This window comes from Glycine max, chromosome 20 (assembly GCF_000004515.6).
Source record: "Glycine max cultivar Williams 82 chromosome 20, Glycine_max_v4.0, whole genome shotgun sequence".
Classification (NCBI taxonomy): domain Eukaryota; kingdom Viridiplantae; phylum Streptophyta; class Magnoliopsida; order Fabales; family Fabaceae; genus Glycine; species Glycine max.
This window is the reverse complement of record NC_038256.2, coordinates 10,646,979-10,719,067: the sequence shown is the minus strand read 5'-3', so window position 1 is coordinate 10,719,067 and position 72,089 is coordinate 10,646,979. Positions and strand designations below refer to the sequence as shown.

The 72,089-nt window shown below is 35.2% G+C and overlaps 3 protein-coding genes, 1 long non-coding RNA gene and 1 other non-coding gene across 8 annotated transcripts in view; 3 read left to right on the top strand and 2 right to left on the bottom strand.

Moving 5' to 3' along the window:
• Window positions 1–2,608, bottom strand: part of LOC100807735 (putative disease resistance RPP13-like protein 1) — a 6,912-nt gene extending 4,304 nt beyond the window's left edge. For 2 of the 3 annotated variants that reach the window (XR_005890439.1, XM_006605586.4), the window contains exon 1: window positions 1–2,608. This exon is cut by the window's left edge and continues 1,249 nt beyond it. Coding sequence is in view for 2 of the 3 variants with exons in the window: in XM_006605586.4 (XP_006605649.1) it covers window positions 1–2,501 (2,501 nt within the window). In the remaining variant the exon portion in view is untranslated. The other variant, XM_003556785.5, reaches the window with a different exon arrangement.
• A 29,544-nt stretch (window positions 2,609–32,152) lies between these two features.
• On the top strand, window positions 32,153–32,491 carry LOC106797616 (uncharacterized). The gene has a single exon (XM_014772441.1). It carries the CDS (start codon window positions 32,153–32,155, stop codon window positions 32,489–32,491), a length of 339 nt encoding a protein of 112 aa, XP_014627927.1.
• Window positions 32,492–48,054: 15,563 nt separating this feature from the next.
• Window positions 48,055–48,161, top strand: LOC113000825 (small nucleolar RNA R71). Its single transcript, XR_003266146.1, has one exon. It is a non-coding gene; the product is annotated as a small nucleolar RNA R71 (small nucleolar RNA).
• A 2,266-nt stretch (window positions 48,162–50,427) lies between these two features.
• On the bottom strand, window positions 50,428–56,621 carry LOC102663844 (putative disease resistance RPP13-like protein 1). Of its 2 annotated transcripts, XM_041013607.1 has the most exons (2): window positions 56,215–56,621; window positions 50,428–50,474 (listed from the first exon to the last, which is right to left on the bottom strand). In XM_041013607.1, the coding sequence occupies exons 1-2, from the start codon at window positions 56,527–56,529 to the stop codon at window positions 50,460–50,462; spliced, it is 330 nt and encodes a 109-aa protein (XP_040869541.1). In that variant the 5' UTR covers window positions 56,530–56,621; the 3' UTR covers window positions 50,428–50,459. The 2 variants fall into 2 exon arrangements, with proteins under 2 accessions (XP_040869541.1, XP_014627861.3); XM_014772375.3 differs by lacking the exon at window positions 50,428–50,474 and having other exon boundaries at window positions 54,527–56,621.
• A 2,621-nt stretch (window positions 56,622–59,242) lies between these two features.
• LOC100779205 (uncharacterized) lies at window positions 59,243–60,309 on the top strand. The gene is made up of 2 exons (XR_420213.4): window positions 59,243–59,854; window positions 59,951–60,309. It is a non-coding gene; the product is annotated as an uncharacterized lncRNA (long non-coding RNA).
• The last annotated feature ends 11,780 nt before the right edge of the window (window positions 60,310–72,089 follow it).

Here is a 72,089-nt window from a genome sequence, read left to right as displayed (position 1 = left end):
TTTGACATCTCTTCAAACTGGAGACTTTCTAGTAATGGAAATGGCTGAAAAGTAGGGGAGCCTCCGTTGTTGCAGTAAAATTCATGACCAACTATTTTCATGGCTTTCATGCTTTTAATGACAAGCTCCTTAAGAGAAGGTAGTTGTCCAAATTGTGGAAGTGACAAACAATAGTTGCAATTACTGATACTAAGGACTGTAACATTAGAATACGAAGAATCACCCAGCCATTCTGGAAAGCTTGTGCCACCATAGGATGTGATGTTGAGTTTCTTTAAATTTAATGACGGTTGCAGGTTCCCAAGTACATCTTTGGCAATTTGTGAGAATTTGCCCCACTCCAGCGTAAGCTCCTCAATTTGCTCTTTTTTCTTTAATTCTGCTTGAAATGCATCCATCGGATCACCAACATTTTGTAGCTCCAAAATGGAAATATTACCCTGCAGATAAGGAAATTTCCCTAATTCTCTTATCCTTAGTCCATCTTGTCTGCCTACAACAAAAGAAGTCAATGTACGAAGGTCTTTCAGTTTGCATATTTCTGTCGGCATCTTCAACTTTATGTCACTAATATCAAGGTGGCGTAGATTGACCAAATTTCCTATCTGCCCTGGCAGCTGAGTAAGAGATTTACAATTTGAAAGTTTCAAAGTCTGCAAATTGTAAAGCATGAAGGTTTCATCAGGCAGCCTTTCTATGGAAGTATAGGAAAGGTCAAGATATCGTAGAAGCACCAAATTGCCAATTGACTCAGGCAGCTCACTGATATTTTTGTATTGAGACAATGACAGTGATCGCAAGCATCTTAGTTTTGGCAACCAATCATGGGACACCATTTTAGCTAAGTAATATTCATAATTTGGATTTTGGAGTTGTGGTAGAAAGGTCCGCAAACATTTTAACTCATACAAGCGCTCAAATCTTTCAGATTTATCATACGATTCTCTAGGAAATGCTAAATGGCGAACAGTTCCTGGGATTTCATCACCTTCAAAGTAGAAAGAACTTTTTCCTGATACTAGTCTAGCTAAATCATAGATCAGATCATGCATTCGAAACTTCTCTGCTTCAGCTTTGTCTTTTTCAATCAAAGATCTAGATAATAATTCATTAAAGCAATCATCACCTATTGATTCCATTGCTCTATTATCTCCATGGCTTTGTTGAAGAAAGCCTTCCGCCATCCATAACAAAATCAATTCCTTCCTATCCAACAAATTTTGTTTTGGAAAAATTGAACAATATGCAAAACATCTTTTCATAAATGCTGGCAGATGAAGATAACTTATGTGTAAAGCTGGTAAAACATCACCATGTGCCCATGAGTTGCTGTTCAGAATTTTATTCCATTCCCCGACATCAACATTGGATCGCAAAAGACCTCCCAACGTTTTAGCAGCTAATGGCAGACCTTCGCATTTTCTTGCAATTTTCCTACCAATCTCTTCTAATCTTGGATGTTTGTCATAACCTTCATCACCAAATGCATGTCTAGCTAGTATGTGCCAACAATTTTCAACCGTAAGAGGTTCCAGCGCATGAATGTATAATGTTCGTGCGACCTGTGCAACTCCTTGTTGTCGGGTTGTCACAATAATCTTACTTCCCTTTTTCCCGCTCCTTAAAGGAGCTATCAAGTCAACCCAATCATTATACTTGTCATTCCAAAGGTCATCTAGCACAAGCAAAAATTTCTTCTCTCTTAAGATATTGTTTAATTCAACACGAAGAACATCAAAATTAGTAATAGGACAATCTTTCAATGTGAGAGACTCAACAATCATCTTCGTTACTCTAAAATTATCAAAATCATCTGATACCCATACCCAAACTCTCGAATCAAAATGTTTTTTCACTTCACCATCATTGTAAAGGGATTGAGCAAGGGTTGTTTTTCCGAGACCTCCCATGCCCAATATTGGGATCACTCCTATATTATTGTTCTTCTCATCATCATCAGATAGAAGCATTTTCCGTATCTTCTCTTTGTCATCCGTTCTTGCAATAACAACAGGCTCAACCAATGAATCTGCCCTCCTTCTATAAGAGACTGGTCTAGAAACAATTTGCAACATGAGACGATCTTTTTGGTTCACATAATTTTCTAGCTTTTTAGATAAATCTTCGAGCTTGGAATTCATGTTCTTATAAAATATTTTAGAGCGTGAAGAAACAAATGATCTGACCTTGGTAGTAAATGCTTTAGATTCTCCCTCCACCTTGCATCTATGAGATTCTGTATTGATTTCATCCAACAAATCTTCTGCGTCATAGACAGCATCTTTCAACCCATGAAGCCATGTTTTCACCGAAGGATCAGTGATCTGCTTCTCCTCAGCATCATTAAGCACAACCGTAAGTTCCCACAGCTTCGTATTCAACTCTTCCAACATAGAAACATTCAACTTTGTGCTGAAAAGGAAATCTCTAACTGTTGAAGCTATCTTGTTTAGTAAGATCTCCACAGAAGCAGAGATTAGTGCCTCTCCCACCCCAGCCATTTCTTCTCTTCTCTTGCAACTTGGATCACAAGTTCAGAACAACACTGAAGCTCTAGCCAAATGAAGAATGTGATAAGTACAACTTGTGGTAGTGAGGAATTGCTGATGCTTTTATGATGTCAAATCAGTAGTAGTATCTTCCTCCTGTATTCCGTGCGTCTTTTATGTAAATATGGATAACCGTAAATATTAATACAGATGTCTCAGCAATTAACACTAATATTTTGGTTTAAATACTGGTTTAGATTGTTTTTCTTTAGTCTTTTTTGACATAATAAATTAATATTTTATGACAATTTTTAATATTTTGTAGCGATTTTTTTAGTACTTCATGATAATCTTAAAATATAAATTTAAGCGATTAAAAATTAAAAATTAATTTATAATAATTAAAAATTGTTATAAAATATTAATTTATTATGTCAGAAATTAAAAAAATAATGTGAAAATTCAGAATTCAAAAAAAAAAAAATAATACTATTTTAGATTTTAAAGACTAAAAATATACACATCTCATATGCAAAGAATAAAACCATATTTTTATTAATGCATCTTCTGAGTAAAAAGTATAAGTTGGGAGGGACTTTTTGGAAGTGCGCATCCACATCCTTGACAGTGTGCATCACCTTGCTTTTAAACTTTTTAATGTATAATATTCTAACAAAAATGCAGAGCACTAAGTACCTTTTAAGGCGTGTATATATATATATATATATATTTGAATTTTGTGTTTGATTTCTAATAAATTTTTTTTATTTTTGTTTTCTTATAAAACAATTTTTTTTTATTTTTTTTATACTTTTTTTAGTCCATGTAAAATTAGCAAATTAGTAAATTTTATATTTATTGGTTGATATATTTTTTTAGTTGTGATTAGTTCCTTCGAAAAAGATTAATAATAAATAAAAAATTTATCATGGAGTAAACATAAAATTTGTTAATTTATTAGAATTTTAAAAAAATGTTAAGGATCAAAAATAAAATTATTTTATTAGAAACTAATGCAAAGAAAAAATTTATTAGAAAAAAACATAAAATTCAAGAATTTATTAGAAATTTCGAAAACATATTTTAACTTATCTTTAAAAATGCAAATAAAATTGTTCTGCAAGTAATTTGATGATAAGTAAACCGGGATGTTGCTTTAATCCCAACTACTGAATCTAGCTCTTGAAGACATGATAGATAATTAGAATTTGACATTAGCTAGATGCTTGAACATTGTGAGCTGGCAACTTCTATAAAGAAGCAATCGAATTTGGGGAAACCGTTTCAGAAGTGATCTATCGATAAGTAAACTAGGATGTTGCTTTAATCCCAACAATTGAGAACTTGAGGTTTGTACTAGGAAAGCCATGTTGCTCAAAGTTAGTCGCGATGCTTAGGCGGATGTTGGCTTCCTGGTAGTAATAACCAATCTCACGCGGTATGTGTGATCATATAACATGAAACGTGTGCTACAAGTAATGATAGCTGGAACATCGTGATAGATGGATAACTGATTTTCCAGCCTCCGTGCATGATATAAAAGGCATAAAGTTCTCGTAATTAACCAACTCTAGTTAACTCTATCACATGACCTAAGAATCTTATTTACTTAAGTGCTAGAGTGATTGTTGGCACCACAATGCCTCCGTTGAACTCGTTTGGCACTATCATGGATTGCCATTGGAATTCGCGTTTGTGGATCCAACCTCTAAACCGAATCTCCATCTCTTAAACCAAAGAAGTGGAAGAAGAAGCTCCTCATTTTGGAGAAAAACCATAAAGGCTGAGAAATGAAGATTTTGACCAACCGGAGCATGATGCATGCCTTTCTTCTAAAAAAATGTTGATCAGGATAAGGCCGGTAAGGAACAACCTGACAAAATAGATGCTCCCACTGTCGAGAATGTTTCTCATCAAAACAAAGCAGCTGATACGGTGAACGTCATTGTTGTCAAATGAGATTTTGAAGGGTTGGGATGTCGGTTGACTTTGCACTGATTTCCTGAACAGTTTTTTTCTTGAAGTTTCAATTTCCTTTTGTTGAACACCATTTATTTCACTAGTTTTTATAACTACTCTTGTTTTCATCAAACTGTGTTTTATTATTTGACCGTCTTCATGACTCATTTCTGTGGGTTTCTTGTTTCTTCCTTTGTTGGCTTACTAAACACTCGTAATCGTGGGTAGTTGTGTCTCAACACCTACTACATTAATTGCCTGTAACTGTTTAATGCAAAAATGACGCATTTTTGCTCAGAAATTTCAAACTTCTCATTTACTGCGAATCTGCACTTATTGCGTATATCTGTTTTGACTTAGTCATTAAAGCCCTTTATTGTCATTGCGCTTCTATTGTTCGCTTTTTAAGGTGTTAGGCGTGGCTCATAAATATAACTACCCCTCTTTGTTACCTTGCTAAAAAGCAAACCTTATCTTGGTGCTTTCTCCTTCATTGTCTATTCAAAGTACCCTAAACTTGAAGAAACTTTGGTGCTTTTGGTTGTTTCTACTTCCTCATCTAATCAAAGTACCCTAAACTCAAAGAGATTCTAATGTTCTTAACGTTTTTCTTCCTCAAGCTAAGGGTGCTTGAGTGGATGATGGGGGGTTTCCACCATAACCTTGACCATTTCCTTTGGTTTAAGAGTTCAAATTTCTCTTTTCTTTTGGAGCGTATTAATAATAGAATTGTAGGGTGGAAGAGTAAGTTCCTTAACCAGGCTCGAAGAATCACGTTAGCTAACTCAGTTCTTGCAACTATTCCTTACTATACTATGCAGAACTTGTGGGTTCCAGAGAGCATTTGTAACAAGATTGATTCTAGAATGAGGTGTTTTATTTGGGGTGGAACTAGGAATAATTGGGTGGATCGGTCTACTATCCACAAAAGTAGGCAAATGAACACAACTTTGTTGGGAAAAAACATCTGGGCCTTGCTGCATGACCAACATAAACTTTGGTTTAAGATCCTATAGGCCAAATACCTAAAGAATGTCAATGTCTTACAATAGGAAGTCACTAATGGTTGCTCCTACACTTGGAGGTTTGTTTTGAAGGCTCGGGACATCCTCAAGGGGGGCTTTTCAATTCGAATAGGTTCTGGGGAGAGTTCCTTTTGGTTCACTCCATTGCCTGGAAGTGGTTCTCTTTTGCATAAAATTGATAACATTCATGAGAGGGATTTAGACTTGCGGGTTAGTGATGTCTTTGTTGATGGGAGTTGGCACTTTGATATTATGACTACAACTATCCCTGAGGACATTCATAATCACCTCCCAGGGATCTTCATAAACCCAATTTTGATGGATACTTATATATACTTTCAAGGACTTCCCTTTGGCTAAAAAAATCTGGTGTATGCTGAATTTTGATTCAGTTCCTAATTTCTTTGACATGGATGCAATGCTTTGGTTTCGACATGTTCAAGGAATACAACAAATTCTCTTTGGTATAACTTTGTGGTTTGTCTGGCGTGCTCAGAATGAATCTATCTTCAAAGATAACAATTGGTCCACTTGGTATTCCTACAATCAGATCAGGACCATGGAGCACACATTCTTCTCCATGATACCAAGCAGCTACATAGCACAAAATCCCCTATGTTAGTCAGATGGAACCCTCCTACACCTCAAGCTATGAAGATAAACACTAATGGGAGCTCCCTCGGAGATCCATGTGCAACTGGTTTCGGTGGAATTCAAAGAGATGACTTGGGCAATTGGATTATGGGGTTCAAGGGTTATTGCGGTTTCAGTTCAAACATGACAAGAAAACTGTTTGGCATCTTCCATGGCCTTCGTATTGCAAATTAAAGGATGCGGGTTATCACCTTGTCTTTTGTGAGACAGACTCAATAGCAGTGCAACAGATGATTACACAGGAGTCTCAATCCAGAATCAACATGCTTCTTATCCCATCCATTTGAGCCTTCTCGACTATGATTGGGAGTTATCCTTTAAGCACAATCTGCATGAAGGGAACGTGTGTGCATATTGGTTGGCAAAATCATCAGCATAATCTCCCAAGAGCCTTTTTGTTTGATTACGAATTGCTTTCAGCCCAAGCTTCCTTTGTTATTAGCTGATGCTATGGGTTTTGTTTTTCTGAGGCAGTAGCTATCCTTTTGTTTTGTTCTTTATCTTTTATACACATCAAAAACAATATAAAGAATTATTAGTAAATCATTAAAAACTTAAAGTCATTACAACATAATTTGAACCAAATTAAAATAAGAGACATAATACATTCAAGTTTGATGCAATTAAACCTTCCTTTGAACAAATTCAAAACTGAAAATAAAACATCAAATCATGAGAAATGACATAGATAAATTTAATCTTTGTTTTTGACTATCCTTATTCTCTTCAAACCATCTTAATATGCAAAATTTGGACAAATAAATTACTTTAATATCTCAAAATTTGGAGAGCACCGAAATTTGTATATAAGAATAAGAACAACGACGATAAATTAATAAATTTAAGTCAATTCTTAGGAGAAAAAATGGTCTATAAACAATATTCACGTGATGGAGAAGGAGAAACTTTTGAAGGAGAATGGTTTGTTGCGGAGCCAGGTTCTTCAAAGCCATTTTTTAGGAGAAAAATGATCCATATACAATACTCATCTAATGGAGAGGGCGAATCATTTGTTGTGGAGTCAAGCTCTATGGAAGCAAGCTTCATGATGATGAATCAAGTATGATTCAAGTAGTTTTGATGATGACAAAAAGCCCAAAAGAATGATGTCAAGATTGAGTCAACAAGTTCAAGATCAAGATTAAAGAAAAGACATCAAGAAAAATCAAGATTCAAGATTCAAAAGAAGAAACCAAAAAGCAACAAGTCAAGACTTCACAAGGGAAGTATTGAAAAAGATTTTTCAAACACCAAACATAGCATAATTTTGTTTTACAAGAAAAGTTTTTCCAAATTTTTCTAAGTTACCAGAGTATTTACTCTCTGGTAATCGATTACCAATTACCTATAATCGATTACCAGTCGTAAAGATTGATTTCAAAAGCTTTTAACTGAATTTGCAACGTTCCAAATGTTTTTTAAATGATGTAATCGATTACAATATATTGGTAATCGATTACCAGTGTATCTGAACGTTGAAATTCAAATTCAATTGTGAAGAGTCACATCTTTTCATAAAATGCTTTGTGTAATCGATTACATGGTTATGGTAATTGATTACCAGTAATAAGTTCTGAATAAAAAGTCAAGAGATGTAACTCTTCCAATGATTTTGTCAAAGATTTTCTCAAGGTTATAACTCTTCCAATGGTTTTATTGACCAGACATGAAGAGTCTATAAAAGCAAGACCTTGACTTGCATTTCAATAACACTTACAACGTTTTGATCTTCTAAAACAACTTTTTTGAAATCTTGAAACCTTTGCTACTCATCTTTCTTCTTCTTCCTTTGCCAAAAAGCTTTCTAAGTTTTATGTTTTCCAAACCTTGTTCTTCTGCAAGTGAAAATTCTGCTGAAAACAAAAGTGTGCTATATTTTATCATTCTCTTCTCCCTTTGCCAAAAAGAATTCAACAAGGACTAATCGCCTGAATTCTTTTTGTGTCTCTCTTCTCCCTTTTCCAAAAGAACAAAGGACTAATCGCCTGAATTCTTTTGTGTCTCCCTTCTCCCTTTTCAAAGAATTCAAAAAGACACAATCTGAGAATTCTTTTGATTCTTCCCTTTCCCTTAAACCAAAGATTTCAAAGGACTAACCGTCTGAAATATCTTTTGTTTCCCCTTACAAAGATTCAAAGGACTAACTGCCTTATAATTCTTTGTCTTAACACATTGGAGGGTACATCCTTTGTGGTACAAGTAGAGGGTACATCTACTTTGATTGTTGTAACTGAGAACAAGAGAGGGTACATCTCTTGTGGATCAGTTCAAGTGGAGGGTACATCCACTTGGTTGTTCAAAGAGAACAAGGGAGGGTACATCCCTTGTGGATCTTTGCTTGTAAAGGATTTTACAAGGTTGAAAGAAATCTCAAGAATCGGTGGTTGCTTGGGGACTAGATGTAGGCACGGGTTGTTGCCGAACCGGTATAAAATTCTTGTGTTTGTCTTCTTCTTCCCTACACTCTTTAATTTCCGCTGTGCACTTTAATTATCGCTTTTACTTTTGGTTAAGTTTCTATTTCTGTTCTTTACCTTCTTAACATTATAGTAAAATCCTAATTTAATCTAATAACATTAAGAAGGATAGATTTTTAATTAGTAAAGGTTCATTAATAATTAATTCAACCCCCCTTTCTTAATTATTCCTAGGCCACTTGACCCAACAAGTGGTATCAGAGCAGGTATCTTGTAGAAAGTTTAACCACTTCAAGATTCATGGCCTCTTCAAATTCTCTGTTTCCTATAGGAAATTCCATCCATAGGCCACCTATCTTTAATGGTGAGGGTTACCACAATTGGAAAACCCGTATGCAGATTTTCATTGAAGCCATAGATTTAAACATTTGGGAAGCAATAGAAATAGGACCTTACATACCCACTGTAGTAGATGTAAGCACTAGTACCACAACACAAAAACCTAGAGACAAGTGGACTGAAAAGGATAGAAGAAGAATCCAATATAATCTTAAAGCCAAAAACATTATCACTTCAGCCCTAAGAATAGATGAATATTTTAGAGTGTCAAACTGTTCAAGTGCCAAGGAGATGCGGGATACACTACAACTTACTCATGAAGGCACCACTGATGTGAAAAGATCTAGAGTCAATACCCTTACACATGAATATGAATTGTTTAGGATGAACCCTAATGAAAACATCCAAAGTATGCAGAAAAGATTCACACACATAGTCAACCATCTTGCATCCTTAGGAAAAATATTCCCTAATGAAGATTTAATCAATAAAGTTTTAAGATGTTTAAGTAGGGAATGGCAGCCCAAGGTAACTGCCATTTCTGAAAGTAAAGATCTTTCCTCTATGTCTCTTGCTACTTTGTTTGACAAATTGTAGGAACATGAAATGGAACTCCAACGACTTAATCAAAATGAAGAAACCGACAAAAAGAAAAGAAGCATAGCACTTAAAACCTCCTCATCAATGCAAGAGGAAAATGAAGATGAAGAAGTTTCAAAAATTTGTCAAGAAGAGAAGAATCGAGAGGCGTCAAAACTTCAACAATGGAAAAAGATCTCAAGAAGACTCTCAAATTCTTAGATGCTACAAATGCAACCAACTTGGTCACATCAAAGCAAATTGTCCCTCAAATGAGGAATGGCCTGAGAAGAATGATAAGAAAAGGTATGAAGAAAGAAGGACCAAGAAGGCCTACATTGCATGGGATGACAATGACTCATCCAATGGTTCAGAAAAGGAGATCAACCTTCTAACCAAAGACTATGAGAGCGATGAGAACATCTCTCAAGAAGATTAAGCAAAAAGCAAAAGTATGACTTCCATCTTTGAAGATCTAGACACTTTAATCATGAAAAAGGTAACATCAAAACCATTATCTTTTAAAATTTATTTTGGTTGAAATTTTGCTTTCAATTAATTTGATTATGATGACTAACAAAATTTTATTTGTTTGTCTTGATTGATTGAAATTGTGAGTATGTGTTTATATGTTTTGATTGAGTTAATTTTCTTTCTCAAAGTATGAAGTTTCTTTTAAATATTTGATAATGTCTATGATCATTATTCTTCAATATTTGTGTTGATTATTTTGATATAATTGAATATATACAATGACTATTTTTTAAATGATTATGCATGATTTTGAATGTGATATGTGAATTACTTGCTTAAGTTTTTTTTAAAAAAAATGTTTTAAAATTGTAAATGTTATATATATTTATTTTTTTAAGAAAAAGGGTATTTTGATTTTTATTCAAATCCCTTTTCCCTTAAGAGTCCTTCAACATTTAGTTTTGACTGAAATGCTCACTGGTAATCAATTACTACAATAGTGTAATCGATTACAGGCAGTTAAGAAGGGTGTAATCAATTACCAAAAATTGTAATCAATTACAACGCGTCCCTGCCCCTATATATTCTAATTCAAAATCAGAAATCTGCAACTCCTCATTTTCTCTTGCGAACCCTCGTTCCCAATTCTTGTTTATGCCATATCTTGCTCATTTCTTGTCCAAATCAAGTCCCACAAAGCCCAAAATTCTTATTTTTTCATTCTCCTTCACTTCAACTGATTGAAATTTCAAATAACTTTCTCAAATAGTGGAACCATCAAAGAAGCACAAGGGATCTTCGAGTCGAAGCCAACGACATTCCTGTAGAAGCAAGCTTCATTGCTTCATGATGATGAATCAAGATTGATTCATGATGATGAATCAAGATTGATTCAAGGTGTTTTGATGATAACAAAGATGATGACAAAAAGCCCATGAGAATGATTTCAAGATTGAGTCAAGAACAATTCAAGAATCAAGAGAAAGATTCAAGAGAAGTTTCAAGTTTCAAGTTTTCAAGAATCAAGAATAATCTAGATCAAGATTCACGACTCAAGATTCAAGAATCAAGAAAAGGCTCAATCATGATAAGTACAAAAAAAGTTTTTCAAAACATTGAGTAGCACATGAAGTTTTCACAAAAGCTTTTACCAAAGAGTTTTTACTCTCTGGTAATCGATTACCAGTTTACTGTAATCGATTACCAGTGGCAAGTTTTGTTTTCAAAAAGCTTTCAACTGAATTTACAATGTTCCAATCAATTTCAAAATGGTGTAATCGATTACAATATATTGGTAATCGATTACCAGCGTGTTTGAACGTTGAAATTCAAATTCAAATGTGAAGAGTCACATCCTTTCACAAAAATGCTTTGTGTAATTGATTACAATGATTTGGTAATCGATTACCAATGATAAGTTTTGAACAAAAATCAAAAGATGTAACTCTTCCAATGGTTTTAAAGTTTTTCTAAAGGTTATAACTCTTCTAATGGTTTTCTTGACCAGACATGAAGAGTCTATAAAAGCAAGTCCTTAACTTGCATTTTTAAGACATTGATTACAATCTTTTACATCCTTTGAATCTCTTTGAACATCTTCTTGAATTTCTTCTTCTTCTTCATTTGTCAAAAGCTTTCTAAAGTTTTCTGGTTTTCCAAACCTTGAAAACAAAATTGTGTTATTCATCTTTTTCATTCCCTTCTCCATTTGCCAAAAAGAATTCACCAAGGACTAACTGCCTGAATTCTTTTTGTTTCTCTCTTTTCCCTTTTCCAAAAGAACAAAGGACTAACCGCTTGAATTCTTTTGTGTCTCCCTTCTCCCTTGTCAAAGAATTCAAAATGACACAGTCTGAGAATTCTTTTGATTCTTCCCTTTCCCATAAACAAAAGATTTCAAAAGACTAACTGCATGAGAATTCTTTTGTTTCCCCATTCACAAAGTTTCAAAGGATTAACCGCCTGAGAACTTTGTCTTAACACATTGGAGGGTACATCCTTTGTGGTACAAGTAGAGGGTACATCTACTTGGGTTGTTGTGACTGAGAACAAGAGAGGGTACATCTCTTGTGGATCAGTTCTAGTGGAGGATACATCCACTAGGTTGTTCAAAGAGAACAAGGGAGGGTACATCCCTTGTGGATCTTTGCTTGTATAGGATTTTACAAGGTTGAAAAGAAATCTCAAGGACCGCAGGTCGCTTGGGGACTGGATGTAGGCACGGGTTGTTGCCAAACCAGTATAAAACTCTTGTGTTTGTCTTCTTCTTCCCAACACTCTTTAATTTCCGTTGTGCACTTTAATTAGTGCTTTTACTTGTGATTAAGTTTCTATTTCTATTCTTTACTTTCTTAACATTTTAGTAAAAGCCTAAGAAGGGTGGATTTTTAATTAGTAAAGGTTCGTTAATAATTAATTCAACCCCACTTCTTAATTATTCCAAGGCCACTTGATCCAACAATTCCAAGGCTTAGGAAACGCAGATTCCCTCCTCCATTTCCTCTTCCTCGTTGTTCTCATCAGAAGAACAACGGATACGATACACAAACCTTTTCTCCTATCGTTCCATTATTGATCCTAAATTCATAGACATGGACTTCTTTTCAAATGAGAGTTTTGAATGCATTCAGGCATTTGAGAACTCAAATCTCATTCCTTTTATGTCTTTGAAATCGCCTGTCTATTCTGAATTAGTTAAAGCCTTTTATTATAACCTTGAAATTCAAGAAAGCAGTTTGATTTCTGAGGTTTTTGGGATAAAAATGGTCATTGACCAATCCCTATTCTATGACTTGACCCAATTATCTAGTGAAGGTGTACCATTTGAAGGTACACTGAATGATGATTGGAAATTTGATTTCTCTGTGCATGATGCCCGCCGGTTGGTTTGCACCAACCAAGCGGATATGACCGGAAGGCTACTTGTCGGATCATTGACTTTTGAAAGCCGCATCCTTCATTATCTCATTGTGTGTATTTTACTTCCAAGATCTTCAAACCTTGCACAGGTTTCTGAAGAAGATCTTATTGTCATGTGGGCTTTTCATACTGGCCGACAAATTGGGCACACTTAGTCTGATATCACATGTATAAGGCACTGCGATTAAATGCTCCACTGCCATATCCACACCTAGTCACTATCTTCCTTCAACACTTTAACATCCCTCTTGATTTTGAACCTTATGTTCCAATCAAGAGATCCTTTCTGATAGGTGCTGTTGTGGTTGCATCTTTTGATTACCGCAAAGAGCGTGATGGCTCTTGGGTAAAAAAGGGTGCTCAACCTCATGATGATGAAGGAGACTTACCAGTAGGAGAGGATTCCCCTCTCCTTCAGAGTATCTTGGACAGGTTTGATGGACTTCAAACCTTTGTTGGCGAAAGGTTTGATGCTTTGGAACAACAAGTGGACATGCGTTTCGACGGAATGGACTCAAGGGTCACCAAGGTTGAAGAAGATGTCACTTTCATCCGCACATGCTTTGATCTACCACCACCACCACTACCATCATCTTAGTTTCTATTAATTTTTAGTATTATTATTAGTACTTTGATTTCAAGCCGTGTATTTGGCTATGTCTTAAAAACACTTTCTAGTATTTTTTTATTTATGCATTAGTAGTTTTATTTGGTTATTATGAATGACTTTCTGAATTATATGACACTCTATGAAGTATTATATTTCTAGTTTGATGAATGGTTAAGTTATCTTGTTTAATTGTTTTCTATTTTGTGTATGTCATTTATGTATGGTTTCTATATTTTTTTACCTTTCTAAGTTTGATGAATGGCTAAATTATCTTGTTTAATTATTTTCTAATTATCTTGTATGATTAGTCATTTATGTATGTTTTATATTTCTTACGTATTTTTGCTTTTTGTTGATGCCAAAGGGGGAGAGAAAATAGGGATTAAATAAGAACTCATATAATTAAATAACTTAAATTCAAGTAAAGCTTAAACTAAAAAACAAAGGGGGAGAATATGGAGAAATAAGTGAGTGATCGACTAGGAAAAAGAATGTGTATGTGTTTCTTGATTTCAGGGTTGTTATCATCAAAAAGGGGGAGATTGTAGAAACAAGCTTCATGATGATGAATCAAGTATGATTCAAGTAGTTTTGATGATGACAAAAAGCCCAAAAGAATGATGTCAGAATTGAGTCAACAAGTTCAAGATCAAGATTAAAGAAAAGACATCAAGAAAAATCAAGATTCAAGAGAAGATGAATTCAAGATTCAAAAGAAGAAACCAAAAAGCAACAAGTCAAGACTTCACAAGTGAAGTATTGAAAAATATTTTTCAAAAACCAAATATAGCACAATTTTGTTTTACAAGAAAAGTTTTTCCAAATTTTTCTAAGTTACCAGAGTATTTACTCTCTGGTAATCGATTACCAATTACCTATAATCGATTACCAGTGGTAAAGATTGATTTCAAAAGCTTTTAATTGAATTTGCAACGTTCCAAATGTTTTTTAAATGGTGTAATCGATTACAATATATTGGTAATCGATTACCAGTGTATCTGAACGTTGAAATTCAAATTCAATTGTGAAGAGTCACATCTTTTCATAAAATGCTTTGTGTAATCGATTACATGACAAGTTCTGAATAAAAAGCCAAGAGATGTAACTCTTCTAATGGTTTTCACAAAGATTTTCTCAAGGTTATAACTCTTCCAATGGTTTTCTTGACCAGACATGAAGAGTCTATAAAAGCAAGACCTTGATTTGCATTTCAATAACACTTACAACTTTTTGATCTTCTAAAACAACTTTTGTGAAATCTTGAAACCTTTGCTACTCATCTTTCTTCTTCTTCCTTTGCCAAAAGGCTTTCTAAGTTTTCTATTTTCCAAACCTTGTTCTTCTGCAAGTGAAAATTCTGCTGAAAACAAAAGTGTGCTATATCTTTTCATTTTCTTCTCCCTTTGCCAAAAAGAATTCAACAAGGACTAATCACCTGAATTCTTTTTGTGTCTCTCTGCTCCCTTTTCCAAAAGAACAAAGGACTAACCGCCTGAATTATTTTGTGTCTCCCTTCTCCCTTTTCAAAGAATTCAAAAAGACACAGTCTGAGAATTCTTTTGATTCTTCTCTTTCCCTTAAACAAAATATTTCAAAGGACTAACCGCCTGAGATATCTTTTGTTTCTCCTTACAAAGATTCAAAGGACTAATTGTCTGAGAATTCTTTGTCTTAACACATTGGAGGGTACATCCTTTGTGGTACAAGTAGAGGGTACATCTACTTGAGTTGTTGTAACTGAGAACAAGAGAGGGTACATCTCTTGTGGACCAGTTCAAGTGGATGGTACATCCACTTGGTTGCTCAAAGAGAACAAGGGAGGGTACATCCCTTGTGGATCTTTGCTTGTAAAGGATTTTACATGGGTTAAAGAAATCTCAAGAACCGGTGGTTTCTTGGGTACTGGATGTAGGCACGGGTTGTTGCTGAACCAATATAAAATTCTTGTGTTTGTCTTCTTCTTCTTCCCTACACTCTTTAATTTCCGCTGTGCACTTTAATTATCGCTTTTACTTTTGGTTAAGTTTCTATTTATGTTCTTTACCTTCTTAACATTATAGTAAAAGCCTAATTGAATCTAATAACATTAAGAAGGATAGATTTTTAATTAGTAAATGTTCATTAATAATTAATTCAACCCCCTTCTTAATTATTTAGAGGCCACTGGATCCAACAAGCTCTTCGGCATATATATATTAATTTGAGGCAGAGGAGTGGAAGAAAGTCATATTCTGATTGTTACATTTATAATACAATGAAATATTTAAAAAAGGAAATTATGCATTAATTTCGATTGATAATATTTTAAATAATTTCAATTTCAGTTAAAGAATTTTAATTAATATATACATCAATTAGAAAAAGAAACCTTTCAAATCATATAATTTCATATGATTTTATTTGATAATATTAAAATCAACGATACTAAGTTGGTAACGGATATGCAAAAAAAAAAAAAAATTAATTGATTGTGATTTTGATTGATTTCATGATAAAAAATTAATTAAGCAATTATATAAGGTAAACTTGAGATGAAAAATGTGAGATCTATTTTAATTAGTGATTGACATGTGTGCTAATAGAAATATAATACTAGTAGAATAACTCCTACAATGCACAAAGATATATTAAGATTATTATATAAAAATGTTAATGATGTTCATATTTTTAAAGTTAGGTTAAAATACAATTTTTGTGTTCTTATTTTTTTAAATTTATGATTTTATACCTTCTATTTTAATTTAGACATTTTGTGCCTCACTTTAAAACAAAATCACGATTTTAGTCATCGTGACCAATTTCAAATGTTGACTGTGTAATTTTCAATTTTTTAATATATAAATTAAATTTATCGGTAATTAAGTAATTAAAACAACATTTACTACATACATGGGTAATAAAAAAAACATGTGTCAACAATAATAGAGTGCACAATCAACATTCTAAATTGACCACAATGACTAAAACTAGGAATTTTTTAAAAGTGGAGGACAAAATATTTTAATTGAAAAATAAAAGACTAAAATTTCATATTTAAAAAATAGAGGTCATGATGATGATGGTGGTGATAGTTGATGGAAGTAGTGGTGGTGGCGGCGACAACAATCATGATGGTGATTGCAACGGTGGTCACAACAATGACGCTGAAGGTCATGGTGACAAAGGTGGTGGCGGTTGTGATGGTGGAGATGGTGGCAACGAATATGGTGGTGGCAGTGATCATGATGTTGATGGGTTAATTGAGATATTTTAGGGAGTGATAATTGAGATATTTTTTAGATTTGTTTGTTGTTTGGTTAATCTTTTAGAAGTTTGACGGTATATTAAGTTTTAATTTGGAATTTTAAATATTTTAATCTCAATTGTTTATTATTTTTAATCTTGATCCGATGGTTGCTATTAATTGTTCTCATCTTTCCATATAAGATTGTGTTCTCACACGAGTCGTGCTTATATTATAAATGTATATCATGTCTTACCGAGTAATGTTTATTTAATTTTAAATGACATTATCAAATAGGCAAATATTTAATGACCAACCATTGTCTCTAACCTAAGTGATTACAAACCTAGCTATTTCTTAGTTTGAAAAATAAATGTCAATCAATAATAGTGTGTTTGGATGGAACAATTGAGCAGGGGAATTAATTTTTTCAAAGAATTTAAAAGGATTCATGATAAAATAGCTTGTTTGGATAGAATATTGGAAAGGAGATTTGATTTTTTGGTATTTTTATAAATCATTTTGATTGACTAAAACAGTGGGATTTCAAATTCTCTAAAAAAAATAAAGAACTTGAAATTATTTTTTCGGAGATGCTCACTTTAAATCACGTTCTTGCTTGCGAATCTTTCTCGCTCAACGCTCACAACTACGGGTGACAAAAGTTTTTACGACCGACATCAACATAAGTTGTTTTTCACTGACGTTGGCCGATATTTTTTTCGGTCAGAATTGTTTTGTATGATGTCAACCAAAGCTATTTTTTTGCCGATATCGACTAAGATTTTTTTTAGATGATGTTGGTTAGGGTTATTATCTCACTAACGTCAGTCATGGGAGTTTTTTGCTGATGTCGACCAAGGATTTTTTTAGTCGTTGTCGTCCAGGTTTTTTCAGTTGATGTTGACCAATGATTTTTTTGGCTGACGTTGGCTAGATTTTTTCTACTGACATCGATCCTGACTAACTTTTGAGTAGACACCTGCTAGGATTTTTCAACCGACGTCAGCTAGGTTTTTCCAGCCAACATCAACCAAAGCTATTTTTTAGCCAATATCGGCTTGGGTTATTTTTCAGTCGATATTAGCTAGGGTATTTTGGCTGATGTCAACTAGATTTTCTTAGTCGACATCAGTTAGGACTTTTTTTGTTGACATCTACTAGGGTTTTCTAACTGACATCGGCTGAAGCTATTTCTTAACCACATTAGTTAGGTTTTTTGGTTGATGTTGGCTACGGTTTTTTCTACTAACACCAACTAGGTATTTTTGATCGATATCAGACATGACTGTTTTTAGTCGACATCGACTAGGTTCTTACAGTTGACATCCACTAGAGTTTTTTCGGTCGACATCGGTCAGAGTTATTTTTTAACCAATATTAGTCAAGGCTATTTTATAGCCGATGTTGGGTAGGATTTTTTGTTCGACATTGGTCAGGGCTATTTTTTAGCCAACTTTGACTAGGGATTTTTTGGCCAACGTTGACCAATGATGTTTTTCGGCCGACATCGGGTAGGTTCTATTAGTCAGCATCGACCAACCTATTTTTTTGCTGATGTTGGATAGATTTTTTTGTCAATGCTTGTTAGGATTTTTTAGGCCGGCGTTGGCTAAAAATAGTTTTGGTCAATGTCATTCGAATAGACCCTAGCCGGTGTCGGCCAAACAAGCCCTAGCCGACGTTGGTAAAAAAACCTAGCTAACATCGGCTGAAAAATAAACTCAACCAACGTAGCTGAAAAATATTCTTGGCATACTTTGACAAAAAAAACCCTATTTGATGTTGACCGAAAAATAGCCTTGGTTGATGTCAGTTTAAAAACATCACTGGTTGTGGTCAAGTAAAACAACCCTAGTTAAAATTATTTTGTATTTTTAAATTATTAAAACTTAAAAAATATTTTTTAATTAATACTTCAAAATTAGATTGTGTTTTTCTTCTATAAGGTTTTATATTAAAATTTCATCTATTTAAAATATAAAATTGAAATTTTGTATATGGAGGAAATTGAATTTCCCTATCCAAACAAAGAATTTAAAATTGAAGAAATTTGAATTGATTTATCCAAACAAATTATTTGAAAAATGAAGGAAATTAAAAGCAAAGAAATTCAAATTCTAAGCATTTCAAATTTCCTAAAATTTTGAAATTCCTGGTCCAAACACAAGGTTAGGGTATTTTGGATAGATGTTCGTGGGCCTATGCCTTTTGGCTAGTCTACTTCTCCTTTATTCTGTCAGCTGCTTTGCGTTAAGAGTGTGTTTGGAAGAGGTAATTGAAAATTCTAAAGAATTTTAAATCGAGAGAATTTCAAATGCTTCAATTTAAATTCCTTCATTTTTAAAATTATGTGTTTGGATAAAAAATTAAATTTCTTCATTTTCAAAATTGTGTTTGGATAAAGAAATTGAATTTTTTCATTTTCAAAATTTCTTATTTTTATAAAATAATCAAATGCATTCTTACCAAAGAAACCCAACCTTAACCACCACCGAGATCGGGTCATCGTACCCGATCTAGTAACTCCCACTATACAAATAAACCGACGTCGTTTCCCTGTCATGCACAACTTTCGCACCTGTTTCATTGTTAAACTGCAACACTTGAAATAATGCCGCGACACCATCCGACCTAGGAGCCGGCCCAATAGTTGGAGAATGGAACCCACCGGGTACCTCAACGATGACATTTTGGATAAGAAGTAATCGATGGAGAAGTACATTGCGACTATGAGAAGAAGCGATTCCCGACCGGTGACGGCGACCTCGGTGGCTATTGCGGCGTGCTACTCTTTGAATTGCATGCTGAGGTTTTTCATCTCGTTCACGGTTCGAGGGAACTCCCAATCTAGGTCAATGTCGTGGAACCCGAAGGTGCACGCGAGGGTGATGGTGGAGTTGATGAAGGTGGCGCGCGCGGTGGATTTTGCGTTGATGAGAGAGAAGAGAGTGGCGTTGGAGTTGGTGCCGCCGATGGAGATGAGGGTGGTGATGGTGGAGCCAAGGGTGGTGGTGAACTTTGTGAGGTTTGTGGCTGTGGAGTTTGAAACGTGTGCGCGGGTGACAGTTGAACAAGTGCGGCGGGAGAAGCTGTTGTTGCAAGAGAGAGAATGGTGAGTGAGAGAATGAAGGAGCGAGAGTTGCTACAGTTCACAAAAGAATTTCAAATTCTTTCATTTTTGAAAGAATTTGAAATCCTAATATTTAAGTTAACTAAAATATCTGACTAAAATACTGAAATTTCAATTTCTTTTCAAATTTATTATCCAAACACCTTATTTAACTGAAAAGTAATTAAAATCCTTTAAAAAATTGAATTACCCTATTAAATTTCTCCATTCAAACATACTCTAAAAGTTTTCCCTGGTGGCCTTAATAGGGGGGCCACCGATGACCTTGACAGTGTAAACGATCATTCTTCTTCCATTTACTGACCTCATTTGTTACCTATTTCTTAATGGTTTACTAGCGTCAATTAATCAAGTTGATCCAAGAAATTGTTGTCAAAATTTGGGGTTACTTGATTAATAGACGCTTGTACTCCATTGAAGTTCTCAGGATAACATGACTAATTTGACAGGGAACTAGAGGCTGAGTTATTCCTTATGAGAACACTATTACCAAATTGCCCCTTGAATTGGTTGTGGGCTCCTATTAAATGTTTGGACTCCTCTAGCCCACGTGCTTATCCGGCGCTTGTTAGAGTAGAATTGAGAGAGTTGTCGGAGACTACCCCTCACTTTGCGGTTGCCTCATCTTTCAAATCCAACTAGCTTTGACTCTGGATACATCCTTCGTGAAAAGGCTTGAGGATTGGTCGAATGACCTTTGTCTCATTTTGAGGTGTGATAGTTTCTTCTGCTTTTTCTTTTGCCTTCAGGGTTTTTCAGGTTATTTTGATTAATTGAGAGGGTTTTGTAACTTGAGGAGAACTTTAGCAAAGTGGCCATATCTTTTTGGGGTGCCTATTATACTGCTAGTTTTGTTCTTGCTTATTGACCAATTCGGCCAACAACTCTTAGCTGTTGAAAACTGTTTAACTAGCATGTTACCTATCCTATCACAAGTGACAGGTTGTCAAAGAAGCCTTTTCTCTTTTGACATGGTCGTGATCCATCCATGCTCCTTCTCCTTAGGAAGGGATGTTTTTGCCTAGACTCTTGCATGGCATCAGTCTTTACTTTATGCATCTTTTCTTTTCATTCTAGACAAAGATGTTCTTGTGTGTAGCACTTTATGTTGAAGTGTCATATATTATGAGAAATTTAACGTATTATTCATATTTTACTTTGTAACTTACACCTTAAACAAAGATTTATTTCAAGAAATATATTATTGAGAAATATATTTTATTATGGGAATTATATTTTAATCTCGACCTTAAGTCATATATGAATTTCGTTCATAATCGTCATTTTGAAGCTACTAGCTGAAGGTGGTGATCACGATGCTTGTCATTTTGTCGACCAACTAAGGGTGGTAGCTGTCGCAACCTACCCTTTGGCGGGAAGGCAAAGCAAGATAGAAAGGTACGTCTTTTCATGAAGAAAACACATGGAGTCGCCACCAATGTTTATTCGAGGGAAAACATTAGAAAAACCAAAAAGAGAGGTCTGGGAATTTTGAAAATAAGGGTTTGGGAGTTGTTTAGGCATGGGGAAGGTATTAGCACCCCACACGCTCGTCACAAGGGACAACAACCTTTAATCGAGTGTGCAAAACATGACTTCAAAATTGTGTATTTTCCCTTTTTATGTTTTTATTTTTTTATTTTTTTGGGGTCGACAAGGGTGTTGCCCTTGCTCCTACGTATCCTCAGGTGCGATGAGGAATTCAGACCTACGTAGTTCTTTAAGTCTGAAAGTTATGTGTTACATTGATTTTATATTTTTTGAAAGATTGATTTTAATTGCGAACAAAAGTCATTTAAGGCGTTGGATCTTGAAACGATGTTTTAAACTTTGAAAAGTAGAGAGAATCGTTAAGGCGTTGGACCTTGAAACGATGTTTTAACTTTTGGAAAGAAGAGAGAATCGTTAAGGCATTGGATCTTGAAATGATCTCAAGTGACTTTAATGAAGAGAAATTCAGTTATATGTTTATTTCATCTTGGCTTTATTCATTAACTTTCAATCTCTTTAAAAAGATTATTTACGACATTAATGATCGGTTGAAACTTACTTTACAAGAAGAAAAGTGATTACTGATGGTAGAAGAATGAGATGAAGATATGCAAAGCAACAAAGAGGACCCCTAAGGGTGCATAGACCATAGCCAAATACTCTTAGCACAGAACGAAGAACACCGAACGAAGAACGATATAGAAGTCGATTACGGTCGCAATTCGATAGCCTCGACCTTGTTTTTCTCATCTTTCTTCTTCTTCTCTTGGATTTCTCTCAAAATACTCTTAGCACAGAAGGTCCAACCTCTTCCTCAGCCTCCCTCACGCCTACTTATAGGAAATGAGGGGGCCTTGTGGTCTTGCAGCTCGACCAAGCGAGCTGGTTACTTCACCCCAAAGCTATTTGGGGGCCCAGGCGAGCTAGAGGCTAGCCTGGGCGAGCCAGAGCCTAGAAAATGCCTAAAATGACCTTTTTGCCCCTCTCATTGGGTATTTTCCGCATCCTTGACCAAAACATCGAATGATCTTTCATTTTGCACGGTAAATGGTGTCGAATAGCTTAATTCGGCTAGCGAGAATCAAAATATCCATGAAGGATACTCCCTAAACGAAATTAGGGTATGACAGTTGCCCCTCTTTACTTATCTTTTATTGGAAATAAAAGGGAAGTAAAGATAAGGACACTAATTTCATTCGAGCAATCTTGCTGTTCGACCGGGCAACTGGCGAAAACCAAGAAAGGAAAAACCTGTAAACAAAAGGACATTGAAGTCCTATAGAGCAGAAGACTTTTGAAGTGTTTTTTTTTTATTTTTTTTTATTTTTGAAGCATAGAAACAGAGGACGTCAAGTCCTATGAAGCACAAAGACAAGGAGATTGAGTCCTATAAATGACCAAAGACTTTGAAGTCTTATAAAGTGTAAAAGACGAAAGACATGTAAGTCTTTGAAATGTAAATGAAGACATTATAGTCTTTTAAAAGCATAAATGACTGAAGACATTGAAGTCTTTGAAATGTAAATGACAGAGGACTTTGAGTCCTATGAAAGCATAAAGACAGAGGACTTTGAGTCCTATGAAAGATAAAAGTGAGGACTTTGAGTCATGTGAAAGATAAAAGAGAATACTTTGAGTCTTGTGAAAGATAAAAGTGAGGACTTTGAGTCCTATGAAAGCATAAAAGCGAGGACTTTGAGTCCTATGAAAGATAAAGGCGAGGACTTTAAGTCCTATGAAAGCATAAAAGTGAGGACTCTGAGTCCTATGAAAGATAAAAGTGAGGACTTTGAGTCTTATGAAAGATAAAAGCGAGGACTTTGAGTCCTATGAAAGATAAAGGCGAGGACTTTGAGTCCTATGAAATCATAAAGCAAAGGATGTTGAGTCCTATGAAACCAGCCAATAGGTACTAGTACGAAAGGGCTCAACCTTATGAGAAAGCAAGAGGTTGACTCTTTGAGAGGGCCTCTCATCCTAAACTCAAAAGATAGGACATTAGATTTTAGAAATTGGTGTATAAACAGAAAACTTATAGCCTAATATGAACATGGTGTTTGGGATGCAGATGCATGCAAATATGCAATCTTCATCTTGAAATGCTAATAATGCAAAAAGGTTTTGAATCATGAAAAATGTGTAATGCTCATGACACTCTTTCCTATTTTTATGATTTTGATTTTGATTTGATTTTTTTGTGGAAAACATAGATTGACCGTTTCTTTCTTAAAGATGTGATAACTCATGAGACCTCATCCTATCTTTTTGCAAATCTCTTCGGGGACTCCCTCAGAATGTATGTTTTGTTTGATTTAGTCACTTGAAAATTTTGGAGTGACAACAATGGAGTCGTTTGCCATTTAATCAATCAAGTGAAATATGGATCCTAGGGTTTTCCAAACTTTGATTATTCTGCACAGCAAGAAAACATAAGGCTTTGGGATTGATCGTACGCCCCATTGAAGGATGGCAATGGATTGTCACACTTTGGTATGTGACCAAGTGAAACTTTCCTGATTTAAGGTTATAGAGTGATGCCAAAGGTCCGTCGATCCCGCTGTAACTTGATGAAATGGGCTGATCCTGAAAGAATTTATACAACAAAGGCCACCCTTGGATTCAAAAGGAATCCTAATGAGTCTGCATGAGTGACTAACATCAGATGTACCCTACTATCACAATTGTCTTTGGGCATTTTCCACGAGCTCTTGGTTGAATGAGTTTTCTTCTCAAATGTGCAAGTGCGAAACCTCAAGGATTCTCTTATATATATATATATATATATATATATATATATATTTCAACAATCACAAGCGTGTGCGGGTTTCATTCTAGAATCCCAACTTAAAAGCAAAATTAGTCATTCCTTGATTCACATGGGCTTTATTGGGCTTTTAATGTTGTTAGGGGTAAGAGGGCTATGAAAGAAAGGATTAGAGAGGCTCAAATAGTATTTATGGGTTATATTGAGTAAAAACCTCGAGAGCGTTGCTTGTACCTTTATTCATTTTAACTTTTGGGTCGGGCTCTACTCCTTTTGTCTTATACATTAATCCTTATTGCACTTTTTGTGCCTTCCTTGTTAAATCTGGGGATCATTTGTCTCTTTTTTTTTCTTCGCTCGCCTTTGGCGGATTTTATTTTCTTTATTTTCTTTCATTGTTGCCTAACTTCATGCATGTGTTGTTTGCATTGCTCTTCCCGTCGATTCCTACTCAGGATTCTTATTTTGTTTTTGTTGTTTTTTTGTGTTGTTTTTAGAAAACAAATATGCTTTGGCTCGGACGAGGGTAGCAAGGGATAAATTAGTGTTTGGGATGTTGAAACACGGCCATGTGTCATTTCAAATCTTGACTAGATACTTTTGTAGTTTGGATTTTGGGACCAAACCCCTGATAAACACGCTCCTGATTGTTTTTTTTTTTCATTTTTTATTAACCCTAATTTTTGCCTAGGCCGCCCTTTCAGGTTTTCGACCTACCAGGTGAGAACTTCTTATCTACCCCTAGGTTCGCTTGAGGCTCATGCATGGTGCCTCTCATTGCCCCAGTGTAGGACTCTGATGTATCTATTGTTGTCTTTTGTCATGACCTTGTAGCAAGGAAAAATGAAAGGAACTGTGTAGGTTCTCGAAAATAAATTTTCAAGGACAAGAAATATTTAAGGTTGTGTTTGGATGAGGCAATATAAAATTCTAAATAATTTTAAATTCTGGGAATTTCAAATGCTTCAACTTAAATTCCTTCATTTTTAAAATTCCGTGTTTGGATAAAAAATTAAATTTCTTCATTTTCAAAATTGTGTTTGGATAAAGAAATTGAATTTCTTCATTTTCAAAATTTGGTGTTTGGATAAAGAAATTGGATTTCTTCATTTTTAAAATTTCTTATTTTGATAAAATAATCAAATGCATTCTTTTTTAAAATTTTATATTTTAATAAAACAATTTTTTAATAAAATAATTATTTTTTTCATTAATAAATTCTATGTACTATTTGTCGAGTGTGGTATTTTAATAAATGTGTACTATTTTAATCTATTTCAATTAAAAATACATAATTTAACTATTTAAATCATTATTCCATTTACGACCCACTATAAAACTCACAACAAAAAAAATATTTAGTACCATTTCACCTTGGTATGTTATTTAGAAGTCTATAGATAAAAACTTGTTTTCTGTAGAAGTCATTGGCCAGTAATGCAATTACACAAAAAAAAACTTGGGCTGAAGCAAAATCTAGTCACAAAATAAGTCCAACTTCCAAAATAATTCTAAATTTTCTAATTGCATTTGCCTTAGCACAGGAATTCCTTCACATCTTTTTTGCAGAAGAAAACATAATGTTAAATGCTACTGAACAAATCATATTTGTTAAAACATAATTTGCTATATAAAATGAGAGATATAAATGTAAAACATAATTATACAACATCAACATACTTGTCATGATATCAAATGTACCTGTAATTTGGCATCGAGGCATAAAAGACAAGATGTAATCCTCCTTCTCATCCAATGGAGGCCTATTGATTGAATTTCCTTCTGGGAATAAGAAGTTTGTTGATGCCATTATTCTTGAAGCTTCTAAACTTTATACAAGAATTAAGCTCTGATACCACTTGTTAGACAAGTGGCCTCATAAATCTTAAGAGGGGGGGGGGGGGGGGTTGAATTAAGATTATGCAAGTTCTAAGTTCCCTTTATAACAAACTACTTAGATGATGAATCAAATGAGCAAACTTAAATGAGACTAATAAAAAACAGTAAATATAAGAGATAAAGGGAAGAGAGAATACAAAACTGGATTTATATTGGTTCGGCCACACCCTTGTGCCTATGTCCAAACCCCAAGCAACCCGCTTGAGAGTTCCACTATCTTTGTAAATTCTTTACAAGTACTGAACCACACAAGGACTTTCCTTCCTTTGTGTTCAGATTTCCTTTACAAGAAGAGACTCACAGTCTCTTAAGCCTTTGAACAAAAATAAGATGAAGAGTAGATTATCTCTCTAGAAAGAGATAGATATTACAATTGAGGCCCTCAATTCCTTATAAAAATCACAAGTTTTTGGCCAAGGAATATTGAATGATAAAAGATTTTTGTTTGAGAGGATTATGCCTTTCGTGAACAGGGAAAACTCTGAAGAAAATTCATGCCCAAGTCACTTATTTATAGGCCTTTGATGGCCATTTAAAAATCAAATGAAAAGATGTGACTGTTGGCAAATTTTCTCAAAACATGCCACTGGTAACTGATTACAATCCTGGTGTAATCGATTATACAATTATCTTTCTTGAAAAGTTGTGACTCTTCATTTAAAATTTGAATTTCCAACGTTCAGAGCCAATAGTAATCGATTACATGTTTTGTGTAATCGATTACAAGGTTTTTCAAAATATTTTTGAAAGTTATAAGCACTAGTAATCGATTACAAAGTCATGGTAATTGATTACACTTTCGAAAAACCATTTTTAGAAATGTTAGGCTTATGGTAATCGATTACAGTCTTCTGGTAATCGATTACCAGAAGGTAACAAGCTATGAAAATTATTCTTAAGATAAAAACTCTCTTGGCCAATCATTTGTGCTTTTCAAAATCTTTTCTAATAGTCTATCTTAAAACCTATCTTAATTCTTTTCTTGAGACCTTTGCCTTTGCTTGAAATCTTGCTTTCTTCATTCTTGATTGATCTTTATAATTCCTTGGCATCATCAAAATAATTCTTGAAGCTTTGCTTCTACAATGATTAGTGAATTTTAGCTATGGTTCAGCCCACTAATCCAAGATCAAGTCCAAGATTCTCCACTAAGTGTGCTTAGGTGTCATGAGGCATGTAAAGCATGAAGGACATGCACAAAGTGTGACTATATGATGTGTCAATGGGGTGTAGCAAGCAAATGCTCACCTCCCCTTCTAAAATTTAATTGGATTGGGCTTCTCCCAATTCAATTAAATTTATTTCCCAACACACACATCAAATATTCACTTAATGCCTGTGAAATTATAAAACTACCCCTAATACAAAAAAGTAGTCTAGGTGCCCTAAAATACAAGGGCTGAAAAATCCTACATTTCTAGTAAAATGACTTTCCTTCTTAGCTAACCTCTTGGAGGAGACACTTACCTGCTTACACTACTCCTTAACCATTAATGGTTGTCCTTCTTCTTGGGGGTAGATTTCTTCACTAGATTCTTCCCCTTTTGCTTCATTGCTTTCACTAGAGGAAGGTGAAGTAGTAGCCTTATCTTGGCTACTATAAATGTCTCGGACCCTCATAATCATGGTTTTCTTGGTGGGGCATTGAGAAGTAATTTCTCATCTTCCAAGACATTTAAAGCACTTTATAGAGCTAGTCTTCCCTTGCATACTAGCCTCAGGGGGTTGCTTTTCTATTGTCTTCCCCTTATCATCTTTGGGCTTAGAAGGTGCTGCCCCTAAGATGCCTAGACCTTGGTCATTCTTTGGATAAGAGTGAGAGCCATATGATTTTAAAGTAGACTTTCTTTTACGTTTTTGCTTTACCCTTATTTCCCAATCTAAGTAAGCCTCTACATTGTCCTTCCCATGGAAGTATGGGAGGTTAATATTAGCCTTTTGAGGCTTTCTTTCATTTTCTCTCCTATGGGAGTGAGGTCTAAGATGTGATCTATGCCTTCCTTCATAATAGTCACGAATTTCTTCACTTAGGCTCTTGCAAGAGTTATGACTACTATAGGAGGCATGTTTTTCTTTTCTTAACTCTTTTGGTATTTTCCTTCTTTCTTCTTCCCTTATTTGTTCCCTCTCATCTTGATTTATTTTTACCCTCTCTTTTCCTTTTACTTTTCTTTCTAGTTTTTCTTTCCATAACTTGAGGGAACTCAACTCATCTAAGATTCTAGATAAAAGGGTCCTTATGACTAGTACCCTCGCCATTAACACTAGATGAATGATGACTCATGTTGGTTCCTAAGTTGTGGTTCTTTCTTATTGGGGGTTTGAAAAAAGGTAAAAGCTAGGGTTCCAAAAGAACTCAAGATAAGCGGGATAAGCAAGAAGAAAGTATTATGCAATAACAGGATAAGCTAGGTGTGACTAGTAATGAAAATAAGCTATGAAAGTAAGCAACAAATTAAAGTGAAAGAAATGTAAACTAGGCGTTTCCTAAGAGTGTTTGGATGACCTCATTTAAGGTTCCCAACAAAACACTCAATATCCTAAGGAAAAATTGCCTAAAATTATTACACACAAATGGAAGTAGGGTGACCTATTGGAGGCTCCCAACTTACTTCCAATGAAAGGCCTTTTTGTTACAAAATTTGAAAGCAATGAAGGTAAGTAAATTGTCAATTACAAAATTACAAAAAGGTCCTTAATTTTGGTGGTTGTTCACTCTTTGGTGATTCATTTAATTTGGAGTGCTTCTTAGTCCAATAGCTTTTAAGGTGGTTGGCCCCTTGCTTCTTGACTCAAATTCTTAAAGGGATGACACCAATCCTCCTTTGCAATTCCCTATATGGCAACTCACAAACAAGGAAACAAAGAGACAAGCAAAAACCAAAGACCAAAAAAAATGAAATGAAAGCTAAACCAATAGAGTTTTATCAAGACAAATTTGCAAGGATTATTCAACAATTAATGCAATGACAAGCACATAAAAGCAAGCTAGGACTCAAAATGAAACCTAGAATAAAATAGCAAGAAACCTCTAGTTTTGGAACTTGTTTTCACACTAATTTTCAATTGAAATTTTAGAACTATGATTGGTATAAAATAGACACAAATTATAGAACAAATTTCGAGCCAAAACAACAAGCACACTTCCCTTTCACTTTTTTTTTCTACAATGATTTTCCTACCAACTTGTGTGATTTTTCGTATTTTTTCCTTCTATCCAAATCACTTGTTTTTTTTTATAATTTTTTTTCCAGATGTCTATAAAATTCAGTAAAACTTTCTGCTAAAATTTGCAATGACCAATTCCCAGTAATTTTTACAAGTACGTATGTTCAAGCTGCCAGCACCAGCGATTTCAACCTAGAAATCAAGAGCAGTGTTTATGTTGCTTAAGGCTAAGATAATTACAATTTATGTTTACTTATGCTCAAATGTCTTGAATAACACAATTCAAGAGAGCTTAAAAATTATTTTGATTCACAAATCCAGCCACATCTCAGCACCACAACTCAATTTCTTCATAGGCGTCATATAGGAAACTTAGAAAACAAAACAAAGTCCAACAACAAGACTACTTCTAGGAATTGATTTAGAACATGTTATGAACTAAATAACATGCATGAATTAGACTCAAAATTCAAAAGATAGGCTAAGAATGACAAGAATACATGAACAAAAGTAAATTTAGATCTAAAGGTTCAACAGAAGAAGATTATGACTGCAAAATGATAGAACCTAAAATCAAAACAAAAACATGATTCAAGAGTAGATCTATAAAATTTGAACCATAGGAATGCAAGAACAAGTGTAGATCTAAAATTTAATCGGTTTATTTTTTTTGAATCTACTCTAAACAGCACCAAACCACAAGACAATGGAGGATATACATGGAGAATAAGATGAAGAACAAGGAATTAAAGTGATTTGACCGAACAAAAAGATAGAGGAAGCAAAAGAACATCACCTAGACGAAGATGCTCTTGATAGCACATGATGTAGCTCCATGTGGAGCTTGTAGGCCTTGGATCTTCTTCATTAATGGAGTCATTTTCTTCTTATGATGAATGGCAGTGGAATAGAGATGGAAGAAAGATGATTGGAGGCATCACTTCAAGGAGAAGATGAGCAGAAGCTCACCACCATAGGAAGCCATGGATAAGAACTTGAAGGTAGAAGAAGATGAGTGGAGGGAAAGGGAGAGAAGGGGCACAAAATTTTGTGCCTCAAATGAGGTCTAAACTTTGAAGTGTAATTCTCAAATGATCAAAGTTGAAAAAATGCACACACATGGCCTCTATTTATAGCCTAAGTGTCACACAAAATTAGAGGGAAATTTGTGTAAATTATGCAAGCTTTGATGGTGTCGAGAAGAAATCACATGTTTGTCATCATCAAAAAGGGGGAAAATGTGAATGTATGTATACATGATTTTGATGATGTCAAAAGAAGAATCAAACAAGGCTTATTTGCTTCAAGATTAATACAAGATTGTTTCAACAAACAAAGCCTTGATTCAAGATTTCTTCAAGATCAAGCCTTGCCTCAAAACGAAAGGTTTCAAGTCATCCAAGGCACATGTAATCGATTAGCAATACATGTAATTGATTACCAAGGCACATGTAATCGATTACCAATGGTTTGAAAGTGTGTAATCGATTACAAATCATATGTAATCGATTACCAGAGACTCTGAACGTTGGGAATTCAAATTTTAAATGAAGAGTCACACTGTTCAAGAAAAATAACTTTTGTGTAATCGATTACACTAATGATGTAATTGATTACCAGAGAGGATTTTCAAGGAATATCGCCAACAATCACATCTTATCATTTGGATTTTGAATGGCCATCACTTGGGACGAAATTGGCAGAGAGTTTTGCTAATTCAAAATGTCTTATCCTCTCAAAAGGAAATGAGAAAGATTCCAAGAGAACTTCATTGCCAAATGCTCTCTCAAAAGAAACTCTTGGGAAAACACTTGCAAATCCATTCAGAGTTTCTCCATAGACTTCAATTGTAATATCCTTCTCTTAAAGAGAGAATTCTTCTTTCTTTCTTCTCATTCAAAGAGACTGATTAAGGGACTGAGGGTCTCTTAAGTTGTATGGAATGTTGAACACAAGGGAAGGGTTGTTCCTGTGTGGTTCAGACTTTGTAAACGGTTTTTTACAAAGGGAGTGGAAAATCTCAATTGGGTTGCTTGAGTACTGGACGTAGGCACGGACTTTGCCGAACCAATATAAAGCTGTGTTTGCATTCTTTCTTCCCTTATCTTATTTATTTTGTTACAATCAATTGTGTCTTGCATGTTTAAAGAACATTATTAAATTGATTGGTGCTTCTTCTGCATTCTGAGCCTATCTCTTTTAGAAGAGGGTTAAAAGTTTGTTAGTGGAAAATTAATTCACCCCTTCTTAAGATTTCTGAGGCCACATTACCAACAATTTGAATTTCTATTCAAATTTCACTTGAATTTGAAATTGAATTTGTGGAGCCAAAATTTCACTAATTATAATTAGTGAATTTTAGCTATGGTTCAACCCACTAATTCAAGATCAACTCCATGATTCTCCACTAAGTGTGCTTAGGTGCCATGAGGCATGTAAAGCATGAAGGACATACACAAAGTGTGACTATATGATGTGGCAATAGGGTGTAGCAAGAAAATGCTCAACTCCCCCTCTAAAATTTAATTGGATTGGGCTTCTCCCAATTCAATTAAATTTATTTCCCAACACACACATCAAATATTCACCTAGTGCATATGAAATTACAAAACTACCCCTAATACAAAAAACTAGTCTAGGTGCCATAAAATACAAGGGCTGAAAAATCCTACATTTCTAGGGTACCTTACCTATATTATGGAGCCTTAAATACAAGGCCCAAGAATAATGAAACAATAATCTAATATGTACAAAGATAAGTGGGCTCATACTTAGCCCATGAGTCCAAAATCTACCCTAAGGCTCATGAGAATCTTAGGGCCTTCTCTTGCATCTCTGGCCCAATCTTCTTGGAGTCTTCTATCCAATGCCCTTTAGGGGTAGGATTCCATCAGAACCGCTTACCGAAATCTTTTGGGGATGTCTCCCTATAGGATGGTTTTTGGTAAGGCATGCCACCTTCCGGTGGAGATTGAACACTGTGCTTATTAGGTGATGAAGGGTTTTAACATGGCATTTGATGAAACGGGTATGGAAAGGAAGCTTCAATTTCAAGAACTTGAGGAGATATGCTTAGAAGCCTATGAGAACTCTAATATTTACAACGAGAAAATGAAGAGATTTCATGACTCTAGGATCCTTAGGAAGGATTTCCATATCGGCCAAAAAGTGCTCTCGTTTAACTCTTGCCTCAAGCTTATTTCCTGTAAACTTCGATCTAGATGGGATAGACCTTTGGTTATTACTAATGTTTTCCCCCATGGTGTATTTGAGATTAAAAATGAAGTTACCGACAAAGTTTTCAAAGTGAACGGTCACCATCTCAAGCTTTTTCATGAGAGCCCTTAAGTGGAGGAAGAATTTATGGTGGACCTCTCTTTGGTCTTGCCAATTTTATGTGATGATGTGCCTTGACAGACACTTGAGGAGTTTCCTTCCCTTTTCTTTTATATGTTGTCTCTTTGTTTGCATTTCATTACATGCTCACGTTGAGGACAATGTGCATTTCAAGTGTGGGGAGAGGGTTTAGAAAAAAATCTGTTTGTTTTCTTTATTTTTGTTTTCTATTTTTTCTTTGCTGTATTTATTTTTCTGTTTTTGTATTTTGTTTAAGTTTTTGTGTTTGTATTTATTTTCTATTTTTGTTTAGTTGTATTCTATTTTATTTATTTTCTATATCTGTATGTTGTTTCTGTTTTGTTGTTGTTTTCTATTTTTTGTCTTGCTGTATTTGTTTTATTTTGTTGTTTTACTATTTTTACATGCATAAAATAAAAAAAATACAGATTTTACAGTTGCTATTTTTTTGATGTTTTTTTGTTGAATTTAGACATTTTTTCATGTTTTTCATAGGATTTCTAACTTGTGTAAATTGTGAGAGATGTATCTTTTTTTTAGTTGAAAGGTTTCATGCTTGATGTGAATCATTTTTGAAATTGTGGAAGTGATAAGTAGGCTTGGAAAAAATTTGAGGTGGATCATGTGTGATAGAATGGTGCCTTGTGAGTTTTGGGATTTTGTGGACGAATTGCATTATTCCATTCATGCTCTTTCATGTGTGATTTCACCCTTGTGCTAGATTACTCTAGGTTTTGCCTTGTCTCTTTTGTCATTCCTTGTTGCACATGCATTGATTAAGATGATTTAGACCTTCTTTCTTTTAGCCACTAGCCAAATAAGCTTACCTTGCATTGATATCCATTGTCACCACCCTCTTTGAGCCTTTAACTCCTTCTTTCATTTTATAGCTCATTACAAGCCAAAAAGTGGAAAACCATGTTTTCCTAAACTATAGGGAGAAAAGGGACCTTGGAATTGTTTTGAGAGTGGGTTTCAAACAAGTGTAGGGGTACTTTGCTTTATAAAAGTTCTTTTGTTTTTGTCATTTCATTGCTTGTGACTTGTTGAAAAGAAAACAAAAAGAGAAGAATACAAAAGGAAAAAAATTAAAAGAAAAAAATAAAAATAATAAAGAAAAGAGAAAAGTTGGGAGCATAAATGCAAAAGTTCAAAAAGAAAAAAAATGTAAAACACAAAAAAAAACAGAGAAAAAAAATGAATGAAAAAATGTGTTGTGGTTCATTTTCATTCTTGTAACTTCTTGTTATTTTAATTTTGTTGTTCTCCACTTTATTTCTTTATTTTTAACCCTATTTTTACTTGTTGACTTACTCCTCATTGCCCCTCTTTTCCCTTAGTTTTAGCCTAAATATTCTTCTCATATCCACCTTTACCTAAGTCATACATTACAAACCAATAAAAGTCCTTTCGATCTTTTGATGCATGTGTATTTCAAGTTGAACGGATTAGAATCTTATCAAAATTTGGATGTGCTAGTTACATGTGGTGCATGAGCGTAAACACAAACCCATACAAATTTGGTAAGGTTGAGTGTTGTTCCTTGAGAGATTTCTATCACCATGGTACATTCTTAATTTTGACTTGACTACTTGTCCACTTTGCATTTTGTGATCATGTGTTCACGGATTGCTTGTTACCTTGAGACCATTATTCCTTTTTCATTCTTTCTCATTTTTGTGCATTTTAGGATTCACTGAAAAATGTGTGCCTTGTTCGTACCTTCTTTTAGTCGTGATTATTTTTTTTAGTTTGATTTCTTTTTCTTAGTCTTTCTTTTACTTTTGCCAAAGAGTGCAAAAGATAAGGTGTGGGGGAATTTGATCGAGCATTTGTAGTTTAGTATTTTTTATTCTTCTTAGCTCAATTGACACCTCTTTGACCCTTATTTTATCACTTTAACTTAGTTTTGGTCTTAGGCAAATGATTGAGCTTAATTGATAATTATGGCTTATTTTTGGATTTTTGTGCTTACTTGATCTATCTGCCTTGTTTAGGGCCTATAAGATACTACAAAACTTCAAATGGATCATGTGAGTAGTTCCTGGAAAGCTAAGAAAAATATCTTCAGTTTTGTAAAAAAAAAATAAGCTTGGGCCAATTCTGCCATTTAGAGGGTCAAATTGGGGTTGTAAGTCAGAACTTTTGCACTTGAATAATTGGGTTGCAAATTTGGGGTTTGTTTTGGGTAATTAGTTTAGTTAGGTAGATTAGATGGGCCTAATCAAGGCCCATCCCTTCCTTCTAAGTAGTAACTATATATGTTAGTTGAAGTTAGTTAATTAGTTACTTCATTTTGTACAAAAAAAAAAAAAATTAGTTACTTGTTGTGCAAGCTTTATGATCAATTTTATTTTTCTCTTTTTCTTTCAACTATTCTTCACTCTTCTTTTTTTTTTGTTCTTCCTTTTTCTTGCACAAATTTCGTGACTCTTCTACTGATGATGATGTTGGAAGGCTAAACACTCAATCAATCAAAGGATCCACTCCAAGCAAGGTTAAATTTGAGTTCTAGTTAGTATTTTTAATCTGTGTGAATGTTCATATTTTTCTTCAATCCTATTTTCGATTTTCATGATTATGAATATGCTTAGGATTGAAAATGAATTAGGTTATGGATTACTTTCTTAATTTCGAACCTAATCGCAAATTTTTTGGATGATATTCGAACCTAATTTGCGATCTCAAAGAATTTAGAGATTCATTTGATTGAACTAACTCTAATGACATTGATTGAACCTTCACAACTTAATCATTCTCTGTAGAACTGTAATAATTTGATTTGTATTGGTTTAGTGAATTGGATTGATGATTTCAAATTTGTTTGTGCAATTCTGTTTTTGTTTTGCAACTAAAACTGTGTTTCGATTTAGATTTCGCATTTTTGTTCCGTGATTTTGCATTTCTTTTCAATGCCTACAAACTATTCATTGAAATTCTCCTTGTTGTTTATAAGTGAAATAAAGTAGGAATCATATTGAATCGTATCTCTGAGTCGACCTAAGTTAATCATGTACTGCAAAATTTCCTAGTTTTATTTGTTTTGAATCAATTCGACAGACGTTATTAACTCTCCATCTCAAGGATGAGTGCACTTGGAGGCGGCGAATACTCAATGTGATCAAAGGCATGAATCACTTCCTTGGGTATCCTGATTATGCGTGAACGCCTACTAACTTATGTTGGGGTAATTTCCTCACCGGGATGGGTGTTAGAGATGACTGCTCTAAGTCTAGGACCTTTACGTCTATATGTATCTGTTTTGGGTAGGCCTAGGCTTCAGACTTTTACTTGTATGTTTAGTAATTAGTTTCCATTATATGCATTTTGCCTCACTCATGCACTTGGATTTATTTACCAATTTTGAAACTCACTACTTTTGTATATTTATGCACTCTTTACATATATTTAAGTAGTTTAAAGTTCAGTGCATTTCTTTTTCCTTTCGTCTAAAAAGGGTGTGTGGTTATATCCAAAAATGACATTTTGCACTTGTAAAGTATTTCAAAAACTGCATTTGTTTTTACCAAGCAATGTATCTTCTGTCACAACTTGTATGTAATAAAGAAATAGAAAGTAAAAAAAATACTCATGTTTTCTTAAATTAAAATGCTTCCTTGATTATATGGATGAACACAATTATATAAAATTAGTTTAAATTAAAGGAAAAGTGCATGGTTATTCATAATAGATTTTAGGGTGTCACAATCACTATCTAACGTGATTGGATATATTGTCTCAACCGCCTCGCTGTTGTAATCAGAGTAAAGACTGCCTTTTCCACTTTTGGATACTTGAGTTTGACACCTTGGAGCGTATTACATACAAAGTAGATTGTCCTCTAGTGCTCATCTGTTTCCAAGTCTAAGGCAACGCTTATTACCTCGTTTTCCATGGCAAGATAAAGGTAGAGGGTTTTGCCCATTTCTAGTTTCACAAGCATAAGTGGTGATGATAATGTCTCTTTTACCTTTTGAAAGGTTGCCTCACACTTTTCATCCCATTTAAACTCAGTGCCCTTTCTCATGATCCTAAAAAAGGGCAACGTGTGTTGGGAAGATTTAGCTATGAACCTTGTCAAAGTTGCTATTTGTCATGACAATTGTTGAATTTCTTTCACCATCTTAGGACTCTTCATTTCCAAAATGACCTTACACTTGTTAGGATTCACTTCTATTCCTCCTTCGCCTAGCATATATCCCAGCTCATACCCCGAAAATGCACTTGGTGGGGTTGAGCATATTGTATTTCCTTAATTTCATGAACACCTCTTGCAAGTGAGCTAGGTGCTCATCCTCTTGCCTACTCTTTACGATCATATTGTGTATGTAAACTTTTAAATTTCTCCCAATCTGCTTTTCAAAAACAAAATTCATCATCCTCTTGTTTGTGGCCCCAACATTTTTCAAGTCGAAAGACATTACCTTATAACAATAGCTTGCCTTATCTATCATGAAAGTTGTCTTCTCGTCATCTTTGGGATGCATAGGGATCTAGTTGTACTCTGAATATGCATCCATGAAAGATAACAACTGGAAGCCGATGAATTATGTACAAGTTGGTCGATGTTGGGTAAAGGATATTAATCTTTCTAGTAATGTTTGTTCATGTTTGTGTAATCAGCACACATCCTCCATTTCTTGGAATGCCTTTTCATCAAAACTATATTAGCCAACCAAGTAGTATATTTAACCTCTTTAATGAAACCAACTACTAGTAAGTCGAGGACTTGCTTTTTGACTTCTTCCCTTTTTCTGCACCCATCTTTTGTCTTCTTTGGTAGATGGGTTTTGCCTCGGGATCCACCACCATCTTGTGGTCGAACTATCTTAAATCAATTCAAAGCATGTTTGTGGGGGTGTATGCAAAAATATTTGTGTTTTCTAGCAAAAAATGAGAAATTTTTTAGGGTAGGTGAAAACTGTAACAGCTGTGCCTTTTGGGTTTTTCATTTTAATAAATAAATAAATAAAATTAATTAGGTCATAAGTTCCCCCACTATATAAATTGACCTTTAACCTAGAGCAACTTTTAAAAAAACACATTTTGTTCTCTTTTCTTCTTTTGACGCACAAGAATCCTAACAGAGCAACTGGAGGAGAAGCTCTAGAGAACACCAGAAATGCCACCATTGCTAACAGAGAATGCTTGAGCGACTACCTTGAGGTAAAGGATGAGTTACTCACGCTTGGGGATTAGAATGAACATGTGTAGGAATTCTTAGAGGATCAATTTTTGGGTTATTTTGGGATGTTTTATGAAGTTCAATTATGTTTTGTTTTGTTTTAATCATGGATTGAGTGTGTTTGATGGACCAATTGGTGTTCCGATGTGAATTTGTTGTAAAATTGATGTGTTCTGATATTGAGTATGTACCTTAGGCGTTAGGATTCTTTATAAGGAGCATAAAAATTGTGCGATAGTGGTTTTGTTAGACAAGATATATTGGCCTTTCAATCTTGTTGATTGTTTTTTTTCCTTTTTTTTTTTTTAATTTTCAGCACCGCAGTGTATACACTACACATATTGACACTTTTATTTCACAACTTTATATTTTCTTCCGCGTAGGTGACTTCTCATCATGAAATTCATATGTGCAGGAGTTATTGGATAATTGAATTTTGTTATGTTTTTTGTTTAATTTTTTTATATTTATTTAGAATGAACGATCTTGTTTGAGCCAGGATAACTTTATCTTTTATTCGAACAATTTCTACTATGATTTCACTCAGTGGATGTGAACCTTTTACTCTTTTGAATTATTTTCAATTAAATGTGTTTTCTTTAAAAACAAATTAATTAATTCCACATGGGTTTCTTTTCTTTTATTATTATGTGTTTGAAAACTTTTAAATAAATTCTGTATGATTTTATTTCCTTTTATTATTCATTTTTATTTGTGAGGGTAGAGGGTGTCACATTTAGTGGTATCAGAGTAGGTCGGACCTGTCGATCATGTGTTATGAGCTTTATGTGTTTCCTTGTGTACTCTGATGCATTGTGTTTTGTTTCTTGCGTGACATAAGATGTAATGGCAACGAGAACAACTTCTTACCGAGGCCTTGAACAACTTGGCTCAAGTTATGGCCAATCAGGGAGGCGGTGGAGGAGCAGTTGTGTACCATGGTTTAGATCGCTTTCCGAGGAACAACCCACCTACCTTCAATGGGGATTATGATCCTGAGAGTGCTGAGGCTTGGCTGAGGGAGATTGAGAAGATCTTCCGGGTGACAAAGTGTCAGGACCAACAGAAGGTGTTGTTTACTACTCACATGCTAGCTGATGAGGCAGAGTACTGGTGGGAGAACACTTGCCCACGTCTAGAGGGAGTAGGTGGTGTTGTTGTCCCATGGGGGACTGATCGAGGTCGTACCCGAATCAAATAAACATTAAAAATGCAGTATCTAGGAAGTGATCCTAGGTCGTCTCCCAATGAGCAATGATCAACCAAACGTTCATAACAGATAGTAATTAGACAGTAACGAATTGGGGGGGGGGGGTTGTTTGTTTTTGTAAATTAAACAGCAAGAAAATTTGAATTATAAAATAACAAACTTAAAACATGTTGTTTCCCCTTGTGAAGTCTCTTATCCTAGGTTACGAGAATTTATCCTTAATCAGTTCAACCACTTAATCCATCCCTAAATTAAATTACTAAGCGAAAATTAACATAAGGCTGTCATTATGTGATTAAGCAACACATACACCAATTAATCATGAACGAAACTGATCATTAAGTATGAACGTAATTTAAGCGCAGAGACAATTAATCAAGCACTAAGCATGCATGGATTAATAGCAACAAATACAGAGTAATTGGTGAAGAGGAAAAACTGATCAGAATTCAATAGTAATAACAAAACCTCAAAGAGAGCTGTGCTTGATCCTCAAGAGAAAACAATGCTGGAGACTTAGCCTTCCATTAATCAATAGAAAACGAAATTGTAGATTGAAGCAAAAATGAAATTGCAGAAAACAAATTTTATTCTACGTGAACAGTGCGCATGAACAGTAAATACTGGAATTCTAAAACCATAGAATTATTCTGCTCTCCAAAAAAAAAAAAACTCTCTAAACTAAAACTCTGGTGTTGTTATATAGGTCCTCAGCCCCAAAACTTACAAATCTATTTTAAGTTCAAGCCCATAAATAAAATAAAATTTGGACAAGATAAGATAACATTGGATGGAATAAAATCTGGACAAGATAAGATAAGATTGGATGGAATAAAATCTGGACGAAATAAAATCTAGATGAAATAAAATCTAGATAAGATAAGATTTGATAAAATAAAATTGTCTGCTCTCTTCAAGTCCAAGCCCAATTCTGGATTCAAGCCCAATTGCTTATAATTCTCCTGAAATTAAATTAAAAACACAAAATTAGTCAAGTAGGCTCAAATGATAAAACTACATAATTAATTTGATAATTAAGGCTAATCAGTAATTAAAATGGTGACAAAAAGGGTTAAGAAATAGGAGAAAATAATGACACATCAAATCCCCCCACACTTAGCCTTTTGCACTCCTGGGCAAAATCAAAAAGCAAAGCAAGGAACAAATCCAGAGACATTAAAGAGAAACCAACAAACACAAAAACAATTACATATTTCTCAATGAATCTCAAGGAATGAAAGGAATGGGCAACATCCAACATGTAGAGAGTTAAAGATTCAAGACAGTCATGAAAATCATCCAAGCATCTCAAACATGGCAAGATAGTCAATCAGCTCAAGAATGAAAAGTGATAAAGCCTCATAAGATATGCACTTTATCTCTCAAGTGTCTAGGCTACTGTTTACTCTTAGAGCACCCATGAAAACAAACACCACATAGACTTGGCAAGACTCTAAAATTGACAACCACATCACAAACACATGCATATGAGGATCAAAAGGTCTTTTAAGGTTGTAATGGGGCCAAGGACAAGGTAGAGGAAAGTATGGGATAAGTAGCTAAAACCCAAAGGAATAGAGGAGCAATAGGGAATAAGTGAGAACTAAGAAAAAGTAGTAAACCCCAAAACCAAAATTAAAAATTAAGCATAAAAAGTAAACCCAAAACAAAGTCAACCAAGTCCTCAAACCAATCCAAGTCTTCAAACCAAGACCTCATGTATTCAACTTCATTCTTTTTTTGTTTTTTTTTTTCGTTTTTTTTAACGTGAACAGTATTGAAAGCATTTGAAAAATAAAGCAATAATTAGACAATATATGTATATACATCAAGCATGGCCAAAATACATCATCAAGCATGGCCAACAAAAACATATCATCCAATGAAACATAGCCCCCCACACTTATTCCCAAAACAATTCCAAAGCTCCAAAATTCCTTAAGGGTAGGGTGAGATCATGGTTTTTCACTTAAGGCTTGTAATGAGCTTCAAAACAAAGAAAAGGGAACATAGGCTCAAAGGGGCTATTAAAGGAATTAATTCAAGGTAGGCTCATTTGGCTAGAGGCTTATAAGAACAAAATGCCTAAATCATCTCCCAACATACATGTAAAGCAAGAAGTATCAACAAGAGTCAAGCCAAGGCTATTGTGCAAGCAATGAATAGGGCAAAACCCACCGAATAAAATAGATGATGATGGCTCAAATTCTCACCAAGGGTAAATCTATCACTTACAATTCAAACTTTCAAAACTAACTTGACATGCAGAGAAAAACAATGATTTCAATTCACAAAATTCCAAGAAACTCCTATTTCAAAAACAATTACCCATTACCTGTACATAACCTATAATTCAAAGAGAAACATGCAATGTTGTACATAAAACATAAAACCAAAATAACAAAATTAACCTAGAAAACCTAACAGAATTAAACTAGAAAACCCAACAAAATTAATCTAGAATACCCAACAAAATCAACAAAGTTAAAGAACAATCTCCCCCCCCCCCCCCCACACTTAAACAACATATTGTCCTCAATGTAGCACAATCACAAGATCAAGAACAATCAAAACAATCAATAAAATTGGACAAGTGCAATAAAAGTAAAGAAGGAGACATAAAAAAAAACTCCCTAAGTCATGGCGGAAGAGAAGTAGGGTGAAGTAAGGAGGTCTCCTCCACCACTACATCCACTAAGGAGGGATTTGTGAGGAATGGTTTCAGCCGGTGTCCATTGACCTTGAAGCTCTTATCGGTGGATTCACTTTTGATCTCAACTGTACCATAAGGAAAAACATTTGTCACCACAAAAGGACCTATCCACTTTGACCTCAACTTACCACTTATGAGTCCGAGCCTAGAGTTATACAATAAAACTTTCTGTTCAACCACAAAGTCCTTCTTAGCTATCAAGCTGTCATGGAACTTCTTGCTCTTCTCCTTGTAGAATTTGGAATTCTCATAGGCTTCTAAACAGATCTCATCTAGCTCACTTAGTTGCAACTTCATTTCCTCTCCAGCCTGATCAATAGAGAAGTTGCAGGTCTTTATAGCCCAGTAGGCTCTGTGCTCTATCTCTACAGGAAGATGACATACCTTACCAAAGACAACCCGATAAGGAGACATTCCTATGGGTGCTTTGTAGGCAGTCCTATGCATCCAAAGAGCATTATCCAGCCTGGTGCTCCAATCTTTTCTGTTCGGCTGCACAATATTCTCCAAGATCCTTTTTATCTCCCTGTTTGAAATCTTAGCCTGCCCATTAGTTTGGGGGTGGTAAGGTGTGGAAATTATGTGCACGAGCCTGTATTTTTTGAGCAAGGCATACATGGATCTTTTACAAAAATCGGTGCCTTGATCACTAACGATGGCTCTAGGGACTCCAAACCTGCAAAACAGATTAGATCTAACAAAATCCACAACAACCTTAGCATCGTTAGTTCTGGTGGGTTTGGTGTCGCAACGTGCCCTTTCGCGGGCGAGCGAAAGCGAGGCTCACAGGTGCGCTTTCCAAAGGAGGAAAGATGCGCAGAGTCGCCACCAATGTTTATTTGTGGAAAACGTCGAAAAAACCGAAGGAAACCGGTCGAAATAAAAATTCTAAGTTCGGGAGTTGTATTTACGTTTGAGGAAGGTATTAGCACCTCTTACGTTTGTCTCAAAGGACAACAGCCTATTTTTTAGAATTGTGAAATTGTGTTATCTTAACTTTTATTTCTTTTTATTTTTTTGAGGTCGACAAAAGCGGGGCTCTTGCTCCTACGTACCCTCCATCAAAGAGGAAATCAAACCTACGTAGTTCTTCCTTAAGAGTGAATCAAGTGATTCTTTGTACTTTGAAAGGTGATCATTTTAAGGCGTTGGACCTTAAAAATGATCCATTTACTTGATAAGGAAAACTGAAATGATAAACTTTCAAACCCCATTTAATGACCCTTTTTTGTGGACGAGCTTGACTAGGCAAGTTGATTTTAGCCTTAGTTTCACTTTAGTTATTAGTCAATTCGATTAAGAATGAGAAATCCCAAAGAGAAAATGTCTTATTGATTTTTCGCTTTATTTTACTAAAAGGTATTTTTTGATTATTATATTATTATTTTACCTCTTTTTTTATTTCCAACGTGGTTACGGCACGACCGAACGGTCGGAATTCATTTTAACAGAAATTAACGGATGATACAATTCAAATGATCGGTGAAAATTTATTTTATTTTTAGATTAGGCGAGAAACGAATTAAATAAATGATTGAAGCACGTCAAAAGGGGGTATAGAAAGCGAATGAAAACGAGAATAAAAGTACATGAAACAAAATATGGACCACCACGGGTACATAAAATGAATTGAAAAGCTCGGTTTGAGGTACTTACCAGTTGAAGACTGAAGAAAACGAAGAACGAACGATGAATGTCGAAGAACGGTTGAAAATCTTCGCGTAATTACTCACGGAAACGTTACGGAAGCGCCTCGGCTTGGATTTTCTTCACGGAAACAATTTTCCTCAGCAATTTCGAGAGAATAAGAAGTGCCAAGAAGGCTGAACCCTTGTCTTCTTCACTCCTCCCCCTATTTATAGCAAAATAGGGGAGGAGCTTGCCACCCAGCTCGCCCAGGCGAGCAAGGTTGCTTCCTCCAGAAGCAACCGCCTTCTGGAGGAAGAAACTGGAAGGCCCAAGTGGGCCTGATTTCTATTTGTACCCCCCCTTTTTACTAAAAGCACCCCCTTTACCTTTTTTGGTAATTCTTTTTCCGTAACGTTACGAAACTTTACGAATTTTGTAACGATACTTATTTTCCTTCCGCAAGGTTACGAATCCTTACGGATTATGTACTTACTCTTTTTTAGCTTTCGAAGAAGTTACGGAAACTCACGGATTGCGCAAAAACACCTCCTTTTGATTTCCGTCACATTACGGAATTTCAAGGATCGCGTAAGCCTGCTTCCTTTTGATTTCCGGCACGTCTCGGGACTTCACATATTGTGCAACAAAGGGTGCCAAGTATCTCGAAGCGGCCAATCAAAGGTTGCATATCATCAAATAATAATCCCCGGACGAAATTAGGGTATGACATTTGGCTTCCACCCATTTTGAAACATAATCAACAACAAGGAGAATATAAACAAAACCAAAAGAGATAGGGAAAGGCCCCATAAAATCTATACCCCAAACATCAAATACCTCACAGAATAACATGGGTTGTTAAGGCATTTGCTGTCTCCATGAAAGTGAGCCGCTTACTCTCTAACAAGACTCACAAGTGCTACAGATTCTCCACACATCCTTGAAGATGGTGGGCCAATAGAAACCGCAATCAAGCACCTTGCGAGCTGTCCTTTGTATGCCAAGATGGCCACCTGGTGTGGAAGAATGACAGAATTGTAGGACTGAGTCAATCTCATGGTCTGGAATGCATCTCCTAATAACCTGGTCACTGCACAACTTCCACAAATAGAGGTCATCCCAAATATAATGCTTAGCATCGCTCTTAATTTTATCATTTTGAGCTTTTGATGCTAAGGGAGGAAAAACAGAAGCAACCAAATAATTCACAATATTAGCAAACCAGGGAGTGGGGAAGGAATCAGAAATACTATACAGAATGTGCAAATGGTCATCCGGAAAATCATCCCGAATGGGTGAGTCCTCAGGTGGTCAGCCACGAGGTTTTGTGCACCACTTTGATCACGGATCTCCAAATCAAACTCTTGGAGCCAAAGCACCCACCTGATCAATCTAGGCTTTGATTCAGCCTTCTTCAACAGGTAATTCAGAGCTGCATGGTCAGTATAAACAATAACACGAGTACCAAGCAAATATGAACAAAATTTTTCAAGAGCAAAAACTATCACTAATAGCTCTTTCTCTGTGGTAGTGTAATTTGCTTGAGTAGCATCCAAAGTTCTGGAAGCGTAGTAGATCACCTGAGGCATCTTATCAATCTTTTAAGCAAGGACAGCCCCCAATGTGTAATTGGATGCATCACACATTAACTCAAATGGGGCTGTCCAATCAGGTGCCTAAATGATAGGGGTGGTAGTCACCGCACGCTTGAGGCAATCAAAAGCCTCTTTGCACCGGTCATCAAAATCAAACTCCACCTTCTTTTGTAGTAGATTGGATAGTGGAAGGGCCACTTTGCTAAAATCCTTGATAAAACGCCTATAAAACTCTGCATGACCAAGAAAAGAACGAACCTCTCACACGCAAGAGGGGTAAGGCAATTGTGAAATAACATCTATTTTTGCAGGGTCTACCTCTATGCCCCTACTGGAAATGATATGCCCTAAAACTATACCTTGTTCTACCATGAAGTGACATTTTTCAAAATTCAGCACAAGGTTAGTTTCAATGCATCTACTAAGAACTCTATCCAGACTATCCAAACATGTATCAAAAGAGGATTCATAAACAGTAAAATCATCCATAAACACCTCTATGCAACTCTCTAAAAAGTCACTGAAAATGCTAAGCATGCACCGCTGGAAGGTACCAGGGGCGTTGCATAGGCCAAAGGGCATCCTCCTATAGGAAAAAGTGCCAAAGGGACAGGTGAATGTGGTCTTTTCTTGATCCTCAGGAGCAATATGAATTTGTAAATAACCAAAAAAACCATCAAGAAAATAGTAATGAGACTTACTTGCCAAGTGCTCAAGCATTTGATCAATGAATGGCAGAGGAAAATGATCTTTTCTGGTTACCTGGTTCAGCCTCCTATAATCATTGCAGACTCGCCAGTTGTTCTGCACTCTTGTGGGGATAAGCTCATCCCTCTCATTCTTGATCACTGTGAGGTCTGTCTTCTTAGGAGCCACTTGGACTAGACTCACCCACTGATTGTCAGAAATGGGGTAGATGATTCCAGCTTGTAAGTGCTTGGTCACTTCCTTTTTTCACCACATCTAGAATGACGGGGTTGAGTCGCCATTGTGGCTGTCTCACTGGCTTAGCTCCATCCTCTAAAAGTATCCTATGCATGCAGGTAGATGGGCTAATACCAGGAATGTCTGCTAAAGTCCATCCAATGGATTTCTTGTGCTTCTTGAGAACTAGCAACAACTTCTCCTCTTGCTCAGCAGCAAGGGAGGCAGAGATGATCACTGGAAATTTTTCCTTGTCCTCCAAGTAAGCATATTTGAGGGTTGCAGGTAAGGGCTTCAACTCTAATGTGGGTGGTGGCTGAACAGTCGGAGGAACCAGGGTAGGAGAAGAGGAAGGTTTCTCAGCCTGTACCTCATAAAGCAAGTCAGAAGTATATGAACTTCCTGCAACATGGTTAGTGCATTTTGACTCTAAAAAATAAACATCAAGAGGTACAACACCCGGAAAATCAGAACCAGACTCAAATTCAAATTCACTCTCAACATAAAAATCAGATACAGGATCAAATTCAAACTCAGATTCAGATTCAATGCATAAGGAATGAAAAGTATGCATATCAAATAAAATCGGATGTTTCCTACCACGAAGAACAAAATCAAAATCAAACATATAATCATCAATAATCTGATCAATTATCTCAGCACGAAAAACAGAATGATCCTTAGATGGATGTTTCATGGCATCAAGAATGTTAAAATGAACAACAATATCACCAAATTCCATAGACAATGTGCCAACATAAACATCTATCTTGGTTCAGGCTGTTTTCATAAATGGCCTACCTAAAATAATTGGAACTAAACCTTGGGAAAATACCTCTTCCATGTTAAGAACATAAAAATCAACAGGAAAAATAAGTTCACCAACCCGAACCAGCACATCCTCTATGAAACCTACGGGGTAAGCAACACTTCTATTTGCCAAATGAGTCACCACATATGTAGATTGCAAAGGTCCAAGAGATAAAGAATTGAAAATGGACAAAGGCAAGACACTAACTGATGCTCCTAGATCTAGCATGGCATTCTCAGGAATGTGAGGAACAAATTTACCTATCAATGCTGACACATTTCTGCCTATGCTAATCCTTTCATTGTCTTTGAGCTTCCTTTTGTGGGTGCACAACTCCTTTAGAAACTTGGCATATCTTGGAATCTGCTTGATGGCATCTAGCAGAGGTATGTTCACTTCTACTTTCCTGAAGGTCTCCAAGATCTCCTTTTCCGCTTCTTCCATTTTTTTGTTTGGAATTGCTCTAGGTGGGAATGGAAGAGGGAGAAGAGGCTGTGATAAGTCAGAATTACTGGAAGGTCCACTTGCATGAAAATTTTTGTTAGGAAGCTTTCTCTTTTATGCAACTATCTCATCCTCTTTTTCAGGTGTAGAATGAAGCTTGACAGGTTCAGGTGCAGGTGCTGCTACTGGTGGAGGCACTTGAATTTGGTTGCCAGACCTCAAGGTGTTGGCACTCATATTTTTCGGATTCTGCAAAGTTTATGAAGGTAATTTGTCAGAATTTTGGGACTGAGCTTGGTTCAACTGAGTAGCCATCTGCCCCATCTGATTTGTCAGACTCTGAATGGAGGCTCTTGTCTCTTGCTGACATTGCATATTCTGGACAGTCATTTGCCTCACTAACTCTTCTAAGGAAGGTTGAGGAGGAGCCTCAGTTGCTTGTTGTCTTTGTTGTGGCTGCTGCTGTATTGGAGGAGGAACATATGGCTTGATTGGACCAGCAGCATTCTGGAAAGGAAGGACAGGCTGTTGTTGTTGTGGAGGACTTGCCCATCTCAGATTTGGATGATTTCTCCAACCTGGATTGTATCTGTTGCTTGAAAGATCATAATTATTCTGCTGTTGTTGGTTTTGCTGCTGAGAGGGTCTATTATAAATGTTTGCAGCATAACCTTCAGGTTGCTCATTGACTCCAGATTCCTGCAAAGAAGGACAAAGATCTGTATGGTGATCTACAGAAGAACATAGACCACAGACTCTTGCAACAGGTGCAGATTTCTGATTCATGGCAAGCTGAGTTACTAGGTTGACTAAGGCATCAAGTTTTCCCTCAAGCTTTTTATTTTCAGCAGATGAAGATGAATCTGTGGCCACCTCATGGACTCCTCTAAGGACAATAGCATCATTTCTTACATCGAATTGTTGGGAGTTGGAAGCCATCTTCTCAATCAAATTCCTAGCCTTAGCAGGAGTCATATCACCAAGAGCTCCTCTCCATGTTGCTACGTCCCTCATAGAAATATTGCAGAAGGAGTTGCTCAGAAATCTGGTGGTGAGGACAGCTTGCAAACAATTTCTTGAATCTTTCCCAGTACTCATACAAGCTCTCTCCACTAAGTTGCTTGATGCCCGAAATGTCTTTTTTGATGGCAGTGGTCCTAGATGCAAGGAAGAATTTCTCCAAGAACACCCTCTTAAGGTCATCCCAGTTGAAAATGGACCTAGGAGCATGGTAGTATAGCCAATCTTTTGCCACTGCCTCTAGAGAATAAGGAAAAGCCTTTAGCAAGATATGATCTTCTTGGACATCAGGGGGCTTCATGGTGGAACAAACAATATGGAACTCCTTAAGATGCTTATGAGGATCCTTCACCTGCAAGACCATGAAACTTGGGCAGCAAATGTATTAGTCTAGTCTTGAGAACATATGGAACACCCTCATCAGGATATTGAATGCACAAGTTTTCATAAGTGAAATTAGGTGCAGCCATCTCCCTAAGAGTCCTCTCACGAGGTGGAGGTTGAGCCATGTTCTTAGTATGAAAATTAGTAATTGAATGCTCAAAATCAGAATATTCAGAATCACCAGCAACAAAATACTCAGAATGCTCAAAATGCATAGAATGATCAGGATGCACACTATGCCTAACTAATCTATGAAAGGTTCTGTCTATTTTAGGATTGAAGGGTTGTAAATCACCTGGATTGCCCCTAGTCATGCACTATATACAACAAATAATGTGTTCTCAAATAAGCACCAGGGGAGGGTTAAAACTACAACTATAGTCAAACGATATCCAAATGAGCTGAAATTTTGTGAGCAACACCCTAAAATCATGAAAAGATAGCACAAAAATTTTCAGACAAAAATTCAAAGTCTAACTATGAAAACTGCCTAAGGAAAGTTTAGAAAAATAAGACAATAATACTAAAAAAATAAAGAAAACTTAGTAAACGGCTGATTTTTCAAGTTTAATACGGCAACTGACCTATACCATAGGTCAGTTGCCATTGGCATGGGAAATTTTCTTCTACCCCAAATGCATAAAATAATAGTCATTTTGATAGCCGAAGCAAAAATTATGGCCGTTTTAAGTTTTGCTAAAAACAAGTCCCCAAAATTTTTGCCTCTCTCAAATTCAGCCACACCAAGTGCTTCTGGTATTTTTCACACAAAATATGGACCAAAACAAACTACCACACAAAAAATCAGCCAAAAATAACAACTCTAACTATCAAAACAAAAATTGCCAATTAAATTGCAAAATCAGTCGCTAATCACTATTCAAAGCATTACACAAAATTGAAACAGTCGCTAAACAGGAAACGCGACTCAAATGCAAAATAGAACGCTACTCAAAACAAAACAACACACACTCACAACCTAAACGACAGAGCTACACACAAAAAAAAAAACTAAACACTATTATGAACCTTTGGCCCACTGCTCCCTAGCAACGGCGCCAAATTTGATCGAGACCGTACCCGAATCAAATAAACATTAAAAATGCAGTATCTAGGAAGTGATCCTAGGTCGTCTCCCAACAAGCAATGGTCAACCAAACGTTCATAACAGATAGTAATAAAACAGTAACGAATTGGGGGGGGTTGTTTGTTTTTGTAAATTAAACAGCAAGCAAATTTGAATTAGAAAATGATAGAATTAAAACATGTTGTTTCCCCGTGATTCACAAGCAAGTCTCTTATCCTGGGTTACGAGAATTTATCCTTAATCAGTTCAACCACTTAATCCAACCCTAAATTAAATTACTAAGCGAAAATTAACATAAGGTTGTCATTATGTGATTAAGCAACACATACACCAATTAATCATGAACGAAACTAATCATTAAGCATGAACGTAAATTAAGCGCAAAGACAATTAATCAAGCACTAAGCATGCATGGATTAATAGCAACAAATACAAAGTAATTGGTGAAGAGGAAAAACTGATCAGAATTCAATAGTAATAACAAAACCTCAAAGAGAGTTGTGCTTGATCCTCAAGAGAAAACAATGCTGGAGACTTAGCCTTCCATTAATCAGTAGAAAATGAAATTGTAGATTGAAGCAGAAATGAAATTGCAGAAAACAAATTTTATTCTACGCGAACAGTACGCATGAACAGCAAAAACTGGAATTCTAAAACCATAGAATTATTCTCCTCTCCAAAAAAAAACTCTCTAAACTAAAACCCTGGTGCTGTTATATAGGTCCTCAGCCCCAAAGCTTACAAATCTATTTTAAGTCCAAGCCCATAAATAAAATAAAATCTGGACAAGATAAGATTGGATGGAATAAAATTTGGACAAGATAAGATAAGATTGGATGGAATAAAATCTAGACGAAATAAAATCTAGATGAAATAAAATCTGGATAAGATAAGATTTGATAAAATAAAATTGTCTGCTCTCTTTAAGTCCAAGCCCAATTCCGGATTCAAACCCAGTTACTTATAATTCTCCTGAAATTAAATTAAAAACACAAAATTAGTCAAGTAGGCCCAAATGATAAAACTGCATAATTAATTTGATAATTAAGGCTAATCAGTAATTAAAATGGTGACAAAAAGGGTTAAGAAATAGGAGAAAATAAGGACACATCAGGGACCTTCAGACAAACTTTTCTGGAGATGTATTTTCCAGAAGATGTGAAGAATAGGAATGAGAGTTCCTCGAGCTGAAATAGGGGAGTATGTCGGTGGAAGAGTATGCAGCGAGATTTGAGAACCTCGTAAGGTATTTTCCTCATTATCAGGGAGAAGCTGGGGAGAGGTCCAAATGTGTGAAATTTTTCAATGGCCTCTAACCAGAAGTAAAGATGATGGTGAATTGTCATGATATTCACAACATTGCACAGTTGACCAACATGTGTTGGATCTTTTACGAGGATCAGTGGGAGAAGGTTGCATTTACAGGAACACCTTAATGTGATTAACAAGAGTGGGTCTTTCTCTATTCATAACAAAAATAACAACATCACAATATATCAAGCAGTTTAACAAGACATGATTGGAAGATGAGTAACCAATAACAAGATGAGCACCCGATTAATTAGGAGACAATAATTTTAAATAAGGATTACTCATCCAGAATCAACCATAGATATTCCAAATGAATTCTATAAACGAAAACATGACGATAATGTACACCCATATAAAGACGTTAACAATCGCTTGATTATGACAGAAACATCAGTAATCCAATTGTTTGATGTAGGCTTATAACACAAAGAATGAATTATACTCAAATTTTCAAGTGTAATCAAATTACTTGACTTAAGCAAGCAACACAACGGAAAATGGATTGTACTAGAACGGAAAGGTACAGTCGAAAGAGTATTCCTTAATAATTATATCTCGATGAGTCATCGAACAATAGAGTATTAGCATCGCTAAAAGAAAGAATTCATAAACAACTATATTGTCTATGCAATTAAGGCAGAACATTATACTACAAGCATACTTAGAATTATAAGATTTCTATAACAAGTATATCACATACGTATAAGAAGTAAGAATTGAACAGTCACCAAGAGTGTATTTAAGGAATCACAAGTTACAACAACCACACTAATGGTCACACACAAAGAAAGAAAAAAGAATTAGTCAACACATGCTAACACATTGATTAAACGCATTAATTCATAACACACCTGCAAGTTCAAGGTTTTTGACAACATTACCACACACATCAAGTTTTCAAGTCCACTTGTATCACTTAACAACTTGCCATGACATCCTACCGCACTTCACGAATTGTAGACATGGTCAGTCTCATAACTCATGACTCAACAATGGAATTATGGTATAACAGACATTAAGGATGCAACGCACATCACAAGCATCATTCAATCTCATTTAATCATGTAAAGTAAAATATAATTAATAATTCAAGCACGTTCAACAAAACTAGTCATAAGTAACCACATAGAGTGCACACCAGAATATGGTAAGCACATAACACACTGGCCGAAAGGTTCGACCTGCTCTGATACCACTAAAATGTGACACCCTCTACCCCTCACATATATACTAATAAAGGAATAAAAATTCAAATATTAATTAAAAGTATTTTTAAAACATTTTTTTAAACAAGTCTTTCAAAGTGGAAAAAGGCTCACATTCATTTTCTTCTACATCATATTCAAACTTGTCTAAATAAATAATAATGGAGTCAAAAGAGTAATCTCGACTCAAACAAGGTCGTCTAAGCTTCATACAATTAATATAGAACCTATATCCTAATGTCCCACCCTATCAGAATGTTGTGTTCTCGTGTCCTCTAGCATGAGGTTCTTCATAGTCATCCACCTATTCATCTGCTCCCCCGAACACAAGTTCAAGATCATCACAGGATCCAAACACAACAACACATAGGGAGTGAGTTATCACATTCCTAGCTAATAGAGAAACAAGACAATTAAATATACATATTATATAAATGAGATACCGCTTGCTTAAACATAGCTCACGTAATTTCACCACGTTGTCATTCAAAATTCACTTTTCAATCATCAATCATATTACACAAGAATCCCACACTCCGATCAAGCTATAATAACACATCAATTTTCATAATAAACAATTAGCAAGCGTATGCAACAGTTATGTTAAGACTCAATCCTATATGCAATGTGGTACCATGTCAGTGAAAAACCTCGTCGGGCGCCTAGGAGTACTTGACAAGACAAACCACACACTAACAAGTCAAGTCACTCTCACTAGGTAATATCATAGGGAGACCAGTTAGGGTCACAGTGTTTTGCGAGAATGCTCCAACCATATGGGATCAACATAGGCTTAAAGGAGCACTCAAATCGTGTGACCCCCAAGGCCTACACTCCGAAGAATCCGTCAGGGCCTCTCCCTCCTGATTCAGGTCCAACCCAGAAAACATTTTAGCGCACAGACTCTATCTATGAACTGTACAAAACACACAAATCCTCAATTGTTCTCAAAATAGTTTTAACTCGTCGCCCTTAAAGGGTCTTAGCATTAACTCACCGCCCTTAAAGGGTCTTAAAGTCGTGTGATTGTACAATCCATAGTTTACAACTCAATGCACACAACATATCGATACACACAACATCTCAATCACGTGCATACTCGGTTTATCACATACACTCAATCTCAATTACAATGATATAATCTCAAAATAGCATGTTATTACACCTTATGAATCATATTCACTTTACCTACGAACTATGCAATACACACAACTACTTAATTATTTTCAAAATCATTTTAACTCATCGTGCTTGTGATTAAACTCGTCGGTTTTCCACAATAGATCTCATCACGATACTCGTCACGTAAAACTCGTCACCCTTACAGGGTCTTACAGTTGTGTGATTGCACAATTCATAGCTCACAACACAATACACATCTCAATATACATGTATTCCGTCATTCATCACATGTTCAATTCACCACATACTCACAATTTGAATTATCATTTCATATCCTCAATATAACAATTTATACAAAAGACTATCACAACCTGGGGACTAAAACCCCTCAAATAATATTACACAATTATATCAAAATCATAGGTCAAAATATACAAATATCAAGAACACAATTTATCAAGCATTTCTCATCAGAACATCAATATTTTATTTATAATTATAAAGGAAAAATTACAATTTAATAAACATTCTAAAATAAAACCCCAATTTAATATTTTAAGGATCCCTACACATGTTCTCACTAATCTCCAATTGTGAATAACTCATCCCTTACCTCTAAGCGGACTCATGTCTTCCGAAAGCAATAGCGGCATCTCTAGCAAGTTCCTAAGATTCCTCAATTTCTTCCTCTGGTTGCTCTGATAGGATTCCCAAACGTTAGAGAGAATGAGAAGAGATTGAAGCCTCCATTTGTACTATCTTCGTGTGATTACTTTTTCTCCCTTCATGAATATGATTTCGCAAATCTCAACGGTGAAGGTGTGCGCAATTGAATTTCACACAAGATATCAAAATTTCAGGACAATCCAACGGTTAACAAAACGGGGATCGTAGTTTTACCGAGACAGCTCTGGGTTTCTGCGGGAAAGGAAAATGCTACAATGCGAAGGGTATTTCTCTTAGCTCAGACACGATATCATAATTCACAACGGTGAGAATGCTCGGAATTGGGTTGCAAACATGCTGTTTAAATTTCACGATGATCCAACGGTGAATGAGCCTGAGATCATCATTTTTCTGAGACAGGTTTGGCGGCTTACGGGAAAAAGAAAGAGTTTTGAGGAAGAGAGAAAAAATGAAATTAAAAGATAAAGGAGATTGAGGAGTCCGTCTCAAAACTGACCTATTATGTTGCTATTTATAGCTAAGGGTATTCACGACCTATTATTTACTCTATTTATTTATTTTTATTATTTTATAAATAAAAGAAACTCTATTTTATTCTCTATCATATGAATAATAACATATCCTTTTTATTTTTTCTCAAATCATTATTTTATCATATCTATTTTTATTTATTTATTTATTTATAAAACATCATTATTCTCTAAAATTTTATTTACGAACAAAATGGAATGTTACATGCATTTCCACCAAAGTTGTGCCACTAATATCAAGGTGGCGTAAATTGACCAAATTTCCTATCTGTCTAGGAAGATGAGTAAGAAATTTACAATTTGTTAATTTCAGAGTCTGCAATTTGTAAAGCTTGAAAGTTGCATCAGGCAACCTTTTGATAGAAGTATAGGAAAGGTCAAGATACTGCAAAAGCACCAAATAGCCTATTGAATCAGGCAGCTCAGTGATATTGGTGTATTGACACAATGACAATATTCGCAAACATCTTAGTTTTGGCAACCATATATGTGATACCATCTTGGTCAAGTAACTTTCAAAATCTGGATATCGGGGTTGGGGTCGAAAGGTCCTCAGAGAGTTCATGTCATACAAACCCTCAAATCTTCTAGAGACATCACACCACTTTGTAAGAAATGCTAAATGGCGAACAGTTCCTGGGATTTCACCACTTTCAAAGTAGCAATAACATTTTCCAGATACTAGTTTAGCTAAATCATAAATGAGGTTATGCATTCTGAACTTCTCCTTTGCTTTAGTCTTGTCTTTTTCAATTAAAGATCTAAATAATAATTCATCAAAGCATTCTGCGCCAGCTAATTCCATTGGTTTCTCTCCATGAGGCTGTTGTAGAAAGCCTTCAGCCATCCATAACAAAATCAATTCCTTCCTATCCAACAAATGTTGTCTCGGAAAAATTGAACAATATGCAAAACATCTTTTCATAAATGCTGGCAGATGAAGATAACTTATGCGTAAAGCTGGTAAAACATCATCATGTGCCCATAAGTTGCTGTTCAGAATTTTATTCCATTCCCCGACATCGACATTTGATCGCAAAAGGCCTCCCAATGTTTTAGCAGCTAATGGTAGCTAGGCCATTGCATTTTCTTGCAATTTTCCTACCAATTTCTTCTAGGTTTGGATATTTGTCATAACCATCATTTCCAAATGCATGTCTAGCTAGTATTCGCCAACAATTTTCATCAGTAAGAGGTTTCAACTCACAGATGGGAAATGTATGCGTGACCTTTGCAACTCTTTGTTGTCGGGTTGTAACAATGATCTTACTTCCCTTTTTCCCGCTACTGAAAGGAGTTGTTAGGTGATGCCAGTCACTATACTTGTCATTCCAAAGGTCATCAAGCACAAGCAAAAATTTCTTCTCTCTTAAGTTATTCTTTAATTCAACACGAAGAACATCAAGATTAGTATTATGACAATCCTTCATAGTAAGAGACTCAACGATTTTCTTCGTTAACCTAAAAACATCAAAATCATCTGACACCCATGCCCAAGCTGTCAAATCAAAATGATCTTGTACTTCATTGTCATTATAAAAGGCATTGAGCAAGGGTTGTTTTTCCCAGACCTCCCATGCCCAATATTGTGATCACTTCTATGTTATTATTATTCTTGTTGTCACCATCAGATAGAAGCATGTTTAGTAGCTTCTCTTTCTCATCCTCTCTTGCCACAACAACAGATTCAATCAATGAATCTGTAGCTGTTCTACAAGAGACTCTCCTAGAAACACTTTGCAAACCAAGAATATCTTTTTGTTTCACAAAATGTTCTAGCCTTCTAGATATTGCTTCAAGCTTGGAATTCATGCTCCTATGGAATTTTGTAAAGCGAGAAGAAAGTAATGATCTGACCTGACTAGTAAACTTTGTAGATTCTCCCTTGACCTTGCTTCCTAAGGATTCTGTGTTGATTGCATCCAACAAATCTTCTGCGTCATAGACAACATCTTTCAATTCATCAACCCATGCTTTCACAGTTATATGCTTCTCCTCAGCATCATTGAGTACAACATTAAGTGCTAACAGCTTTATCTTTACCTCATCCAACTCAGAAACATTCAGCTCTGTGATGAAGAAGAAATCTCGAAATTCTGTTGAAGCTATCCTGTTTAATAAGATCTCCACAGAAGCAGAGATAAGTGCCTCTCCCACCATAGCTAAGGCCATTTCTTCTCTTGTTTTGCAAAATTGATCAGAACACTGAACCTCCTCGTGCCAATGTTAACGAAGTGATAGGTGCAAACTTGTGCAATTGAGGAATTGTTGTATTTTAATTATTAAATCAAGTCAATGTTTTGATTTCACAAGTATTTTAATCAAGAAGTAAACGCGTGAACCTCTTTGCTTTTTTGGTTTTATGCATATATAAATGTTGACCGACCAAAAGTATGACATAGCCATCATTTGTTTTGTTATTTTTTTATTGACTTAAATATGTTTTTGAGTTTTAATAAATGTTGGATTGTTGTATTTGATTACTTATATTATGCTCATTCAACTGAGCTACAGGCCCTAGGTGGGAAATTTATTAGGTACTTTTGTTGAAACTAAATTATATAAATAAATAGAATATAAACTAATTCAGGTTGCAATTAAGTCGTGATTAAATACTGCAGTTTGTTGTTAAATTCAATCCATCAAATATGATCGATGTTATGGCCTTTTTGCAAATAAAACTTTTTTTCTTCTTCTTCTAATACTAGAATGGGTGACCTTTGTCATGTAGGTAATTAAATATTGTTTATGAATATTTTTAGAATAAAATTTAAATATATAAATATTTTTAAATAGATATTATGAATAATTTATGATTAAAATATTAAATTTTAATTATTAATTAACTGTATATATTTTTCTAATGAATTGTTGGTATACATTATAGATATAAAGTTAATTATATATATGGTAGACTATGATTTATAAAATACGATAAATTGGAAAAATAAAAATTAATTATATATCATGTAACATAGTAATTTAAATAGTTATTTAAAATAAAAGCTTAATCAACTAAAGTAAGAGTTCCTAATTACAATAAAAATATTTTTTTATATGAAATAACATTTTTAACTATATATTTTTAAATTGTCGTTAAAAAATTATATTTTTATATTGAAACCTAACTTTAATATTGGTGTCCTTTTCTGATGAAATTTAAATTGCATTTTGTTTACAACAATAATTCAATTGCATTTCAATGGATCAATTTTTTTATTTTTTTACGAAAATAGATTCTTGCTACTTATCATTAACTAATTGCTTAAAAAAATTAACTATTTTTCCTACTTAGAATAATTTAAAACCGCTACTTTTAAGTGGGGGTCTTTTATTTTAAAATTATTTTAATTTTAAATTAACGGTCATTCAATTACTTTTTTTTAGATAATTCTAAATACTTATAAATTTATACTTTTTTTACTATTTTATAAAAATATAGCTTTGATCAAATTTTATATATATTAAAAAAATTTATTTTTTATGTAGTATTAAATTCTGCTAACTAATTTTGCAGCTGAAAATAATTAAATACCGTTACTTTTAAGTAGAGATATTTGATTTTAAATTATTTTAATTTACGGTCATACAATTATTTTAATTAAATTAAGTAATAGACACATTATTTTGTCTATCAATTATTCATTTAGACATATTTTAGATAAAAGAAAATATTTTTCTAAGGCAACCCCAATATTTTTCATCTCTCTCTTCCTTTGTTGATGACTCACATCAATATAATTAAGCAAAAAAAAAAATTAAATTAAAATGAAAATCTGAAAAAAAAATGCACAAGGGATACATTCACACAAAAAACAAATAAAAAATAATAAGATCAAAAGATTAATTCCATTAAATGAAATAAAACAAGTTTAGGTATAAGGTGTAAAAGGAGTATGCAAAGTGTCTTTTCAATACAAAGACATCATATACTAACACCAAGTTATTTAAAGTCACCCTCAACAATTTATAATAATTATACATTTTACCTTTTTCACTGCATGCGTATTATAATTATTATTATTATTATTATTATTATTATTATTATTAAACTAATTGTTTATTAATGGATGCAAGTAATAAAAAAAACCTAATTGCCGGTAATCAATATGAAATTGCTAAAAATATTTTATACATAATTTTAAATAGGCTTATATGTAAGTTTGATATTTCTTTTTTCTTAATCTATAATTTTGATCTTTTCATTTTAAAATAGCGATATTTAATTTGGTCCCTATATTTTAAAAAAAATCATAATTAATCCCTATATTTTAAAATAAATACTTGTGGTCATTCAATTTTAGAAAACTCAATTTTGGTTCTCAAATTTTCTTTTAAAAAAATGTAATTTTGGTTAAATCTTCAATTTTATCTATGTTTTATTTCTTACATTATAATTTTGATTTGATCTTGAATATGTTAGGTCTAAGGTTTAATAGTATCAAAATAAAAGAAATAAATCATAGATAAAATTGAAGATTTGACTAAAATTATAAATATTCTAAAATAAGATGACCACATGTCTCTATTTTGAAATAGAGGATTAAAATCATGGATTTCTTAAATTATGGATCAAACATCTCTATTTTAAAATAGAGGAACAAAAAATTTGCACAGTAAACAAAATATGGGACCAAAGTCACATTTAATCCTTTTGAATAAATATCTTTGTCAATTATAAATAATAACCTTCTTTTGTCTCCTCCACTATTTTTTCTTATGTGTTAGCCTCACATTTACTTGCACATATAATAATTTAAGCATAATTATTTGCAAACAAAATAATTTAAAGATAATTATGAAATTCAAAAATAAAAATATGTGCCTTAAGACTCTGACTACTAGAAATAACGCATTTCACAACACGCATTTAAAGTGGGTCCTTACAAAACCACTTTTGTTTGGGGTAATGGCAGTTTTGTAAATATTGACAACATTTCAAAGACGGTTTTACCAAACCGCCTTTATTTTATAGTATTCAAATACGGTTTCGAGAAAAACCGTCTTTAAACTTGTGCAGTTTTAAAATTTAAATTTGAATAATGCTGATGACTCTTCCTTTTTCCAATGCTCTTCCCTCTTTCCAACAATGCCTTCTCCCCTCCTTCTCGAGAAAACGCGTCTCGTGCCTCTTTCCTCTTCCTAAACCCCGAAAGAACAAAACTGAGAGCCACTAAAACGAGAAAGTCATATCTCTTTCTCACATAGACACATTCTCTTATTTTTGTTATTCCTTCCTCGTCATGGAGTCGCGAGTGCGGTCACGCACCGGAACCTTGTCCTCCCTCCCTCACCTCCGCAAGCCACCGCGGGAGGTCGGTGCCGGCCCCTCCCTCGTCACCGTGAAGGCCGTGGGCTCCATGGCGAACGACGGGAACCTGTTTTGGGTGAGGCAGCTACGCCCAAAGCTCTGCTCGCCAGCGCTGAAGAAGGAGGCCTTCCTCCTCCAGCCATGCCTCGTCATCGCCGGCCGAGGGCAGTGATTCCGTTGGGTGAGGTTCGTTTCATCCATTCTGACTCAGCGAACTCGACCACGTCACTCTCCTAACTAATGTCATTCATTTTTTTCATTTTTTAATAATTATTATCACAGAGAAGCAAAGGTTGCTCCGGCGGGTTTTTTCGAGAAGTATCCGGCTCTGGTGACTGGATTCTTCTTCTTCACGTGCTATGTCACGAGTCGGGACTCTGTTCTGTGTCTCTTACGTTCCCTAAGCTTAACTTTTAACCACTTAACTGTGTTCCACGAGGAATAGATAGACTTTTATGTGTGGCTGTGATCGTTCCAAGTGTTAAAATTATGGTTTTGTCCTTTTTCTTTTTTGATGCAGGTACTTGAAAGTGATTTTCAGATCTACAATTACTTGCTCATGAATTTCATGTCTTGATGTTAATTGTGATTGGATCCGTGAAATGTTATGTGCAAACATGTTTCTCTGTCCTTTGTTAAAATCGGTTGTTAATGAATAGTTTTTTTTTGTTGAATTATGAATAAGGTTAATTTAAGGAAATACTTTTAACCACATTACTTGATTTATTTCCATGACTCCCACCAAAAACTAAATTCCTCCAATGCTATATAGAATTTTCATTTTACTAATATAAATATTAATATAATATTAAATTTAAGATGATTTATTTTTAAATTAAACTATCAAATTTGACTTTAATATGAAATTTCTATAATGATTTTCATATTAAATTAGGCCTTTATTATCTCACCAACATTATTTTATATTAAGGTAAATGTATAAATAATGAAAATAATAAATATATATAATTAAGGTAACTGTAGGTATCAATAATTAGATAAATTGGTATCTACAGAAGAAATTTTAAAATTTAGAAATAAATAGAAATATCTTTTTTTTATAATAAATTAACAAAAAAATTAACGTTGATTTGATTGATTTATATAAAATTCTTTTCTTTTGTGAGCTTAAAATATATAATTCTATTAAGTGTGAAAAAAATACGAGTTTATGTTTTTTTTTGGTTCAGAGATCACATAGTTATTCTCCAACTCATTGTAATTCAGTAAGTAAAAAAATATTTTAAATATAAAATAAAAATATTCAACATGAAATACTCAAACATTGATTTTTTAAAAATATTTAAGTAATTTAAAGTAATTAAGAGTAATATATATTTTAATTCAAATTAATTAATAACATTAATATATTTTGATTCAAAATTACAACATATTCAAATTAAGATAAAATATAAATAATTTATGAAGTGAATATAAACTTAATTTTTATTTTTATTATTTCCATATTTTGTTAGATATAATAATTTATTGGATCTTCAACTGACTATTTATATTACACAATAATAATTAGACTTAAATATGTTTTTGGTCTCTAATATATACTTATTTTTTGCATTTGGTCCCTAATAAATTTTTCCTTCGAATTGGGTCCCTAATATTTTAAAAGTTTTATTCGATGTCTCTGTCGTTAATCGGGATTTGTTAACTGCTTACGTGGTTGTTAACCAGACACATTAGCATGAAACGTGTGATGTCACGTGTGGTGCATATGCTTACATGGAAAAAAAATTATTAATTTTATTTGGCATCATTTGACTAAGCCTATGACTGACCCTTTTTATTTTCTTTGCTTTCTTTAATTCCTTCTCCTCTTCCTATTCCCTTTCTTCTTTTTTTCTTTCTTTGCCGAGCCGTTTGTCAAGGGCCTATGGCTTGACCTATTTATGGCTCGGCTCAGCTTGACTTGTTTACTATAAAGGTCAAGCTCAAGCTTTTTAAAAAGCTTTTTTAGACAAAAAGGCCAAAGCCAAACTATAAAAAAAGCTTTTTAAGCTTGACAGGTCGGCTTGTTTAAGTAATAACAACAACAACAACAACAACAACAACAACAACAATAATAATAATAATAATAATAATAATAATAATAATAATAATAATAACTATTATCTATACCATTATTATGGCATTATGAATGACAGGATGAAGTGGCATAAAGTGTTTAGAGAGTTTAATTGTATGTGGAAAATTTTCAAAAAGAAAAAGATTCAAGTTAAAAGGATAATGCAACCAGATTAATACTTCCAAAGAAAAGAATGTTTTGTAAAGACATTTTCAGACAATTTAAATATTTTTATTTGACTATATTAGTATAAATCATCTCTAATCCATATATTTTTTTAATATTATGCTCTTTTTTTTTTTCATTTTCTTTTGATATACTTTGTGTTTTAATAACTTGAATTCAATATGATTTTGTTTATCAATTATTTTTGGATTTGTACATTACTTATACGAAATTTTATAAGTTTTTTTTTTAGTTAATATGTCACTAGGTTTTAAAACAATTAATTGGTTAAAGACGTCTTTAAGCAGATTTTTAAATAGGCTCGTAGGCCAAACCAGGCTTTTATGTAAGCCGAGCCAAGCCTTTAAAAAAAGTCTATAATAGGTAATGAGCCAAGCTCAAACCTTGCGTATTCAACTCAAGCCGAGTTCAAGTCTAGTAAAGATTGGCTTGGCTTGGCTCATTTCCACCCCTAGATGCAAGTATGGTCATGGAGCTCGTGATGGCATACCAAAATGACAATTTCTTGGAAGAGAATGCGGTTCATGAAGTTGCATCGAGAAACTCATCAAGTTGGTGTCGCATACCCAACAATAATTTTAGACAACATCTAATTAGAGAGCTCGGGCTTGCAGTTCCACTGGAGGGTGAATGGGCTCTGGGTTTGGGTTTTTTGGGATTTAGGGTTTTCATGGGGAGGAGGGAAGAAAGGGAGAAAAGTAGGAATGCGGAGTTAGGGGCGATGGTGGTGCAAAGGAGAAGATGGAGAGAGGGCATTGTGAAGGGGAGAGAGGGAGAGAGAAAAGGAGAGGGAGAAAAAGAATGATAAAAGAACATTTAGGATTGTCTTGAAAAAGAAAGGAACTTGACCTTAACCGTGACCTACTGATAGAATCAAAGTTATCAAAGGAAAAACTCTCACAATAGAAAAACTCTCAAATTTCATTAATCTTCAAACTCTGCCAACAAAATGTTTAAAGATTCTATTTATACTCCTACTAATAACCCTAATTGAGGCCCAGGGCCCAATAACTAATCTAATAATTAAAAGACTTTAAAATAATAATAAAAGGTCGTGGCAGCCCATTACAAGTCTAAAAATAGGCACAAAATAGAATTAAATTGAAAATAAATCCTATTCTAAAACTTGGCTAAAATTCATGAACTTTGTTTCTTCTTTTCTTTTTTCCATGAGAGAATTTAGTCTGTCGCCAAGGTCTTCTTGAAATCTCTTACTCCTTGCTCTAGTGATTGGTCCAATCATGTTGGGCTTTATTATTATTTAATCAGCCCAATATTAATAGTCCACCAAAATTGATCAACTCAGCCCATGGATGTTGCTTGTCTTGTAACTTGTGCTTCCCGAAGTGATTCTTCAAGTTCACCTCAAAGCATCTTCATCAATTTGTAGGAGAGTGACCCAATTAGGTGCAACCCTTAATTCACATTGGTCTTCTTTCTCCTTGATATTTAGAATCAGGCCTTGCAATGCTTGCTTCATCCTCTTAGTCTTGGACCTTGTTATAGGACCTCCAATCACCTGTAAAGGATCATTAGATGAGTTGGTTGCACCTCCATCATTCCCTACCTCTTCGAAAGGATTCATCCTTGAATCTAGTTCGTTACCTCATTAGCATTCTTAGGTACAGGTTATTCCCTAATTGCCTTTACCTTTTCTTCATCCACACTTATTCCTTTTGAGTTTACCGTGATTTTATTTATGGCTCGGCAGTACACATGTGCCATGTCCCATCTTTCTTTGGAACCAAGATCATAGGAACATAACATGGGCTGAGACTTTCCCTTACAAATCCCTTTTGCAAGAACTCATCAATTTACCTTTGAATCTCCTTTGCTTCTTCTGGACTTGACCTATAGGCTAGCCTATTTAGAAGTGAAGCACTAGGAATGAAGTCAATTTGATAAAGGAGGTAATCCATATAGAATTTCTTCTGGAAAAACACCAACAAATTCCTGTAACAAGGAAACAACCTCACAAGGCAAACAAAAGTTAAGATTAAGATCGTTAGTAAAATAAACATCCTTGTACATTGAGTCCAAGTAGTTGCTCTCTAGCCATCAAAGCACTCTCAATCTTTTTCTTTCTTTTTTTTTTTGCAAATAAACTCACTTTCTTATTTTTCTCTTCTTTGTCTTTTTTTTTATTCTTTTCTTTTTTTTTTGCTCACTCTCATTTCTCTTTTCTTTTCTCTTTTTTTCTGGAATGCTCAATTGTTCTTCTCTTAAATTACACTCTCTTACTGATTTGATTGGCATAGGCCTCAGCTGGCCAGAGAGGTGTTAACATAATGGTGTGATTGTTCAAAACAAGAGCATATCTATTTTTGTAACCATCGTGTGTAACCTTTATATCAAATTGTCATGGACGCCCTAGAAGTATATGCCCAACATGCATAGGTACCACATCACAGAGAGCTTCATCCTTGTATTTACCAATGGAAAAAGAAACCAAAACTTGGTCACCCTTATGTCTCCACAATCATTCAGGCATTGAAGTCTATATAGATTAAGGTGCTTTAATGTGGGCAAACCCAATTTCTCAACCAACAAGGTGCTAGCAACATTAGTACAACTTCCATTATCAATGATCAAATTACATTTCTTGTCTTTTATGTGGCATCTTGTATGAAAGATATGCTCACGTTGCTCCTCATCACCTCTGTCATACCCTAATTTCGTTCGGGGACCTTTGCTTGGTGGCATGCAACTTTCATTTGACCATTTTGAGGTACTTGGCACCCATCGTTAGGCAATTCATGAAGTTCCGTGACATGCCGAAACTCAAAAGGAAGCATCGTTGCACCATTCGTGAGATTCCGTAACATTCCGTAAGTCAAAAAGGGGATGATTATGTAATCCGCAAAGTTCCGTAACATTACGGAAAGAAAACAAGTATCGTTACGAGATTCGTAAGTTTCCGTAACTTTACGGAAAAAGAATCACCAAAAAAAAGGCAGGGGGTGTATTTAGTAAAAGTGGGGGGTGCAAATAGCAACCAGGCCCACTTGGGCCCTCCAGAAGGCGGTTGCTTCTGGAGGAAGTCACCTTGCTTGTCTGGGCGAGCTGGGTGACAAGCATCTCCCCCATTTTCCTATAAATAGGGGGAGAAGTGAAGGGGAATTTCGTTCAGCCCCCCTGGTAATTCAAGAATCACTTGAAATTAGTAAAAAATTTGGTTCCATGAAGAAAATCCGAGTCGAGGCGCTTCCGTAACGTTTCCGTGGGGATTTTCGAAAAGATTTTCAGCCGTTCTTCGATGTTCTTCGTTCGTTCTTCATCGTTCTTCGGTCTTCAACCGGTAAGTTCCCGAAACCGAACTTTTCAATTCATTCTATGTACCCTTAGTGGTCCTCATTTGTTTTTACGTGCTTTTATTTTCATTTCATTTACTTTCCGTACCCCCTTTTGACGTGCTTTAGTCATTTGCTTAAGTCATTTTCTCATCTAATCAAAAAATAAAATAAATTTCCACCGATTGTTTGAATTGTAATATCCGTTAATTTCGTTTAAAATGAAATCCGACCGTTCGGTCATGCCATAACCACGTTGGAAACCAAAAAGAGGTAAAATAATAATATAATAATCAAAAATATCTTTTAGTAAAATAAAACAAAAAAAGCAATCGGAGGTTTCTCTTTGGGATTTCTCTTTCTTAATCGAATCGACTAATAACCAAAGTGAAACTAAGGCTAAAATCAATTCATAAACCAAAACTTTTGTCATCGTCTAAAAAAGCCATTTTCAAAGGTCCAAAGCCTTGAAATGGTCTTTTCCGCTTTTATCAATTAAGTGTAAATTTCAAAAGGGCTAAAATCAACATGTAGCTTTATTACCTCTTTCAAAAATAAAGAGAACATTAATGGTCCAATGCCTTAATGTCTTCTCTCTTTTCAAAAGAATCGAAAGTTTGTTTAACAGTCCAACGCCTTAAAATAACCTTTCATTCAACAAAAACATATCTTGCAAAAAGGATAAAAACAAACTTAACCAAACATTTTGTTCACAAAGAACTACATAGGTCTGATTTCCTTATCGCAATTAAGGAATACATAGGAGCAAGGGAAATACCCTCGTCGACCGCAAAAAGTTAAAAAGTACAAAAAGAAATAAAGACGTAAAAGGGAACCTAAAAATTGAAGTCATGTTTCCACATTTAATTAAAGGCTGCCGTCTCTTGTGACAGATGCGTGGGGTGCTAATACCTTCCCCGTGCATAAATACAACTCCCGAACCTTTTACTTAAAGTTCGTAGATCACGTCCTTTTCGGTTTTTCCGACGTTTTCCTCAAATAAACGTTGGTGGCGACTCCGCGCGTATTCCTTTCTTAGAACACGCACCTGCGAGTCACTCGTCGCCCTCCCGCCGAAGGGTAGGTTGCGACAGTTGGCGATTCCGCTGGGGTCAATTTTTAGAGAGTTAGGCCATTTAATCTTGTGCAATGTTTTATCATGACTTTCTCCTTTGTCTGTTTCCCTTTATTTGTCTTATGTTCTTGTGTATATAAACTCTTTGTTGCTTTTAGTGCGTTTTAAAATGTATGCATGAGGTAAATATTTATTCATTTGATGCACACAAACACCAACACTATTTGCACGCACGGTGAGTTGAAAAAGGGCCCTATACCCGGGTTCATGGGAACATAAGGAGTGGAGGTGAATCTGTGATCATGCTAGGTCTCCGACTTGCTTGATTACAGTGAACCCTCGTCTAGAGTTTTTCTCTTTGATGACACATTGTTGCTAGTAGTCCCTACTGCTACAATATGTTCTTCGAAGGGGATGATACCTCTAGAGACCATCAAGAGAGATACGACCACCTCGGGAATTATCACTAAAAGCCCTTTTAGCTCCCTCCCATATAGGTCCATTAAATAGGGGCACGGAGCAAACACGTTGCGTGCCATTATTCACACTGCCATGCATAAAGTTTCATGTACCCTTTTTTGCATATATTTGTTTGTGAATACTGTTGTACTATGTACATCCCCGTGTTGTACCTTTCGCATATGCATCATGCGTAGGTTCCGTCTTAATCCCCTCTCTTTGGCAAACCAATGGAGGGTCCGTGTCACCTTCTTAAATACATACGTCGGGCACTGTGACGTTGTATCTAAGAAGGAGGCAATTTCCGGGGCTCCCGTGTTCATAAATCGCATCTGTATCATATGCATCTCTTCATGCATTCATCCATTCCACCCATGATAGATGTTGGAGTTTTTAATTCGCACTAGATTTTGTTTCACTTTAGCAAATTAATGCAAACCAAGTTACTCCCACATTTTATCTCTAGCATGCATTGTATGTTGGTCTCGTCCTTTGTCACGGGAAGCCGGAAGGTCCATATCACCTTCTTAACTGTACACGTAGGGCACTGCGCCCCCAAATGCGCAAGAAGAGATAATTTTTTGGGCTCTCGTGTCCGTAAATGCATTCATATCATGCATCGCATAAACATCTCTTCATGGCATCATAATGAACATATTGTTCCTGCATTTGTCTGTTATCATATTCCAGCATCACATTTTGCATGAGTCATTGCATCATCATGCATATGCGTTCAACATACTTTTTGTTCTACAAACTGCATACCTTTTTCATGTTCGCTCACGCATGATCCTTGCATTTTCCTCTGCAAAACAAAAACAAAAAAAGGGAAGCATGAAAATTCATGATGCATTCTTAGTTGCATATATTCGGTACCATGAGCCAACCATGTTGGGATCACGAACCCGTTTCACTTAAAAAACAAAATGATTGAACATGGTACCTAATGCATGGTTTAACTAAGAAATGATGTTTCTTCGGGCATCTCAATTCCATAATTACATTTTTCATGCATAGCCCGAGTCATTCATCCCTATGAAATGTTGTTGAAGTATTGGCGGTCAGAATTTCCATTCCTTGGATTATAGGGTTGAACCAAGCTCATGCTTTTACGAAAAGGTTCATCTAGTCAAGTTGAAATATGGAAGTAACCATCTTGCAAAAATTGGGGCAAAAGACAGATCGAGTTACATCATTGCTTCGTCTACTGCCAAACATATTTAGGATTGTTGATGTCCTTGTTACTTCTAGTTTCACCTTGACAAAGATGTCATGGACCCAGTTGAAAATCTAAATTGATTCAACCCCATATCCTGCATAAAAATTTGCAATACTTCAACAATGCATCATTCGCATGCATCCATGCTTTTCATTGGTTGCATTGCTCATTGCATTCTTTCCTTGAAAGAAAAACAAAAAATAAAATAAAAATAAAATAATATATATATATATATATATATATATATATATATATATATATATATATATATATATATATAAAATAAAAACGAACTTAATCATTGTTATAAAAAAGAAAAGAACATGCTTTATGGCGCCCTTACCAAACCCGTGCTAGAGCTAGAGTAATGGGTGAAGGAGAGGAGGTGCAAGAGCAGATGAAGGCCGACATGGAGGCCATGAAAAGAGCAAATGGCCACAATGATGGAGGCCATGATGAGTATGAAAAAGATAATGGAAGCCATGCGGTTATAGTTGCCGCTATCAGCACTGTTGCTAAGGTGAACCCAATGCCTCCATCTGGTCTTAACCAAATGAATCATCCAACCTCAGATATGGTAGGCAAAGATTTGGGAATTACGGGCGGCCCCCATTATGTGCAAATTCAAATCAAGCACGCCTTCATGCCATATGGCTTGCCTCCCAACTATACACCACCCAATGTGGCGTACACTCCCAATAAGGATGTCAATAACTCCGCTCCCATACTCATTGAGAGCCGACAACCTCATCATGTACATGTCTCTCAACCCACAGGGAGGCACATGAAATTCCCCACCACAATCTAGCCGACTTCGAGCCTTGCCTCGGGTATGCCACTAAAGGGCAAGCAGTTGTTGATATACCCCTGCAAAACACATTGGAGGGCCCTCAGTATCACCCACAATCACACCTCTTGCATTCCACAGTGGGTAAAAACCCTCATGCTATGGCGGAAATGGGAAAGTTGGATCATGTAGAGGAAAAGGCTCAGGGCCATTAAAGCAGGCTGAGATTATGCCTTTGCTAACCTAGAAGAGTTGTTCCTAGTACCCGAACATAGTCATTCCCAAGTTCAAGGTGCCGGACTTTGACAAGTACAAGGGGACTACTTTCCCCAAGAACCATCTAAAGATGTATTGTCGGAAGATGGGGGCATACGCAAAAGATGAGGAACTACTGATACATTTCTTCCAAGAAAGTCTTACTAGGGTAGCTGTTACCTGGTACGCTAACTTGGAACCTTCTCGAGTCCATTCTTGGAAGGACCTAATGGTTGCCTTCGTTAGGTAGTGTCAATACAATTCTGATATGACTCCGGATAGGATGCAACTACAGAACATGTGCAAAAAGGGGGCATGAATCTTTCAAAGAATACACCCAAAGGTGGAGGGATCTGGCAGCCCAAGTGGTTCCCTCAATGACGGAGAAAGAAATGATAACAATGATAGTAGACACATTACCAGTGTTCTATTATGTAAAATGGTGGGTTACACACCTTCGAGCTTTGCAGATTCGGTCTTCACTGGCGAAATGATCGAAGTGGGTCTGAAAAGAGGCAAATCTGATCATCATGCTTTGATAAATAAGAAAACTGGGGCAAATGAAGAGGGTGAGAATGAAGGAGAAACCCATGTTGCGATTGTCGTTCCTACATGGCCAAGTTTCCCACCAATCCAACAATGTCATTACTCAGCCAATAACAAACCCTCTCCTTACCCACCACCCAGTTATCCACAAAGGCCATCCCTAAATCAACCACAAAGCCTGTCTACCGCACTTCCAATGACGAACACCACCTTTAGAACAAACCAAAACACCAACCAAGAAATGAAATTTGCAGCGAAAAAGCCTGTAGAATTCACCCCAATTCCGGTGTCCTATGCTGACTTGCTCCCATATCTACTTGATACTGCAATGGTAGCCATAACCCCTGCTAGGTTTCCTCAACCTCCATTTTTCCGAGGGTACGGCTTGAACACAATGTGTGCTTATCATGGAGGAGCCCCGGGGCATTCCATTGAGCATTATATGACCCTGAAGCGTAAGGTGCAAAGTCTAAATTGATGTGGGCTAGCTGAAATTTGAGGAGAATCGCTTGTGAATCCTAACATTGACAAACAACACCACACATGGGGCAATTTTGAAAGATGTTGTTAGATGTCTCTAATGACTCATCAGGATTTTCAAGTTTATGCCATTATAGTAAACCATAATTACAATGCTAAATAATGGATGAATTTGACATCCTTGTCTCTCTCATCCTTTCACAAACACATCTTTGCTTATTCAACTTCCACCGGAATGTAAGTGTAAGCCATTGGTTTGTTTGCTCGAGCGACATGCGCTCCTGAGTGCTGACTTCCAAGACCGTTCAATCAGAAATTACTCGTCTTGCACGTTAGTGGGGGTGCTGTAAAACAACGAGTAAAGTTCAAAACAAATAAGTTTCAAAAAAAAAAAGTTCAAAAAGAAAAAAAAAGCATTTGATTGACTGTGTTTTCAAGACGTTCATGTGACCTCATTCCGGAAAGTTTGTCTTTTTAGAGAGAAGTGAGTTATCAAGAATAGGATGTTGGACAAATGACCTCAGAAGGGAGGGGTTGAATTAAGATACAAAGACTATTCCCCAATTAAACTTTCACTCTCTCTTTTTGGATTAACAATGCACCCTTAAAAGACAATTCAAAATAAACTTCTTTAAAGCAAAAGATAAATAGCAATAAATAAAAGAAGTTTAAGGGAAGAGAGGAATGAAAACTTGATTTATACTGGTTCGGCCACTTCCCGTACCTACGTCCAGTCCTCAAGCAACCCACTTGAGATTTTCCACTCTCTTTGTAAAACTCCTTTTACAAAGTTTGAACCACGCAGGGACAACCCTTCCCTTGTGTTCAAGAATCCTCTACAACAAGAGACTCTCGGTCTCTTAATCCTTTTTCAGAAGTAAGAAGAAGAGAAGAAGAAATCTCTCATGAAAGAGATAGATTGTACAATAAAGATCAATCAAAATTCCTTATTGAATATGCAAGTGGTTGACCAAGGAATCTTTTTGAGAAGATAAGACATTTCAGTTTAGAAAAACTATCTTAATCTTTTGAGAGGATAAAACCATTTTGAGCAATGAAAACTCTCTTTAAATTCATTTTTCCAAGTCACCTTTGATGGCCATTCATAAAACATTTGAATAGATGTGACTCTTGGAAATTATTTTCTGAAAATCCCCTCTGGTAATCGATTACAAGACTTGTGCAATCGATTACTGGATTTAAAATTTGAATTAAAACGTTCAATAAACTCCTGGTAATCAATTACCATCCATGTGTAATCAATTACACATTATAAATTTTGAATTCAAATTTCTAGTAACTGTCATAAACATTTTCAGCTGGTGGTAATCAATTACCAGAGAGTAAATCTCAATTTGAAATGATTTAGATAGAATTCTTTGGCCAAACCTTTTGCTTTTTCAATTTGGAAACTTCTTCCTAAGATTCTAGAGATCAACTTGATCATATATCTTGATTTTCTTGAATTCTTGGATTCTTGTCTTGAATAAAACTTAGAAGCACTTGATCCTTTGGCATCATCAAAGCATCAAAACATCTTGCTTCTACATAGGAGTCATTTGACTTAATCCATCAACTATTTCTCGTCCTTGGAAAATTCTTTTTGCAAGAATCAACTGCTTCTTTCATTCTTCCTCACTACGAGGTTGTGAAAACAAGACGACAATTGGTACCTCAAAGCCTTACACTGGGGCAATGAAAGGCACCATGCATAAACCTCAAACGAACCTAGGGGCAGATTAGAAGTTCTCACCCAATAGGTTCCTTGCTACAAGGTCATGACGAAAGACAACGATTGTACCTCAAAGCCTTACACTAGGGCAATGAAAGGCACCATGCAAAAACCTCAAGCGAACCTAGGGGTAGATTAGATGTTCTCACCCAATAGGTTCCCAGCTACAAGGTCATGACGAAAGATAACAATTGGTACCTCAAAGCCTTACACTGGGGCAATGAGGGGCATCGTGCATGAGCCTCAAGTGAACATAGGGGTAGATCAAAAGTTCTCACCCGTCGATGTTTTTAAACAAGAAAGAAAAAGGGG

What these genes read in the sequence shown, in the direction of transcription:
- LOC106797616 (XM_014772441.1), top strand. Translation starts at nt 32,153, where the DNA reads ATGGCATTTGATGAAACGGGTATGGAAAGGAAGCTTCAATTTCAAGAA.
- LOC102663844 (XM_014772375.3), bottom strand. Translation starts at nt 56,529, where the DNA reads ATGGCCTTAGCTATGGTGGGAGAGGCACTTATCTCTGCTTCTGTGGAG.